General features: G+C 42.7%; 6 non-coding genes across 6 annotated transcripts; 1 reads left to right on the top strand and 5 right to left on the bottom strand.

Annotated features, from left to right (window-relative positions):
• Positions 1–17,723: 17,723 nt before the first annotated feature.
• Positions 17,724–17,796, bottom strand: trnaf-aaa (transfer RNA phenylalanine (anticodon AAA)). Its single transcript has one exon. It is a non-coding gene; the product is annotated as a tRNA-Phe (tRNA).
• Positions 17,797–22,339: 4,543 nt separating this feature from the next.
• trnaf-gaa (transfer RNA phenylalanine (anticodon GAA)) lies at positions 22,340–22,412 on the bottom strand. The gene has a single exon. It is a non-coding gene; the product is annotated as a tRNA-Phe (tRNA).
• A 13,736-nt stretch (positions 22,413–36,148) lies between these two features.
• On the bottom strand, positions 36,149–36,221 carry trnaf-gaa (transfer RNA phenylalanine (anticodon GAA)). The gene has a single exon. It is a non-coding gene; the product is annotated as a tRNA-Phe (tRNA).
• A 916-nt stretch (positions 36,222–37,137) lies between these two features.
• Positions 37,138–37,226, bottom strand: trnap-agg (transfer RNA proline (anticodon AGG)). Its single transcript is given in 2 exon segments — positions 37,138–37,173; positions 37,191–37,226. It is a non-coding gene; the product is annotated as a tRNA-Pro (tRNA).
• Positions 37,227–41,762: 4,536 nt separating this feature from the next.
• Positions 41,763–41,850, bottom strand: trnap-agg (transfer RNA proline (anticodon AGG)). Its single transcript is given in 2 exon segments — positions 41,763–41,797; positions 41,815–41,850. It is a non-coding gene; the product is annotated as a tRNA-Pro (tRNA).
• A 24,418-nt stretch (positions 41,851–66,268) lies between these two features.
• trnar-ucg (transfer RNA arginine (anticodon UCG)) lies at positions 66,269–66,357 on the top strand. Its single transcript is given in 2 exon segments — positions 66,269–66,305; positions 66,322–66,357. It is a non-coding gene; the product is annotated as a tRNA-Arg (tRNA).
• The last annotated feature ends 5,732 nt before the right edge of the window (positions 66,358–72,089 follow it).

Here is a 72,089-nt window from a genome sequence, read left to right as displayed (position 1 = left end):
GGACATCCTTCAATCCAAGCTTTCTGCAGTGTTTAATCTCCCTTTTTGGTGAAATTCTCTGTTATTTGCAACTTTTTTTAATCCAGCTTTGATGGGCGAGTGAAAAAACTGAAAAAAATTGAACAGTTCCATTCTTTCTTTTCTTCCTTCTTCCCTTCTTTCCATCAGTTTCGCTTTTCTGTCTCAGATCAATATAGTGATGAGAATCCCAATTTAATCTGTTGTTTCTGGTGTTTTATCCATTCCAATCAGAATTCAACATTCCAATCTAATCTATTTGTTATTCCACAGTGTCTCTCCATGTGTTTTATCTGTTGCATTCTCTCACAGTCTGTTTGATGATCAATGTTACATCTCACTCTCTGTTCTGGTGAAGATCAGAAGCAGTGATATCTGTTTACACCACCCGACAAGTCGGTCTGAGGCTGTGCCTCGCTGATCATGTGGGGTTCGGAACATAGGAACAGGAGTCGGCCATTCAGCCCATCGAGTCTGCCCCGCCATTCAATATGATCATGGCTGATCATCCACTTCAATGTCCTTTTCCCCACACTTTCGTCATATTCCCTTATGTCATTTGTATTTAGAAATCTGTCAATCTCTGCTTTAAACATAGTCAATGACTGAGCTTCCACAGCCCTCTGGGGTACAGAATTCCAAAGATTTACTACCCTCTGAGGAACAACATTTCTCCTCATCTCTGTCCTCAGTGGCTTCCCCCTTATTTTGAAAATGCGTCCCCTGGTTCTCGACTCCCCAACCAGGGGAAACATGTTAGCTGCAACTACCCTGACTGTCCTTTAAGTATTTTGTAGGTTTCAATGAGATCACCTCTCATTCTTCGAAACTCTAGAGAATACAGTCCCAGTTTCCCAATCTCTCTTCATAGAACATTCCCACCATCCCAGGAACAAGTCTGATAAACCTTCGTTGAACTCCCTCCATGGCAATAATATCCTTCCTAAGGTAAGGAGACCAAAACTGCACACAGTACTACAAGTACGGTCTAACCAAGGTTCTATACAATTGAAGCAAGAATTCACTAATCCTGTACTCAAATCCTCTTGTGATAAAGGCTAACATACTATTAGCCTTTCTAATTGCTTGCTGCACCTGCATGTTAGCTGTCAGTGACTTATTGACATGGATACCAGGTCACCCTTATACTCTATACCTCAGTTAAAAAAGGAAAAGATTCCATATACCTGCTGAACCACCTTATTGACCTGTACTGCTACTTCAGGGATCTGTGGACATTCACTCCAACGTCCCTCACTTCCTCTGCACCGTTCAGTGTTCTCCCATTAATTGTGTATTCCTTTGCCTTTTTTGACCTCCCAAATGCATCACCTCACACTTGTCCAATTTGAATTCCATTTACCACTTTTCTGCCCACCTGACCAGTCTATTGATATCTTCCTGCAGTGTACAGCTATCCTCCTCCCTATCAACAACACGGACAATTTTTGTGTCATCTGCAAACATCTTGATTGTGCCCTCTACATTTATGTCCATATCATTAATATATACCACAAAAAGCAGGGGACCCAGTTCTGAGCCCTGTGGAACACCACTGGAAACAGTCCTCCAGTTGCAAAAACACCTGTAACCAATTCCTTCTTGTTTCCTGCCACTGAGCCAATTTTGTATCCAGCTTGCTACATTCCCCTGGATCGCATGCGCTTTTATGTTTTTTTAACCAGTTTGCCATGTGGGACCTTGTCAAAAGCCTTGCTAAAATCCATGTAGACCACATCAACTGCACTATCCTCACAATCCTCATTGTTACTTCTTCAAAAAGTTCAATCAAGTTCGTCAGACAGGAGCTTCCCTGAACAAATCCATGCTGATGATACTTGATTAATCTGAGCCTTTCTAAGTGACAGTTTATCCTGTCTCTCAGAATTAATTCCAATAATTCGCCCACTATTGAGGTTAGGCTGACTGGCCTTTAATTGTTCCCTCGCTTCCTTTTTCAACAATGGTGCAATGTTAGCAATAAAAACAAAAAGTGCTGGACATACACAGCAGGTCTGGCAGCATCTGTGGAGAGAGAAGCAAAGTTAACATTTCAGGTCAGTGACCTTTCATCAGAACAGAAACATTAACTTTGCTTCTCTCTCCACAGTTGCTGCCAGATCTGCTGTGTATTTCCAGCGCTAATAGTTTTTATTTCAGATTTCCAGCATCTGCAGAATTTTGCTTTTATTGCAACGTTACGAGACCTCCCATCTTCTGGCATCACACATGTTTCCAGTGAGGGATTGGAAACTGATGGTCAGACCTTCCACTATTTCCTTCCTGGCTTCTTTTAACCTCCTGGGGTACATTTCATCCGGCCCTGATGATTTATCCACTTTCAAGGATGCTAATCCCATTTATACTTCTTCTCTCCCTCAGTTTATCATGTCCAATACTTCACACTCCTTCTCCTTAATTACAATATATGCATCACCCCCTCATTTGTGAAGACAGTAAAGTATTCATTAACAAACATACCCACATCTTCCACCCTGATGGGCCCTACTCTTTCCTCAGTTGCCTCTTACTCCAATGTATTGATGAAACATCTTTGGATCCATTTTGATTTTGCTTGTCAATATTCTTTCATGCTCTCTGTTTGCTCTTCGTCGCTGCTCCCAAATGCCTCTAGTTAAGTCAAAAGACAACTTATCAGAAGTGGGATCACAAGGCCGAAAGTGGGGATGTTCACTGATGATTGCACAATGTTCAGCACCATTCATGACTCCTCAGATACTGAAGCAGCCCGTGTCCAGATGTAGCAAGACCTGGACAACATCCAGGCTTGGGCTGATAAGTGGTTAATAACATTTGCGTCACATAAATGCCAGGCAATGACCATCTCAAACAAGAGAGAATCTAATCATTTCCCCTTGATGTTCAATGGCATTACCATCACTGAAACTCCCACCATCAACATTGGGGGAGTTACCATTGACCATAAACTGAACTGGACCAGCCACATAAATGCATTTGCTACAAAAGCAGGTCAGAGGCTAGGAATTCTGCAGTGAGCAACTTACCTCCTGTCTCCCCACATCTTTACATCTTTCCACCATTTACGAGGCACCAGTCAGGAGTTTGATGGAATGCTCTCCACTTGCCTGGATGAGTGCAGCTCCAACAACACTCAAGTAGCCTGCTTGATTGCCCCCATCCAGCAGCTTCAACATTCACTCCATTCACCACTAATGCACAGTGGCAGCAGTGTGTACAATCTACATGATGCACTACAGCAACTCACTAAGGCTCTTTCAACAGTACCTTCCAAACTCTGAACCTCTACTACCGAGAAGGACAAGGGCAGCAGATGCAAGGGAGCACTACCACCAGCAAGTCCCTCTGCAAGCCACACACCATCCTGACTTGGAACTGTATCGCCATTCCTTCATTGTCGTTGGGTAAAAATCCTGGAACTCCCTTCCAAACAGCACTGTTGGTATTCCTGCATCTCAAGGACTGCAGCGGCTCAAGAAGGCAGCTCACCACCACTTTGCCAAGGGCAATTTGTAATGGGCAATAAATGCTGGCATAGCCAGTGATGCCTATGTCCCAGGAACAAATGAAAAAAAGTGAGGAAATAGTGAAGGGCTTTTATAGAATACACAGAGACATGTTTCCACTTGTGGTGGTTTCTGAAATAAGAGCCAAAAATATAAAATCAACATTCATAAAACCAATGAGGAATTCATGAAAAATGTATTTATGCAGTGAATGGATAGAATCTGGAATTTTCTATCACAGGGAGAGGTTGGGGTGAATAGTATTGATGCACTTAAGGGGAGGTGGAACAAATGAACAAGTGTATGGGGAGAAATGAATTGAGGGATATACATATCGGGCTTCATTTTTTAAAATTTGTGCATATGAAGCAGGATGGCTGGAAATATTGTGTCGAGCATAGAGCAGTTGGGATGATCCCAGTGCAGTGTTTTGTCTGGATGGATCTGCCCAGAACACTTGTGATGCAGGAGCTGGGAGCTTCAGTACTTCAGTGGAGGCTGATCCTGACACCGGTTTTCATTTGTGGATGTTCTTAATGATTATTAATTGAGAAATTAAATTCACCTCTTTGATATTTTGCCCCGCACCTGTTCTTGAGTTATAAGATATATTTTTTCTTCATACAGGCAAATACTTGAAGGTATTGTGATGAATGTGATGGTTGCTGCACTCGAGGCACAAGGAACAGTGCAGCCAGCTCCTCTCACACACAGTAGGTACATTATCACTCAGAGTACAGAGGGATAGACAGTTCATCAGTTCCCCAGTCTCAGACTATAGAAGTAGTCAGGCCCACATTGATTCCAAGTTCCAGAGACACATTTTCAATCAAACAAAGCAGGAGAAAAAGAAGTTGTTTCCATTTCGCCCCAATTCAGTCCCACTGACAGTAAGATACATCAATCCCAGGTCAAAATCACACCCACTAGCAGATTGAAATACAATGTGTCAATCTAAATATAATGCAGACTCAGCGAGCAATTAAATATCAGATAGAATTGGCACACGCTACTGATTGAATGGCACAGAATCTAAGCTAATGATGTACCCTGAGATTTAAATTAAATATCATACCCAAAGCTCACACCCATTCATTATAAAGGATGTTTAAACATCCCCATAGTGTACCCTGAGATACAAGTTACATACAAGTCCAACATTCATTACAGTGAAAGTTTCAAAGGTGCTGAAAGCTATTGTAAGCTGAGACACAAATTAGATACCAGTTCAGAACTCACCCACACTGTGAAATTGAAAGATACAGAATCAATTCTATTAGTGTAGATTGATCTAAACATTATATACCATTCTAAAACCTCACACAATATCAAACTGAAATACAGTATTAATTCCATTAGTGTAGATTGATCTAAACATTATATACCATTCTAAAAACTCATACAATATCAAACTGAAATACAGTATTAATTCCATTAGTGTAGATTGATCTAAACATTATATACCATTCTAAAACCTCATACAATATCAAACTGAAATACAGTATTAATTCCATTAGTGTAGATTGATCTAAACATTATATACCATTCTAAAAACTCATACAATATCAAACTGAAATACAGTATTAATTCCATTAGTGTAGATTGATCTAAACATTATATACCATTCTAAAAACTCATACAATATCAAATTGAAATACAGTATCAATTCTATTAGTGCACATTGATTAAACATTACATACTATTCCAAAAACTCATACAGTATCAATTCCATTAGTGTAGATTGATCTAATCATTGCCAGTCCAAAAATCACATACAGTATCAGATTGAGCAATGCTGATATGAAGTGTAAACTGTGATGTAAATTAGATGCCTGGACAGAACTCACCCAGACTGCGGAAATAAAAAATACAGTTGTCTATGATACGCATTATTTTCCAGCCAAAAACATCTCATCCATGATCAGAGTGAAATAGATTATCAATTCCATTTGTGTAGACTGAACTCCACATTATGGCGGCACAGTGGCGCAGTGGTTAGCATTGCAGATTCAAAGCTCCACTGACCTGGGTTCAGTTCTGCGGAGTTTGCAAGTTCTCCCTGTGACCGCGTGGATTTCTGCTGTGTGCTCCAGTTTCCTCTTACAGCCCAAGAATTGCAGGTTGTTAGGTAAATTGCCCCTTGTGTGAAGATGTGGGAGGGAATATGGGATTGATGTAGGATTAGTGTATATGGGTGGTTGTTGGTTGGCACAGACTCGGTGGGTTGAATGGCCTGTTTCAGTGCCGTATCTGAAAATAAAATTACAAACCTGTAAAAACTCTCATCCAGGGGTATGGTGATTTTGTGGTTACTTTACAGGACGAGTAATCCAAAAGTCTCCACTAATGGACCAGAGAAATGAGTTCAAATTCCACTGCAGCAGCTGGGTAATTTATAGAATCAAAGTAAGTTTATGGCACAGGAAGAGGCCAGTTGGCCCATTGTGTCTGTGCCAGATGAAAACTGTCCACCCATTCTAATCCCACCTTCCAGCATTTGGTGCATAACCCTGCAGATTACGTCATTTGAGGTGTATATCCAGACTCATTTTGAATGAGTTGAGGGTTTCTGTCTCAACTCCCCTATCAGGCAGTGAGTTCCAGACCCCCTCCACCCTCTGGCTGAAATAAAACTTTTCCTCATCTCCTCTGTAATCTTTATACCAATCACTTTAAATCTATTCCCCTAGTCACTGACCTCTCTGCTGAGGTGAACAGGCCCTTCACTTCAACTCTATACAGGCCCCGCAAAATGTTGTACATTTCAGTCTGATCTCCCCTCAGCCTCCTCTGTTCCAAGGAGAACAGCTCCATCCTATCCAATCTTTCCCCATAGCTGCATTTTTCCAGTCCCGGCAACATCCTCGTAAATCTCCTCTGTACCCTCTCCAGGGCAATTACATCCTTTCTGTAATGAGGTGATCAGAACTGTACACAGTACTCAAGTTGTGGCCTGACTAATGATTTATACAGTTACAGTACAATCTCCCTGCTCTTATATTCTATACCTCGTCGAAAAAAAAAGGATTCCATATGCCTTTTTAACCACCTTATCAACTTGTCCTGTTACCTTCAAGGATCTGTGGACATTTACTCCAAGGTCCCTCACTTCCTCTACACCTCTCAGCATTTTCCTATTAATCGTGTATTCCTTTGCCTTGTTTGACCTCCCCAAATGCATCACCTCACACTTCTCTGGATTGAATTCTATTTGCCATTTTTCTGCCCATCTGACCAGACCATCAAGATCTTCCTGCAGCCTACAGTTATCCTCCTTGCTATTTACCACATGGCCAATCTTTGTGTCATTTGCAAACTTCTTGATCATGCCCCCTACATTTACATCCATGTAGACTACATCATAAACTGCACTACCCTCATCTATTTTCCTTGTTAATTCTTCAAAATTTCGATCAAGTTGTTCAGACAAGATCTTCCCTTAACAAATCCATGCTGACTATCCTTGATTAATCTGTGCCTTTCTAAGTGACATTTTATCCTGTCTCTCTGAATAGATTCCAATAATTTTCCCACTATTGAGGTTAGACCGACTGGCCTGTAATTATTCGGTCTAGCCCTCACTCCCTTTTTAAACAGAGGTACAATGTTAGCAGTCCTCCAATCCTCCAGCACAACACCTGTATCCAATGAGGTCTGGAAAACGATGGTCAGACCTTCCGCTATTTCCTCTCTTGCTTCTTTTAACAGCCTGGGGTACATTTCATCCATCCCTAGTGATTTATCAACTTACAAATAAGCTAATTCCATTAGTATGTCCTCTCTCCCTCTGTTGATCATATCCAATACTTCACACCCCTCTTCCTTATCTACAATATCTGCATCGTCCCCCTCTTTTGTGCAGACAGATGCAAAGTATTTATTAAGAACAATGCCAACATCTTCTGCCCCTACATATAGGTTACCTTTATGGTCTTTTCTGTGCCCTCCTCTTTCCTTATTTATCCTTTTACTCTTAATGTATTGATAAAACATCTTTGTGTTGACCTTGATTTTGATTGCCAATATTCTTTCATGCCTCTCTTAGTTTTCCTAATTTCAATGTTGATTTCCCCCCTCCACATTCTATAGACCTCTCAGCTTTCTGTAGTATTGAGTTCTCTGTGTCGGGCATAATTTTTCCTTTACTGCCATATCATACCCATAAGCTCCTTGACATCCATGGGGCTCTTGATTTGGCCTTCCCACCCTTTTTATTTGAGGGAACATGTTGACTCTGAACCCCTGGAATCTCCCCTTGAATTCTTCCCATTGCTCTGACACTGATTTACCTTCAAGTACCTGTTTCCAGTCCACTTTCGCTAAATCACTCCTCAGCTTAGTAAAGTTGGCCTTGCCCCAATTGAGAACTCTAACTCTTGTTGTAACCTTGTCCTTTCCATAATTATGTTAAAACTGACTGAATTATGATCACTACCACCAAAATGCTCTCCCACTGCCACTCCTTCCACCTGCCCATCTTAATTTCCTAAAACTGCGTCCTCTCTTGTTGGACTTGCTACATATTCGCTAAAATATTTCTCCTGAATGCATCACAAGAATTCTGCTCCCTCAATTCCTTTTACACTAAAACTATCTCAGTTAATGTTTGGGTGGTTAAAATCCCTTTCTATTGCTGCCGTACTGTTGCTTTGACAAAAATTGCCACTCTCCCTCCTTTCTTATCTCCCTCCCTATCGCGTCTGAAAACCCTGTAACCAAGACTGTTGAGCTGCCATTCCTGTCCCTCCTTAAGCCATGTTTCTCTCAGAGCTATGATATCATACTGCCACCTGTCTATCTGTCCTCAGCTCATCTGCTTTATTTGCTATACTCCTTGCATTGAAATAGATACACTTGAGCACTGCCAAACACTTTTTTAATTTTCTAAACTTTGTTTCCTCAGTCTTCCAGACTCATCCATTAATTCTCTGCCTTCCATTTTCATTTCTGATTTTGTCCCATCTGACTCTACCTTCCAGTCCCCATCCCCCTGCCAAACTAATTTAAACCCTCCCCAACAGCTTGAGCAAAATGCCCCGCAAGGAACTCCGTCCCAGCTCTGTTCAGGTGCAACCCGTCCGACCGGTCCCAAGAATCTAAAGCCATTCCTCCTGCACCATCTTTCCAGCCACACATTCATCTGTCTTCTTCTATTCCTGTACTCACTTGCGCTTGGCACTGGGAGTAATCCGGAGATTATTACTTTTGATGTCCCATTTGCAAATTTCTTACCTCACTCCCCAAATTCTGACTGCAGGACAACATCCTTATTTCTACCTATGTTGTTTGTTCCGATGTGGACCACAACTGCTGGCTGTTCACCCTCCCCTTTCAGGATGCTCTGTAACTGCTCAATGACATCCTTGATCCTGGCACCAGGGAGGCAACATACCATTCCTGGATTCATGTCTGCGGCTACAGAAATGCCTGATTGTTCCCTTGACTATTGAATCACCTATCACTATGGCTTTTCCAGTCTTCCTTGTACCTCCCTTTGCAGCTGAGTCACCCATGGTGCCATGGACTTGGCTCTGGCTGCACTCCCCAGGGAAGCATCATTGTCCTCCATATTCAGAACTGAATACCCGTTGGAGAGCGTCATGCAGTCAGGGTGTCCTGCACTACCTACTCGATTCTTTTTGACTGCCTGTTGATCACCCATTCCCTCTCTCCCTGCATACTCTTAAGCTGTGGGGTGACCACATCTATAAACGTGCTATCGATGTAGCTCTCTTCTCACGAATGCACTGCAGTGTCACCAGCTGCCACTCAAGTTCCAAAACCCAGAGCTCAAGCTGCCACAATTGAGAGCACTTCCTGGCACAAATGTTCTCTAAGATAGTGGAAGCATCCTGGAGCTCCCACATATCACAGGAGGTGCACTCTCAAGGTTGAAACACCCCTGCCATTAGTTGACCATTTGCTACTGCTAAAAAAAACCTTAACAGTACTACAACACCTTAGAATTATAAATAAAACTTTCCTAGTACTGATAAATCCCACTAAAAATCAATACAGTTCACTAGTTAAGATAAACCTTACTCCAAAAAACTCACCAACGATTCACTTGTCCCTTATCATTAATACTTAATTTATACTCTTTTTATTCTGCCTGTTGTTGAAATGCTATAACCCAGCCATTTACACACCCACCCTAACAGTGGTGTACTAACTATTTACTGTTACTCCCTAACAGCCGTTAATCACAACCAGTCACCTTGCAGCTTTCCTGTGATGTCACTATTCACTTTGTTTCCAAACTCCAGCTTGCTTGGACTCCTGTCCACTCCGCTTTCACCGTTTCCTGCTCTCTGAGTGAACTCTTGCTTACTCTCTCTCTCTCCCCACCCCGGGCTCTTTATGCTCCACTCTGATCTCACTGTTTCCTGCTCTCTTGATGCATCAATATTTGTTTGCGTTGTGTTTAATTTAAAATATGGATTAACTGTATTTCACAGTTGTAGGTTTTATTTGGTAGTCCTGTACAAGTTGTGGATTGGTATTCAATATTTAGCTCTGTGAAAATGATTGTGAATGAAAACATAACTTTCAATCTTATACATGGGCTGGTCTGCAAGCTCCAAGTCCTTCACTTTGTAGTAATGGAATCGATACTGTATCTTTCAGTCTTAATCTCTGTGGGATTTTTGAACTGGTATGTAATGCATAGCTCGGTCTAACGTCTGATGTACATTATTGGGATTCATAGGATGATAGGAAATAGGGGCATTAGGCCATTCAGCCCATTGAGCCTGCTCTGCCATTCAAACAGATCGTGGCTGATCATATCCCTCTTTGCCATTTTTCCCTGCTATCTCCATATCCCTTGATCCCGGTAGTATTTAGAAATCTATTGATTTCTGTCTTGAATATGTTCAGTAATTGAGCCTCCACAGCCCTCTGGGATAAAGAATTCCACAGATTACCCACCCTCTGAGTAAAGAAATTCCTGCTCATCTCAGTCTCAAATGGCCTGTCCTTATTCTGAGACTGTGTCCCCTTCTTCCAGACTCACTAGACAGAGGAAACATCCTATCCATATCTACCCTGTCACACCCTGTAAGAATTTTGGAAGTTTCAATGAGATCACCTCTCATTCTTTGAAACTCCAGAGAATTTGGGCCCAGTTTCTGCAGTCTCTCATCATAAGGGGATTAGTCTGGTGAATCTCCATTGCATTCCCTCTGTGACAAGTCTATCCTTCCTTAGATAAGGGGAGGTGATGGCGTAGTGGCATTGTCATGGGCGGCACAGTGGTTAGCACCGCAACCTCACAGCTCCAAAAACCGAGGTTTGATTCTGGCTACTGCCTGTGCAGAGTTTGCAAGTTCTCCCTGTGACCATGTGGGTTTTTGCTGGGTGCTTTGGTTTCCTCCCGCAGCCAGAGACTTGCAGGTGATAGGTAAATTGGCTGTTGTAAATTGCTCCCAGTGCAGGTAGGTGGTAGGGAATATGGGATTACTGCAGGGCGAGTATAAATGGGTGGTTTTTGGTCAGCACAGACTCGGTAGGCTGAAGGGCCTGTTTCAGTGCTGTATCTCTAAATAAATATAAAATAAGGAAACCAAAATTGTACAGAATACAGTGGCCGACCCCAAGGGTCACTGTTGGAACCACTGCTTTTTTTTGCTACAGATAAATGACTTGGATCTTGGAATATAGAGCAGAATCTCAAAATATGCCGATAAAACCAAACTTGGAGAAGTGGCAAACAGTGAGGATGAAATGAACCGCCTGCAACAAGACAGTGATAGGCTAGCAGAATGGGCAGACAGGTGGCAGATGGAATTTAATAGTGACTAGTGTGAGGTGATGCATTCTGGCAGAAGAAATAGGGAGAGGCAATATATACTTAATGGCACAGTTCTAAAGAGTGTGCAGGAATAGAGGGACTTGTTCACTATAATGTGAACAATTTTTCTTCTTGTGTGGCTCTCAGATTTGTAAACTTCACTGTACTGGAGTGAGGTGCCATCTACTGGCAGGAAGCAAGAACTGCAACCAAGCAGCAGATACTCCATAGTCTGTCAGGGTGAAAGAAACATTGCAATGTGAGGAAATAGTGAATGGGTTTGATTGGGTTGATGGAGACATGATACCACTTGTGGTGGAGTCCAAAGCAAAGGCCAGAAATATAAAATTGTCATTATTAAAAGATATGAGGAATTCATGACAAATGTATTTAGGTGGTGAGTGGGTGGAATCTAGATAGAATAGAAAGTGAGATTGGGTGGACAGAAGCAGTGTGAAAGGATGGCTCAAACAAAAGGGAAACGCCCTGAAAGGTTAACTCTGTTTCTCTCTCCACAGATGCTGCCAGAGTTTCTGAACATTTCCAGCACTTTCTGTTTTTATTTCAGAATTTGCAGGATGTTGCTTTGATCTGAAAAAAAATGGATGATTGGCTTTGGCTGCCAGTGAAATTCCACAGGAGCTAAAAGGAAGTTCTGATATCAGTGGCATGTTGATCTCGGGGTATGATTCTTGCTTAGGGTAAGTGATTAATTAATGTGTGAGAGATCCTGGGTTCAAATCCTGGACAAGCCCTTCTTTGTTGGTGTTTTTAGTTTAAGGTCGTCGATTGGTTTCAGCCTTACAGAAGGCGGAATTGATTTCCATATGGAGCCTGCTTGAGGACCAGAGGGCTGGATTCAAAGAGCTTGTCGACAAAATTGGAATGAATGAAATGTACAGAGAGCCAAGTAGGAATATAAAGTTGTAACTTTAACTGAAGCCTGGCTCCAAAAAACAACAGAACTGGGTTCTGGTATGGAAAGGAAACCTTTCCCATTTCTGTTGTTTGGCTTGCATTGGCTCATTGATTTTCTTGTTTTTCACTTTGTTGATGCCTTTGAATAATTGTGGATCCTTCTTCAGGGTGTTTTCTTTCACCAGGTAGTTCTGACCTCTGATGATGATGATCGTAATGAGCTTCAACTCACTGATAGTTTTGGAACTGAGCAGATTTCCTTTGCTTGAGTCTACAACATGGAACTCAGTCTGACATGTGGACCCATGGGAGGATTTGAATGCCACCCCTGCGTTGAAGAATACAGTTGCATCCATCCAATAAGAGACCGAGTAGAAGTGACAGTTCAGTCAGTCGAACATTAAACTTTTAATTTCAGGGTGGTGAGTTTGAGTGCCATTTTGTTTTTCCCTTTTTTAAGGCTTCATGAGCAGAGAGTACAAGGAGTGTTTGAAATGAAATTCAGCAAAACTATGAGAAAGTCTCACTTTGATTCGGGACTCTTATCTCTCTGCAGCATCTCGCTGTGAACGATTGAACTTCATCTCATTTCATTCCCAGCTCGGGATCAGTGTGGCTCAGTGGGACTTCTGGCTGTCTCCTGCTTCACAATCCATCAGTGCTGAGAAAGCAATGGGGAATATTATTCAAGGCTCTGTAACCAGAGGACACCGATTTAAGGTGAATGGCAAAAGAACCAAAGGCAACATGAGGAAAAACTTATTTTGCACAGCGAGTGGTTAAGATCTGTTATGCACTGTTTGAGAGTGTGATGGAGGCTGATTCAACCATGACTTTCAAAATGGTAAAAGATAATTATCTGAAGTGAAAGAAAGTGCATGTTTTCATGGAATACATGAGTCTGTGGCATGAGCTGAGTTGCTCGTGCAGAGAAGCAGCACAAGCACAATGAACTGAATGGCTTCCTTTTGTTCTGTAACTATTCTATGATCTATGATTCTTTTCAGAGTGAAATCAACACTCACATACAAGAAACTGACAGGTACAATGTAAACCCCACACTAACATACCAGCGAATGCTAGGGACAGAGTAAAACCAACTCAGTCCTAGACTAGAAACTGACAGGTGCACTGTAAACTTCGCATTACCAGACAAGAAATTGACAGTTACAGTGTGAAACCCACAGTCACTTAGCAGCAGTTGGCAGGTAACGTGTAAAAATCTTTCTTTCATATCCCAACTGCAAGGAAAAAAGGAAATTAGGGACAAACCCAGGCTCACACTTCAAAGACTGAGAGATACAAAGCAAAACACATACTCACCTACAAGTACAGAGAAGAAGACACACTCAGAGGAGGTGCAGATTAAAGACACATGCATGTAACAGAAACTGATAGGGATAGAATCAAACCCTTTCTCACTTCTCAGAAACTGATAGATATAGACAAAAGCTGATGCTCACATACAAGTTGTTGAAAGATATGTGGTGAAACTCACAGAGCAATAGCAGAAACAAACAGGTACTGAATAATACCCACAGTCACAGACCAAAAACTGAAATATACTGAGTTAAACACCACTTTCTCACACCAGAAACTCATGGCTACAAAGTGAAGCTGACTCTATCCTCCCAGGCATTGACGGGTACAAAAGAAAACACTCACGACGATACCAGGACATGAAATGTACGTAATAAAACCTATCAGCTGAAAGAATAGCATTAATGACAGGTGTGGTACCCAGAATGCTCAGCGGCCTAGAATCCGCCCAATCTGTTACAGGAGCGGGGCGCGCAGGCGCAGTAGAGACAGCTCTGTCAGGAGCTGGAGCTGCGGGTTCGGAGTTGGAGCGGGATATTCACAAAGTGCGAGAAGACCGCGCACTTTGCGGGCTCACACAGCTGGAGCAGGGCCTCCGGGCCACAATAACATGGAACAATCCCATCTGTATCCCTGCGGATGGCGACGGTGAAGCTTTTCCCGGTGAGGCTTCCCGAAACCGCGTCCATAAATGGATAAGAATTGGGGTCTGGGCAGGGAGCGTCTGGAGATGGATAAGAATTGGAGACTGGGCAGGGAGCGTCTCTAAATGAATAAAATTTGGGTACTGGTCAGGGAGCGTCTGTAAATGGATAAGAATTGGGGACTGGGCAGGGAGCGTCTCTAAATGAATAAAATTTGGGTACTGGACAGGGAGCGTCTATAAATGGATAAGAATTGGGGTCTGGGCAGGGAGCGTCTGGAGATGGAGAAGAATTCGAGACTGGGCAGGGAGCGTCTCGAAATGAATAAAATTTGGGTACTTGTCAGGGAGCGTCTGTAAATGGATAAGAATTAGGGACTGGGCAGGGAGCGTCTCTAAATGAATAAGATTTGGGTACTGGTCAGGAAGCATCTGTAAATCGATAAGAATTGGGTACTGGTCAGGAAGCGTCTGTAAATCGATAAGAATTGGAGACTGGGCAGGGAGCGTCTATAAATGCTTAAGAATTGGGGACTGGTTAGGGAGCGTTTTTTTATTCGTTCGTGGGATGTGGGCATCGCTGGCTCGATCTCAGCTCGAGTAATGTGTCCAGTTCTGGGCACCAGGCTTTAGAAAGGACATCAAAGCTTCTGAGACAGTTCAGAGGAGATTTACTAGAATGATCCCAGAGATGAGGGGTGTCAGTTCTCTGGACAGGCTGGTGAAGCTGGGATTGTTCTCTTCAGAGTAGAGAAGGTTAAGGCAAGATTTAATAGAGATGTTCAGAATCATGAAGGATTTTCATACGGTAGAGAGGGAGAAACTGTTTCCAATGTCCTGGGGGTCAGTAACCAGAGGACACAGATTTAAAATAATTGGCCAAAAATGTCAAGGGAAGGTGAGGAGAGATCTTTTTACCCAGTAACTGATTCGGATTTGGAATGAATTGTCTGACAGGGTGGTGGAAACAGATTCAATTATAACTTTCATAAAGGAATTGCACAAATATTTCAAAGTGAAATTCTCCAGGATTATGGGGAAATAGGCAGGGGGTTGGACTAATTGCATCTTTTTGTTAGAGAGTCAGCAGAGGCACAATGGGGCCGAATGGCCTCCTTCTGTGCTGTGTGATTCTATGAACATAAGAACTAGAAGCAGGAGTCGGCAATTCAGCCCCTCGAGCCTGCTCTGCCATTCAATACAATCATGGCTGATCTCATCACGGCAGTTCTTGTTTCTTGCCAGTAGATGTCACTTCACTCCAATACAGTGAAGTTTACAAATCTGAGAGAGACACAACAGGAAATAATTGTTCACATTATAGTGAATGTGTGGGATTTAGAAATACTAGGAGTGGAGACGAGTTATTACTTGTCTGCTCAATCCCCATAGCCCTGTAAAATTATTTCCTTCAAGTGCCCATTCAAATTCCTTTTGTAATCCTCGATTATCTCCATTTCCACCGCCCTCGTGGGCAGCGAGTTACAGATCATCACCAATCAGTGTAAGAAAGTTATTGCGCACATTCCCCCTGTATCTCCTGTCCAAAACCTTCAATCTGTGTCCCCTAGTCCTTGTACCAATAGTTAACGGGAACAATGTTTCCTTGCCAACTTATTTAAAACTGTCATAGCCTAAAACACATCTATCAATTCTTCCCTCACTCTCGTTTGATACAGGCAGAACAACCCTAGCTTTTCCAACCTAACCTTGTAACTAAAATCCTCCATCCCTGGATCCATTCTGGTGAATTTCCTCTGCATCCTCTCAAGGACCCTCACATTCTTTCTAAAGCCTGCTGAGCAAAACTGGAAGCAACACTCCAATTGGGGCCTAATCAGAGCTTTATAATGGTTCAGCATAACTTCCCGGCTTTGTACTCAATGCCTCTATTTATAAAGCCCAAGATCCCATATACTTTGCTAACCACTCTCGCAATATGTCTTGCCACCTTCAAAGATTGATGCACATGAACCCCAAGTCCCTCTATTCCAGCACACTCTTTAGAACTGTGCCATTAAGTATATATTGCCTCTCCCTATTCCTTCTGCCAAAATACATCACCTCACACTTATCACTATTAAATTCCATCTGCCACCTGTCTGCCCATTCTGCTAGCCTATCATTGTCCTGTTGCAGGCAGTTCATATCATCCTCACTGTTTGCCACTCCTCCAAGTTTGTTGTCATCGGGATATTTTGAGATTCTACTCTGTATTCCAAGATCAAAGTCATTTATCTTGCGCAAAAAAAGCAGTGGTTTTAGCACTGACCCTTGGGGAACACCTCTGTCGACTATCCTCCAGTCTGACAAAGAACCATTTCATAAGACTCGCTGTTTTCTGTCCTTAAACCAATTTTCTATCCAATTGGACACTGACCCTCCTATACCACGAACCTCAATTTTGTTAACCGCCCTTTTATGTGGTACCTTGTCAAACGCTTCCTTAAAATCCATATAAACAACATCCACTGCATTCCCTTCATCAACCTGCTCTGTTAGTTCATCAAAAAATGCAGTTAGATTAGTCAAGCATGAACTTTCATTTATAAATCCATGCTCACTCTCCTTAATTAACTCGAACCTCTCCAAGTGACTGTTGATTTTTTACCCTGATTATTCTTTCTAAAACCTTACCCACCACTGCTGTTAATCTAACTAGCCTGTAGTTACCCGGACTGTCCTTACACCCTTTCTTGAATAAGGGCGTCGCATTTGCCACTGTTTATCCTCTGGCACCTCCCCCGTATCCAGGGAAGATTGGAAGATTATACTGAACCCTTCCGTTATCTGCATCCACATTTCCTTTCGCAACCTGGGATGCAAGCCATCCGGACCAGGTGATTTATCTACCCGAAGCACAGCCAGCCTTTTTAGTACCTCCTTCTCTCAATTTGTACCCTATCCATTGCCTCTACTCTCTTCACTTCTACTGATATTTTGTCCAATTCAACTTCCTTCGTGATCACTGATACAAAGTACTCATTAAGGAGATTAACATTGCCCTGCACCTCTAAGCTTATATTATCCTCTTTCTCCCTAATAGGCCCGACTCAACCTCTTACTACCCACTTATCATTTACATGCTGCTCGAAGATTTTTGGGTTTCCTTTCATGTTGACTGCCATTTTATTCTCATAGAAATAGAGAATAAGCTAAATATAGAAGATGTAAGTATTTCCCATCCTTGATGAGGTGGAACATTTTTATGTTGTGGGTAGTAATGACTTGGCCCACGAGTGTGCTGGAAGCAGAGACAATCAATGATTTGAAAAGGAAATTGGATGGATACTTGAAGGAAAGAAACTTGCAGGAGGAAAGGGATCGAGCTGGTGAGTGGAACTGACTAGATTGCTCCGGGGAGAGCCAGCATGGACGTGATAGGCCAAACGACCACCTTCTGTGCTGCAAATGACTCTGTGTTGTTTCTCAAATTCAATCCACTGGTGTTTGGTAAATAATTTCAAAGTAAATTGTGCAACTGGAAAATCAGAGCCAAGGCAAGGGACGCATAAGGAAGCGGAATTGCTGAAACCCGGGATTGAACCAGGAACCTTTAGATCTTTTGTCTAACGCTCTCCCAACTGAGCTATTTCAGCCCGATATTAATAGTGGCTTGGTGTCCTTATTTTGGAAGAAAATACATACATTCAAGTTTTCCAAAAAATTAAAGAACACAACATGTGAGTAATATTCCCCATTGCTTTCTCAGTACTGATGGATTGTGAAGCGGGAGACAGCCAGAAGTGCCAATGAGCCGCACAGACCCTGAGCTGAGAATGAAATGAGATCAAATTCAATCTTTCATAGCGAGATGCTGCAGAGAGGTAAGAGTCCTGAATCAAAGCGAGATTTGCTCATTTCAAACACTCCCTGTACTCTCTGCTCAAGAAGCCTTAAAAAAGGGAAAAACAGAATGGCACTCAAACTCACAACCCTGCCATTAACAGTCTCATGTTCGACTGACATAACTGTCACTTCTACTCGCTCTCTTATTGGATGGATGCAACTCCAACGCAGGGGTGGCATTCAAATCCTCCCATGGGTCCACATGTCAGACTGAGTTCCATGTTGTAGAATCAAGCAAAGGAAATCTGCTCACTTCCAAAACTATCAGCGAATTGAAGCTGATTACGATCAACATCATCAGAGGTCAGAACGACCTGGTGAAAGAAGACACTCTGAAGAAGGATCCACAATTATTCAAAGGCATCAACAAAGTGAAAAACAAGAAAATTGATGAGTCAATGCAAGCCAAACAACAGAAACACTGAAGAATTCCATTCCAGAACCCAGTCCTGTTGTTTTTGGAGTCAGGTCACAATTACAGCAACAACTTTATATTCCCACTTGGCTATCTGTACATTTAGTTAATTACAATTTTGTCGACAAGCTCTTTGAATCCAGTTGTCTGGTCCTCAAGCCAGCTCCGTATGGAAGTCAATTCCACCTTCTGCAAGGCTGAAACCAATAGATAACCTTAATCTAAAAATGCCAGCAGACCAGGGCTCGTCCGGGACTTGAACCCGGGATCTCTCGCATGTTAATTAATTATTTTGCCGAAGCGAGAATCATACCCCTAGACCAACGAGCCACTGACAGGTCAGATTTTATTAGCTGCTGTGGAATTTCACTGGAACCCCCCAGCCAATCATCCATTTTTTTTTCAGATCAAAGCAACATCCTGCAAATGCTGAAATAAAAACAGAATGTGGTGGAAATGCTCAGCAGCTCTGGCCGCATCTGTGCTGAGAGAAACACAGTTAACGTTTCAGGGCACTCACCTTTTGTTTCAGCCATCCTTTCAGACTGCTTCTGTCCATCCAATCTCACTTTCTATTCTATCCACATTTTAACCATTCACTACGTTACTACATTTTTCATGAATTCCTCATTTCTTTTATTACTGACAATTTTGTATTTCTGGCCTTTGCTTCAGACACCACCACAAGTGGAATCATGTCTCCATCTACCCAATCAAACCACTTCGCTGTTTCCTCACATTGCAATGTTTCTTTAACCCTGACAGACTGTGGAGTTTCTGCTGCTTGATTGCAGTTCTTGCTTCCCGCCAGTAGATGTCACCTCACTCCAATACAGTGAAGTTTACAAATCTGAGAGAGACACAACAGGAAATAATTGTTCACATTATAGTGAATGTGTGGGATTTAGAAATACTAGGAGTGGAGACGAGTTATTATTGCACTCTGCTATTACATCTTTTATAATGGACTCCAGCATTTTCCCCACGACTGATGTCAGGCTAACCGGTATATAATTCGCTGTTTTCTTTCTGCCTCTTTTTTTAAATAGTGGAGTTCCATTAACTACCGTCCAATCCATTGGAACTGTTCCAGAGTCGATAGAATTTTGAAAAAAGACCAGAAATGCATCTGCTATTTCAAGGGCCACTTCCTTAATTACTCTGGGATGTAGATTATCAGGCCCTGGGGATTTATCGGCCTTCAATCCCATCAATTTCCCAAACATTCCCTACTAATACTGATTTCATACAGTTCCTCCTTCTCACTAGACCCTATGTTCCCCAACATTTCTGGGAGATAATTTGTATCCTCCATTGTGAAGACAGATCCAAAGTATGTATTTAATTGGTCTGCCATTTCTTTGTTCCCCATTATAAATTCCCCCGTTTCTGACTGCAAGGGGCCCACATTTGTCTTCACTAATCTTTTTCTCTACACATATCTATAGAAGCTTTTACAGTCAGTTTTTGTGTTCTCTGCTAGGTTACTCTCATACTCTATTTCCCCCTTCTTAATCAATCCTTTTGTCCTCCTCTGCTAAATTCCAAACTGCTCACAATCTTCAGGTTTGCTGCTTGTTCTGGCCATTTTATATTTCTCCTCCTTGGATCTAATACTTTCCTTAATTTCTTTTGTAAGCCACAGTTGAGCCACCCTTCCTGTTTTACTTTTGCACAGACAGGAATGAACAATTGTTGTAATTCATCCGTGCGCTCTTTAAATGCTAGCCATTGCCTATCCACTGTCAACCCTTTAAGTAACGTTCCCCAATCTATCATAGCCAACTCCCGCCTCATACCTTCATAGTTTCCTTTGTTTAGATTCAAGACCCGAGTCTCGGAATCAACTCTCTCACTCTCCATCTTAATGAAGAAGTTTATCATATTATGGGCGCACTTCCCCAAGGGACCCCACACAACAAGATTGTTAACTAATCCTTTCTCATTACACAATACCCAGTCCAGGATGGCCTGTTCTCTAGAGGTGTTATACACCTCTATCAATTCTCCACTCAATCTCCTTTGATATAGGCAGAATAATCCTAGCTTTTCCAACCTAACCTTGTAACTAAAATCCTCCATCCCTGGATCCATTCTGGTAAATCACCTCTGCGTCCTCTCAAGGACACTCACATTCTTTCTAAAGTCTGCTGAGCAGAACTGGAAGCAACACTCCAATTGGGGCCGAACCAGAGTTTTATAATGGTTCAGCATAACTTCCCTGCTTTTGTACTCAATGCCTCTATTTATAAAGCCCAAGATCCCATATGCTTTGCGAACCACTCTCGCAATATGTCTTGCCACCTTCAAAGATTGATGCACATGAACCCCAAGTCCCTCTATTCCAGTACACTCTTTAGAACTGTGCCATTAAGTATATATTGCCTCTCCCTATTCCTTCTGCCAAAATCCATCACCTCACATTTATCACTGTTAAATTCCATCTGCCACCTGTCTGCCCATTCTGCTAGCCTATCATTGTCCTGTTGCAGGCAGTTCATATCATCCTCACTGTTTGCCACTCCTCCAAGTTTGGTGTCATTGGCATATTTTGAGATTCTACTCTGTATTCCAAGATCCAAGTCAATTACCTTGAGCAAAAAAAGCAGTGGTTCTAGCACTGACCCTTGGGGAACACCACTGTCGACTATCCTCCAGTCTGATAAAGAACCATTTCATAAGACTCGCTGTTTTCTGTCCTTAAACCAATTTTCTATCCAATTGGACACTGACCCTCCTATACCACGAACCTCAATTTTGTTAACCGCCCTTTTATGTGGTACCTTGTCAAACGCTTCCTTAAAATCCATATAAACAACATCCACTGCATTCCCTTCATCAACCTGCTCTGTTAGTTCATCAAAAAATGCAGTTAGATTAATCAAGCATGAACTCCCTTTTATAAATCCATGCTCACTCTCCTTAATTAACTCGAACCTCTCCAAGTGACTGTTGATTTTTTACCCTGATTATTCTTTCTAAAACCTTACCCACCGCTGCTGTTAATCTAACTAGCCTGTAGTTACCCGGACTGTCCTTACACCCTTTCTTGAATAAGGGTGTCGCATTTGCCACTGTTTAATCCTCTGGCACCTCCCCCGTATCCAGGGAAGATTGGAAGATTATAGAAAGCCCTTCCGTTATCTGCATCCGCATTTCCTTTCGCAACCTGGGATGTGAGCCATCCGGACCAGGTGATTTATCTTCCCTAAGCACAGCCAGCCTTTTTAGTACCTCCCTCTCCTAATTTGTACTCTCTCCATTGCCTCTACTCTCTTCATTTCGACTGATATTTTGTCAAATTCCACTTCCTTAGTGATCACTGATGCAAAGTACTCATTAAGTAGATTAACATTGCCCTGCACCTCTAAGCTTATATTATCCTTTTTGTCCCTAATAGGCCCGACTCAACCTCTTACTACCCACTTATCATTTACATGCTGCTCGAAGATTTTTGGGTTTCCTTTCATGTTGACTGCCAGTCTATTCTCATAGAAATAGAGAATAAGCAAATATAGAAGATGTAAGTATTTCCCATCCTTGATGAGGTGGAATTTTTTATGTTGTGGGTGGTAATGTCTTGGCCCACGAGTGTGGTGGAAGCAGAGACAATCAATGATTTGAAAAGGAAATTGGATGGATACTTGAAGGAAAGAAACTTGCAGGAGGAAAGGGATCGAGCTGGTGAGTGGAACTGACTAGATTGCTCCGGGGAGAGCCAGCATGGACGTGATAGGCCAAATGACCACCTTCTATGTTGTAAATGATTCTGTGTTGTTTCTCAAATTCAATCCACTGGTGCTTGGTAAATAATCTCAAAGTAAATTGTGCAACTGGAAAATCAGAACCAAGACAAGGGACACATAAGGAAGCGAAATTGCTGAAACCCGGGATTAAACCAGGGACCTTTAGATCTTCAGTCTAACGCTCTCCCAACTGAGCTATTTCAGCCCGACATTAACAGTGGCTTGGTGTCCTTGTTTTGGAAGAAAATACATACATTCAAGTTTTCCAAAAAATTAAAGAACAGAACATGTGAGTAATATACCCCATTGCTTTCTCAGTACTGATGGATTGTGAAGCGGGAGACAGCCAGAAGTGCCACTGAGCCGCACAGACCCCGAGCTGAGAATGAAATGAGATCAAATTCAATCTTTCATAGTGAGATGCTGCTGAGAGGTAAGAGTCCTGAATCAAAGCGAGACTTGCTTATTTCAAACACTCCCTGTACTCTCTGCTCATGAAGCCTTAAAAAAGGGAAAAACAGAATGGCACTCAAACTCACAACCCTGCCATTAAAAGTCTCATATTCGACTGACAGAACTGTCACTTCTACTCGGTCTCTTATTGGATGGATGCAACTCCAACGCAGGGATGACATTCAAATCCTCCCATGGGTCCACATGTCAGACTGAGTTCCATGTTGTAGACTCAAGCAAAGGAAATCTGCTCACTTCCAAAACTATCAGCGAATTGAAGCTGATTACAATCAACATCATCGGAGGTCAGAACTACCTGGTGAAAGGAGACACCCTGAAGAAGGATCCACAATTATTCAAAGGCATCGACAAAGTGAAAAACAAGAAAATCGATGAGTCAATGCAAGCCAAACAACAGAAACACTGAAGAATTCCATTCCATTCCAGTCCAGAACCCAGTCCTGTTGTTTTTGGAGTCAGGTCACAATTACAGCAACAACTTTATATTCCCACTTGGCTATCTGTACATTTAGTTAATTGCAATTTTGTCGACAAGCTCTTTGAATCTAGTTGTCTGGTCCTCAAGCCAGCTCCGTATGGAAGTTAATTCCACCTTCTGCAAGGCTGAAACCAATAGATAACCTTAATCTAAAGATGCCAGCAGACCAGGGCTCGTCCGGGATTTGAACGCGGGATCTCTCGCATGTTAATTAACCATACTTCCTAAGCGAGAATCATACCCCTAGACCAACGAGCCACTGACAGGTCAAGCTTTATTAGCTGCTGTGGAATTTCACTGGAACCCCCCAGCCAATCATCCATTTTTTTTCAGATCAAAGCAACATCCTGCAAATGCTGAAATCAAAACAGAAAGTGCTGGAAATGTTCAGCAGCTCTGGCAGCATCTGTGCTGTGAGAAACACAGTTAATGTTTCAGGGCACTCACCTTTTGTTTCAGCCATCCTTTCAGACTGCTTCTGTCCATCCAATCTCACTTTCTATTCTATCCACATTCTAACCATTCACTACGTTACTACATTTTTCATGAATTCCTCATTTCTTTTATTAATGACAATTTTGTATTTCTAGCCTTTGCTTCAGACACCACCACAAGTGGAATCATCTCTCCATCTACCCAATCAAACCACTTCGCTGTATCCTCACATTGCAATGTTTCTTTAGCCCTGACAGACTGTGGAGTTTCTGCTGCTTGATTGCAGTTCTTGCTTCCCGCCAGTAGATGTCACCTCACTCCAATACAGTGAAGTTTACAAATCTGAGAGAGACACAACAGGAAATAATTGTTCACATTATAGTGAATGTGTGGGATTTAGAAATACTAGGAGTGGAGACGAGTTATTATTGCACTCTGCTATTACATCTTTTATAATGGACTCCAGCATTTTCCCCACGACTGATGTCAGGCTAACCGGTATATAGTTCGCTGTTTTCTTTCTGCCTCTTTTTTTAAATAGCGGAGTTACATTAACTACCGTCCAATCCATTGGAACTGTTCCAGAGTCGATAGAATTTTGAAAAAAGACCGGAAATGCATCTGCTATTTCAATGGCCACTTCCTTAATTACTCTGGGATGTAGATTATCAGGCCCTGGGGATTTATCGGCCTTCAATCCCATCAATTTCCCAAACATTCCCTACTAATACTGATTTCATACAGTTCCTCCTTCTCACTAGACCCTATGTTCCCCAACATTTCTGGGAGATAATTTGTATCCTCCTTTGTGAAGACAGATCCAAAGTATGTATTTAATTGGTCTGCCATTTCTTTGTTCCCCATTATAAATTCCCCCGTTTCTGACTGTAAGGGGCCCACATTTGTCTTCACTAATCTTTTTCTCTACACATATCTATAGAAGCTTTTACAGTCAGTTTTTATGTTCTTTTCTAGCTTACTCTCATACTCTATTTCCCCCTTCTTAATCAATCCTTTTGTCCTCCTCTGCTAAATTCCAAACTGCTCACAATCTTCAGGTTTGCTGCTTGTTCTGACCATTTTATATTTCTCCTCCTTGGATCTAATACTTTCCTTAATTTCTTTTGTAAACCACAGTTGAGCCACCCTTCCTGTTTTACTTTTGCAGAGACAGGAATGAACAATTGTTGTAATTCATCCGTGCGCTCTTTAAATGCTAGCCATTGCCTATCCACTGTCAACCCTTTAAGTAACGTTCCCCAATCTATCATAGCCAACTCCCGCCTCATACCTTCATAGTTTCCTTTATTTAGATTCAGGACCCGAGTCTCGGAATCAACTCTCTCACAATCCATCTTAATGAAGAATTTTATCATATTATGGGCGCACTTCCCCAAGGGACCCCACACAACAAGATTGTTAACTAATCCTTTCTCATTACACAATACCCAGTCCAGGATGGCCTGTTCTCTAGAGGTGTTATACACCTCTATCAATTCTCCACTAATCTCCTTTGATATAGGCAGAATAATCCTAGCTTTTCCAACCTAACCTTGTAACTAAAATCCCCCATCCCTGGATCCATTCTGGTAAATCGCCTCTGCGTCCGCTCAAGGACCCTCACATTCTTTCTAAAGACTGCTGAGCAGAACTGGAAGCAACACTCCAATTGGGGCCTAACCAGAGTTTTATAATGGTTCAGCATAACTTCCCTGCTTTTGTACTCAATGCCTCTATTTATAATGCCCAAGATCCCATATGCTTTGCGAACCACTCTCGCAATATGACTTGCCACCTTCAAAGATTGATGCACATGAACCCCAAGTCCCTCTATTCCAGCACACTCTTTAGAACTGTGCCATTAAGTATATATTGCCTCTCCCTATTCCTTATGCCAAAATACATCACCTCACACTTGTCACTATTAAATTCCATCTGCCACCTGTCTGCCCATTCTGCTAGCCTATCACTGTCCTGTTGCAGGCAGTTCATATCATCCTCACTGTTTGCCGCTCCTCCAAGTTTGGTGTCATCGGCATATTTTGAGATTCTACTCTGTATTCCAAGATCCAAGTCAATTACCTTGAGCAAAAAAAGCAGTGGTTCTAGCACTGACCCTTGGGGAACACCACTGTCGACTATCCTCCAGTCTGACAAAGAACCATTTAATAAGACTCGCTGTTTTCTGTCCTTAAACCAATTTTCTATCCAATTGGACACTGACCCTCCTATACCACGAACCTCAATTTTGTTAACCGCCCTTTTATGTGGTACCTTGTCAAACGCTTCCTTAAAATCCATATAAACAACATCCACTGCATTCCCTTCATCAACCTGCTCTGTTAGTTCATCAAAAAATGCAGTTAGATTAGTCAAGCATGAACTCCCATTTATAAATCCATGCTCACTCTCCTTAATTAACTCGAACCTCTCCAAGTGACTGTTGATTTTTTACCCTGATTATTCTTTCTAAAACCTTACCCACCGCTGCTGTTAATCTAACTAGCCTGTAGTTACCCGGACTGTCCTTACACCCTTTCTTGAATAAGGGTGTCGCATTTGCCACTGTTTAATCCTCTGGCACCACCCCCGTATCCAGGGAAGATTGGAAGATTATAGCAAGCCCTTCCGTTATCTGCATCCGCATTTCCTTTCGCAACCTGGGATGTGAGCCATCCGGACCAGGTGATTTATCTTCCCTAAGCACAGCCAGTCTTTTTAGTACCTCCCTCTCCTAATTTGTACTCTCTCCATTGCCTCTACTTTCTTCACTTCAATTGATATTTTGTCAAATTCCACTTCCTTAGTGATCACTGATGCAAAGTACTCATTAAGTAGATTAACATTGCCCTGCACCTCTAAGCTTATATTATCCTTTTTGTCCCTAATAGGCCCGACTCAACCTCTTACTACCCACTTATCATTTACATGCTGCTCGAAGATTTTTGGGTTTCCTTTCATGTTGACTGCCAGTCTATTCTCATAGAAATAGAGAATAAGCAAATATAGAAGATGTAAGTATTTCCCATCCTTGATGAGGTGGAATTTTTTATGCTGTGGGTGGTAATGTCTTGGCCCACGAGCGTGGTGGAAGCAGAGACAATCAATGATTTGAAAAGGAAATTGGATGGATACTTGAAGGAAAGAAACTTGCAGGAGGAAAGGGATCGAGCTGGTGAGTGGAACTGACTAGATTGCTCCGGGGACAGCCAGCATGGACGTGATAGGCCAAATGACCACCTTCTATGTTGTAAATGACACTGTGTTGTTTCTCAAATTCAATCCACTGGTGCTTGGTAAATAATCTCAAAGTAAATTGTGCAACTGGAAAATCAGAACCAAGGCAAGGGACACATAAGGAAGCAAAATTGCTGAAACCCGGGACCTTTAGATCTTCAGTCTAACGCTCTCCCAACTGAGCTATTTCAGCTCTACATTAACAATGGATTGGTGTCCTTGTTTTGGAAGAAAATACATACATTCAAGTTTTCCAAAAAATTAAAGAACACAACATGTGAGTAATATTCCCCATTGCTTTCTCAGTACTGATGGATTGTGAAGCGGGAGACAGCCTGAAGTGCCACTGAGCCGCACAGACCCCGAGCTGAGAATGAAATGAGATCAAATTCAATCTTTCATAGTGAGATGCTGCTGAGAGGTAAGAGTCCTGAATCAAAGCGAGACTTGCTCATTTCAAACACTCCCTGTACTCTCTGCTCATGAAGCCTTAAAAAAGGGAAAAACAGAATGGCAGTCAAACTCACAACCCTGCCATTAAAAGTCTCATATTCGACTGACAGAACTGTCACTTCTACTCGGTCTCTTATTGGATGGATGCAACTCCAACGCAGGGATGGCATTCAAATCCTCCCATGGGTCCACATGTCAGACTGAGTTCCATGTTGTAGACTCAAGCAAAGGAAATCTGCTCACTTCCAAAACTATTAGCGAATTGAAGCTGATTACAATCAACATCATCGGAGGTCAGAACTACCTGGTGAAAGAAGACACCCTGAAGAAGGATTCACAATTATTCAAAGGCATCGACAAAGTGAAAAACAAGAAAATCGATGAGTCAATGCAAGCCAAACAACAGAAACGCTGAAGAATTCCATTCCATTCCAGTCCAGATGTTTTTGGAGTCAGGTCACAATTACAGCAACAACTTCATATTCCCACTTGGCTATCTGTACATTTAGTTAATTGCTATTTTGTCGACAAGCTCTTTGAATCCAGTTGTCTGGTCCTCAAGCCAGCTCCGCATGGAAGTCAATTCCACCTTCTGCAAGGCTGAAACCAATAGATCACCTTAATCTAAAAATGCCAGCAGACAAGGGCTCGTCCGGGATTTGAACCCAGTATCTCTCCAATGTTAATTAATCATACTCCCTAAGCGAGAATCATACCCCTAGACCAACGAGCCACTGATAGATCCGGCTTTATTAGCTGCTGTGGAATTTCACTGGAACCCCCCAGCCAATCATCCATTTTTTTTCAGATCAAAGCAACATCCTGCAAATGCTGAAATAAAAACAGAAAGTGCTGGAAATGTTCAGCAGCTCTGGCAGCATCTGTGCTGTGAGAAACACAGTTAACGTTTCTGGGCACTCACCTTTTGTTTCAGCCATCCTTTCAGACTGCTTCTGTCCATCCAATCTCACTTTCTATTCTATCCACATTCTAACCATTCACTACGTTAATACATTTTTCATGAATTCCTCATTTCTTTTATTAATGAGAATTTTGTATTTCTGGCCTTTGCTTCAGACACCACCACAAGTGGAATCATGTCTCCATCTACCCAATCAAACCACTTCGCTGTCTCCTCCCATTGCAATGTTTATTTAACCCTGACAGACTGTGGAGTTTCTGCTGCTTGATTGCATTTCTTGCTTCCCGCCAGTAGATGTCACCTCACTCCAATACAGTGAAGTTTACAAATCTGAGAGAGACACATCAGGAAATAATTGTTCACATTATAGTGAATGTGTGGGATTTAGAAATACTAGGAGTGGAGACGAGTTATTATTGCACTCTGCTATTACATCTTTTATAATGGACTCCAGCATTTTCCCCACGACTGATGTCAGGCTAACCAGTATATAATTCGCTGTTTTCTTTCTGCCTCTTTTTTTAAATAGTGGAGTTACATTAACTACCGTCCAATCCATTGGAACTGTTCCAGAGTCTATAGAATTTTGAAAAAAGACCAGAAATGCATCTGCTATTTCAAGGGCCACTTCCTTAAGTACTTTGGGATGTAGATTATCAGGCCCTGGGGATTTATCGGCCTTCAATCCCATCAATTTCCCAAACATTCCCAACTAATACTGATTTCATACAGTTCCTCCTTCTCACTAGACCCTATGTTCCCCAACATTTCTGGGAGATAATGTGTATCCTCCTTTGTGAAGACAGATCCAAAGTATGTATTTAATTGGTCTGTCATTTCTTGGTTCCCCATTATAAATTCCCCCGTTTCTGACTGGAAGGGACCCACATTTGTCTTCACTACTCTTTTTCTCTTCACATATCTATAGAAGCTTTTACAGTCAATTTTGATGTTCTCTGCAAGCTTATTTCCACTTGTTAATCAATCCCTTTGTCCTCCTCTGCTAAATTCCAAACTGCTCACAATCTTCAGGTTTGCTGCTTGTTCTGGCCATTTTATATTTCTCCTCCTTGGATCTAATACTTCCCTTAATTTCTTTTGTAAGCCACAGTTGAGCCACCCTTCCTGTTTTACATTTGCACAGACAGGAATGTACAATTGTTGTAATTCATCCATGCGCTCTTTAAATTCTAGCCATTGCCTATCCACTGTCAACCCTTTAAGTAACGTTCCCCAATCTAACATAGCCAACTCCCGCCTCATACCTTCATAGTTTCCTTTGTTTAGATTCAAGACCCGAGTCTCGGAATCAACTCTCTCACTCTCCATCTTAATGAAGAAGTTTATCATATTATGGGCGCACTTCCCCAAGGGACCCCACACAACAAGATTGTTAACTAATCCTTTCTCATTACACAATACCCAGTCCAGGATGGCCTGTTCTCTAGAGGTGTTATACACCTCTATCAATTCTCCACTCAATCTCCTTTGATATAGGCAGAATAATCCTAGCTTTTCCAACCTAACCTTGTAACTAAAATCCCCCATCCCTGGATCCATTCTGGTAAATCGCCTCTGCGTCCTCTCAAGGACCCTCACATTCTTTCTAAAGTCTGCTGAGCAGAACTGAAAGCAACACTCCAATTGGGGCCTAACCAGAGTTTTATAATGGTTCAGCATAACTTCCCTGCTTTTGTACTCAATGCCTCTATTTATAAAGCCCAAGATCCCATATGCTTTGCAAACCACTCTCGCAATATGTCTTCCCACCTTCAAAGATTGATGCACATGAACCCCAAGTCCCTCTATTCCAGTACACTCTTTAGAACTGTGCCATTAAGTATATATTGCCTCTCCCTATTCCTTATGCCAAAATACATCACCTCACACTTGTCACTATTAAATTCCATCTGCCACCTGTCTGCCCATTCTGCTAGCCTATCACTGTCCTGTTGCAGGCAGTTCATATCATCCTCACTGTTTGCCACTCCTCCAAGTTTGGTGTCATTGGCATATTTTGAGATTCTACTCTGTATTCCAAGATCCAAGTCAATTACCTTTAGCAAAAAAAGCAGTGGTTCTAGCACTGACCCTTGGGGAACACCACTGTCGACTATCCTCCAGTCTGACAAAGAACCATTTAATAAGACTCGCTGTTTTCTGTCCTTAAACCAATTTTCTATCCAATTGGACACTGACCCTCCTATACCACGAACCTCAATTTTGTTAACCGCCCTTTTATGTGGTACCTTGTCAAACGCTTCCTTAAAATCCATATAAACAACATCCACTGCATTCCCTTCATCAACCTGCTCTGTTAGTTCATCAGAAAATGCAGTTAGATTAGTCAAGCATGAACTCCCATTTATAAATCCATGCTCACTCTCCTTAATTAACTCGAACCTCTCCAAGTGACTGTTGATTTTTTACCCTGATTATTCTTTCTAAAACCTTACCCACCGCTGCTGTTAATCTAACTAGCCTGTAGTTACCCGGACTGTCCTTACACCCTTTCTTGAATAAGGGTGTCGCATTTGCCACTGTTTAATCCTCTGGCACCTCCCCCGTATCCAGGGAAGATTGGAAGATTATAGCAAGCCCTTCCATTATCTGCATCCGCATTTCCTTTCGCAACCTGGGATGTGAGCCATCCGGACCAGGTGATTTATCTTCCCTGAGCACAGCCAGCCTTTTTAGTACCTCCCTCTCCTAATTTGTACTCTCTCCATTGTCTCTACTCTCTTCACTTCGACTGATATTTTGTCAAATTCCACTTCCTTAGTGATCACTGATGCAAAGTACTCATTAAGTAGATTAACATTGCCCTGCACCTCTAAGCTTATATTATCCTTTTTGTCCCTAATAGGCCCGACTCAACCTCTTACTACCCACTTATCATTTACATGCTGCTCGAAGATTTTTGGGTTTCCTTTCATGTTGACTGCCAGTCTATTCTCATAGAAATAGAGAATAAGCAAATATAGAAGATGTAAGTATTTCCCATCCTTGATGAGGTGGAATTTTTTATGCTGTGGTTAGTAATGACTTGGCCCACGAGTGTGGTGGAAGCAGAGACAATCAATGATTTGAAAAGGAAATTGGATGGATACTTGAAGGAAAGAAACTTGCAGGAGGAAAGGGATCGAGCTGGTGAGTAGAACTGACTAGATTGCTCCGGGGAGAGCCAGCATGGACGTGATAGGCCAAACGACCACCTTCTATGTTGTAAATGACTCTGTGTTGTTTCTCAAATTCAATCCACTGGTGCTTGGGAAATAATCTCAAAGTAAATTGTGCAACCAGAAAATCAGAACCAAGGCAAGGGACGCATAAGGAAGCAAAATTGCTGAAACCCGGAATTGAATCAGGGACCTTTAGATCTTCAGTCTAACGCTCCCCCAACTGAGTTTTTCAGCCCTACATTAACAGTGGCTTGGTGTCCTTGTTTTGGAAGAAAATACATACATTCAAGTTTTCCAAAAAATTAAAGAACACAACATGTGAGTAATATTCCCCATTGCTTTCTCAGTACTGATGGATTGTGAAGCGGGAGACAGCCAGAAGTGCCACTGAGCCGCACAGACCCCGAGCTGAGAATGAAATGAGATCAAATTCAATCTTTCATAGTGAGATGCTGCTGAGAGGTAAGAGTCCTGAATCAAAGCGAGACTTGCTCATTTCAAACACTCCCTGTACTCTCTGCTCATGAAGCCTTAAAAAAGGGAAAAACAGAATGGCACTCAAACTCATAACCCTGTCATTAAAAGTCTCATGTTCGACTGACAGAACTGTCACTTCTACTCGGTCTCTTATTGGATGGATGCAACTCCAACGCAGGGGTGGCATTCAAATCCTCCCATGGGTCCACATGTCAGACTGAGTTCCATGTTCTAGACTCAAGCAAAGGAAATCTGCTCATTTCCAAAACTATCAGCGAATTGAAGCTGATTACAATCAACATCATCAGAGGTCAGAACTACCTGGTGAAAGAAGACACCCTGAAGAAGGATCCACAATTATTCAAAGACATCGACAAAGTGAAAAACAAGAAAATCGATGAGTCAATGCAAGCCAAACAACAGAAACACTGAAGAATTCCAGTCCAGAACCCAGTCCTGTTGTTTTTGGAGTCAGGTCACAATTACAGCAACAACTTTATATTCCCACTTGGCTATCTGTACATTTAGTTAATTGCAATTTTGTCGACAAGCTCTTTGAATCCAGTTGGCTGGTCCTCAAGCCAGCTCCGTATGGAAGTCAATTCCACCTTCTGCAAGCCTGAAACCAATAGATAACGTTAATCTAAAAATGCCAGCAGACCAGGGCTCGTCCGGGACTTGAACCCGGGATTTCTCGCATGTCAATTAACCATACTCCCTAAGCGAGAATCATACCCCTAGACCAATGAGCCACTGACAGGTTAGGCTTTATTAGCTGCTGTGGAATTTCACTGGAACCCCCCAGCCAATCATCCATTTTTTTTCAGATCAAAGTAACATCCTGCAAATGCTGAAATAAAAACAGAAAGTGCTGGAAATGTTCAGCAGCTCTGGCAGCATCTGTGCTGTGAGAAACACAGTTAACGTTTCTGGGCACTCACCTTTTGTTTCAGCCATCCTTTCAGACTGCTTCTGTCCATCCAATCTCACTTTCTATTCTATCCACATTCTAACCATTCACTACGTTACTACATTTTTCATGAATTCCTCATTTCTTTTATTAATGACAATTTTGTATTTCTGGCCTTTGCTTCAGACACCACCACAAGTGGAATCATGTCTCCATCTACCCAATCAAACCACTTCGCTGTATCCTCACATTGCAATGTTTCTTTAACCCTGACAGACTGTGAAGTTTCTGCTGCTTAATTGCAGTTCTTGCTTCCCGCCAGTAGATGTCACCTCACTCCAATACAGTGAAGTTTACAAATCTGAGAGAGACACAACAGGAAATAATTGTTCACATTATAGTGAATGTGTGGGATTTAGAAATACTAGGAGTGGAGACGAGTTATTATTGCACTCTGCTATTACATCTTTTATAATGGACTCCAGCATTTTCCCCACGACTGATGTCAGGCTAACCGGTATATAATTCGCTGTTTTCTTTCTGCCTCTTTTTTTAAATAGTGGAGTTACATTAACTACCATCCAATCCATTGGAACTGTTCCAGAGTCTATAGAATTTTGAAAAAAGACCAGAAATGCATCTGCTATTTCAAGGGCCACTTTCTTAAGTACTCTGGGATGTAGATTATCAGGCCCTGGGGATTTATCGGCCTTCAATCCCATCAATTTCCCAAACATTCCCAACTAATACTGATTTCATACAGTTCCTCCTTCTCACTAGACCCTATGTTCCCCAACATTTCTGGGAGATAATGTGTATCCTCCTTTGTGAAGACAGATCCAAAGTATGTATTTAATTGGTCTGTCATTTCTTGGTTCCCCATTATAAATTCCCCCGTTTCTGACTGGAAGGGACACACATTTGTCTTCACTACTCTTTTTCTCTTCACATATCTATAGAAGCTTTTACAGTCAATTTTGATGTTCTCTGCAAGCTTATTTCCACTTGTTAATCAATCCCTTTGTCCTCCTCTGCTAAATTCCAAACTGCTCACAATCTTCAGGTTTGCTGCTTGTTCTGGCCATTTTATATTTCTCCTCCTTGGATCTAATACTTCCCTTAATTTCTTTTGTAAGCCACAGTTGAGCCACTATTCCTGTTTTACTTTTGCACAGACAGGAATGAACAATTGTTGTAATTCATCCATGCGCTCTTTAAATTCTAGCCATTGCCTATCCACTGTCAACCCTTTAAGTAACGTTCCCCAATCTAACATAGCCAACTCCCGCCTCATACCTTCATAGCTTCCTTTGTTTAGATTCAAGACCCGAGTCTCGGAATCAACTCTCTCACTCTCCATCTTAATGAAGAAGTTTATCATATTATGGGCGCACTTCCCCAAGGGACCCCACACAACAAGATTGTTAACTAATCCTTTCTCATTACACAATACCCAGTCCAGGATGGCCTGTTCTCTAGAGGTGTTATACACCTCTATCAATTCTCCACTCAATCTCCTTTGATATAGGCAGAATAATCCTAGCTTTTCCAACCTAACCTTGTAACTAAAATCCCCCATCCCTGGATCCATTCTGGTAAATCGCCTCTGCGTCCTCTCAAGGACCCTCACATTCTTTCTAAAGTCTGCTGAGCAGAACTGAAAGCAACACTCCAATTGGGGCCTAACCAGAGTTTTATAATGGTTCAGCATAACTTCCCTGCTTTTGTACTCAATGCCTCTATTTATAAAGCCCAAGATCCCATATGCTTTGCAAACCACTCTCGCAATATGTCTTCCCACCTTCAAAGATTGATGCACATGAACCCCAAGTCCCTCTATTCCAGTACACTCTTTAGAACTGTGCCATTAAGTATATATTGCCTCTCCCTATTCCTTATGCCAAAATACATCACCTCACACTTGTCACTATTAAATTCCATCTGCCACCTGTCTGCCCATTCTGCCAGCCTGTCACTGTCCTGTTGCAGGCAGTTCATATCATCCTCACTGTTTGCCACTCCTCCAAGTTTGTTGTCATCGGGATATTTTGAGATTCTACTCTGTATTCCAAGATCAAAGTCATTTATCTTGAGCAAAAAAGCAGTGGTTCTAGCACTGACCCTTGGGGAACACCACTGTCGACTATCCTCCAGTCTGATAAAGAACCATTTCATAAGACTCGCTGTTTTCTGTCCTTAAACCAATTTTCTATCCAATTGGACACTGACCCTCCTATACCACGAACCTCAATTTTGTTAACCGCCCTTTTATGTGGTACCTTGTCAAACGCTTCCTTAAAATCCATATAAACAACATCCACTGCATTCCCTTCATCAACCTGCTCTGTTAGTTCATCAAAAATGCAGTTAGATTAGTCAAGCATGAACTCCCATTTATAAATCCATGCTCACTCTCCTTAATTAACTCGAACCTCTCCAAGTGACTGTTGATTTTTTACCCTGATTATTCTTTCTAAAACCTTACCCACCGCTGCTGTTAATCTAACTAGCCTGTAGTTACCCGGACTGTCCTTACACCCTTTCTTGAATAAGGGTGTCGCATTTGCCACTGTTTAATCCTCTGACACCTCCCCCGTATCCAGGGAAGATTGGAAGATTATTGCAAGCCCTTCCGTTATCTGCATCCGCATTTCCTTTCGCAACCTGGGATGTGAGCCATCCGGACCAGGTGATTTATCTTCCCTAAGCACAGCCAGCCTTTTTAGTACCTCCCTCTCCTAATTTGTACCCTCTCCATTGACTCTACTCTCTTCACTTCGACTGATATTTTGTCAAATTCCACTTCCTTAGTGATCACTGATGCAAAGTACTCATTAAGTAGATTAACATTGCCCTGCACCTCTAAGCTTATATTATCCTTTTTGTCCCTAATAGGCCCGACTCAACCTCTTACTACCTACTTATCATTTACATGCTGCTCGAAGATTTTTGGGTTTCCTTTCATGTTGACAGCCAGTCTATTCTCATAGAAATAGAGAATAAGCAAATATAGAAGATGTAAGTATTTCCCATCTTTGATGAGGTGGAATTTTTTATGTTGTGGGTGGTAATGTCTTGGCCCACGAGTGTGGTGGAAGCAGAGACAATCAATGATTTGAAAAGGAAATTGGATGGATACTTGAAGGAAAGAAACTTGCAGGAGGAAAGGGATCGAGCTGGTGAGTGGAACTGACTAGATTGCTCCGGGGAGAGCCAGCATGGACGTGATAGGCCAAATGACCACCTTCTATGTTGTAAATGATTCTGTGTTGTTTCTCAAATTCAATCCACTGGTGCTTGGTAAATAATCTCAAAGTAAATTGTGCAACTGGAAAATCAGAACCAAGGCAAGGGACACATAAGGAAGCGAAATTGCTGAAACCCGGGATTAAACCAGGGACCTTTAGATCTTCAGTCTAACGCTCTCCCAACTGAGCTATTTCAGCCCGACATTAACAGTGGCTTGGTGTCCTTGTTTTGGAAGAAAATACATACATTCAAGTTTTCCAAAAAATTAAAGAACACAACATGTGAGTAATATTCCCCATTGCTTTCTCAGTACTGATGGATTGTGAAGCGGGAGACAGCCAGAAGTGCCACTGAGCCGCACAGACCCCGAGCTGAGAATGAAATGAGATCAAATTCAATCTTTCATAGTGAGATGCTGCTGAGAGGTAAGAGTCCTGAATCAAAGCGAGACTTGCTCATTTCAAACACTCCCTGTACTCTCTGCTCATGAAGCCTTAAAAAAGGGAAAAACAGAATGGCACTCAAACTCACAACCCTGCCATTAAAAGTCTCATATTCGACTGACAGAACTGTCACTTCTACTCGGTCTCTTATTGGATGGATGCAACTCCAACGCAGGGATGACATTCAAATTCTCCCATGGGTCCACATGTCAGACTGAGTTCCATGTTGTAGACTCAAGCAAAGGAAATCTGCTCACTTCCAAAACTATCAGCGAATTGAAGCTGATTACAATCAACATCATCGGAGGTCAGAACTACCTGGTGAAAGGAGACACCCTGAAGAAGGATCCACAATTATTCAAAGGCATCTACAAAGTGAAAAACAAGAAAATCGATGAGTCAATGCAAGCCAAACAACAGAAACACTGAAGAATTCCATTCCATTCCAGTCCAGAACCCAGTCCTGTTGTTTTTGGAGTCAGGTCACAATTACAGCAACAACTTTATATTCCCACTTGGCTATCTGTACATTTAGTTAATTGCAATTTTGTCGACAAGCTCTTTGAATCCAGTTGTCTGGTCCTCAAGCCAGCTCCGTATGGAAGTCCATTCCACCTTCTGCAAGGCTGAAACCAATAGATAACCTTAATCTAAAAATGCCAGCAGACCAGGGCTCGTCCGGGATTTGAACCCGGGATCTCTCGCATGTTAATTAACCATACTCCCTAAGCGAGAATCATACCCCTAGACCAACGAGCCACTGACAGGTCAAGCTTTATTAGCTGCTGTGGAATTTCACTGGAACCCCCCAGCCAATCATCCATTTTTTTTCCAGATAAAAGCAACATCCTGCAAATGCTGAAATAAAAACAGAAAGTGCTGGAAATGTTCAGCAGCTCTGGCAGCATCTGTGCTGTGAGAAACACAGTTAATGTTTCAGGGCACTCACCTTTTGTTTCAGCCATCCTTTCAGACTGCTTCTGTCCATCCAATCTCACTTTCTATTCTATCCACATTCTAACCATTCACTACGTTACTACATTTTTCATGAATTCCTCATTTCTTTTATTAATGACAATTTTGTATTTCTAGCCTTTGCTTCAGACACCACCACAAGTGGAATCATGTCTCCATCTACCCAATCAAACCACTTCGCTGTATCCTCACATTGCAATGTTTCTTGAACCCTGACAGACTGTGGAGTTTCTGCTGCTTGATCGCAGTTCTTGCTTCCCGCCAGTAGATGTCACCTCACTCCAATACAGTGAAGTTTACAAATCTGAGAGAGACACAACAGGAAATAATTGTTCACATTATAGTGAATGTGTGGGATTTAGAAATACTAGGAGTGGAGACGAGTTATTATTGCACTCTGCTATTACATCTTTTATAATGGACTCCAGCATTTTCCCCACGACTGATGTCAGGCTAACCGGTATATAATTCGCTGTTTTCTTTCTGCCTCTTTTTTTAAATAGCGGAGTTACATTAACTACCGTCCAATCCATTGGAACTGTTCCAGAGTCGATAGAATTTTGAAAAAAGACCAGAAATGCATCTGCTATTTCAAGGGCCACTTCCTTAATTACTCTGGGATGTAGATTATCAGGCCCTGGGGATTTATCGGCCTTCAATCCCATCAATTTCCCAAACATTCCCTACTAATACTGATTTCATACAGTTCCTCCTTCTCACTAGACCCTATGTTCCCCAACATTTCTGGGAGATAATTTGTATCCTCCTTTGTGAAGACAGATCCAAAGTATGTATTTAATTGGTCTGCCATTTCTTTGTTCCCCATTATAAATTCCCCCGTTTCTGACTGTAAGGGGCCCACATTTGTCTTCACTAATCTTTTTCTCTACACATATCTATAGAAGCTTTTACAGTCAGTTTTTATGTTCTTTGCTAGCTTACTCTCATACTCTATTTCCCCCTTCTTAATCAATCCTTTTGTCCTCCTCTGCTAAATTCCAAACTGCTCACAATCTTCAGGTTTGCTGCTTGTTCTGACCATTTTATATTTCTCCTCCTTGGATCTAATACTTTCCTTAATTTCTTTTGTAAACCACAGTTGAGCCACCCTTCCTGTTTTACTTTTGCACAGACAGGAATGAACAATTGTTGTAATTCATCCGTGCGCTCTTTAAATGCTAGCCATTGCCTATCCACTGTCAACCCTTTAAGTAACGTTCCCCAATCTATCATAGCCAACTCCCGCCTCATACCTTCATAGTTTCCTTTATTTAGATTCAGGACCCGAGTCTCGGAATCAACTCTCTCACAATCCATCTTAATGAAGAATTTTATCATATTATGGGCGCACTTCCCCAAGGGACCCCACACAACAAGATTGTTAACTAATCCTTTCTCATTACACAATACCCAGTCCAGGATGGCCTGTTCTCTAGAGGTGTTATACACCTCTATCAATTCTCCACTAATCTCCTTTGATATAGGCAGAATAATCCTAGCTTTTCCAACCTAACCTTGTAACTAAAATCCCCCATCCCTGGATCCATTCTGGTAAATCGCCTCTGCGTCCTCTCAAGGACCCTCACATTCTTTCTAAAGACTGCTGAGCAGAACTGGAAGCAACACTCCAATTGGGGCCTAACCAGAGTTTTATAATGGTTCAGCATAACTTCCCTGCTTTTGTACTCAATGCCTCTATTTATAAAGCCCAAGATCCCATATGCTTTGCGAACCACTCTCGCAATATGACTTGCCACCTTCAAAGATTGATGCACATGAACCCCAAGTCCCTCTATTCCAGCACACTTTTTAGAACTGTGCCATTAAGTATATATTGCCTCTCCCTATTCCTTATGCCAAAATACATCACCTCACACTTGTCACTATTAAATTCCATCTGCCACCTGTCTGCCCATTCTGCTAGCCTATCACTGTCCTGTTGCAGGCAGTTCATATCATCCTCACTGTTTGCCGCTCCTCCAAGTTTGGTGTCATCGGCATATTTTGAGATTCTACTCTGTATTCCAAGATCCAAGTCAATTACCTTGAGCAAAAAAAGCAGTGGTTCTAGCACTGACCCTTGGGGAACACCACTGTCGACTATCCTCCAGTCTGACAAAGAACCATTTAATATGACTCGCTGTTTTCTGTCCTTAAACCAATTTTCTATCCAATTGGACACTGACCCTCCTATACCACGAACCTCAATTTTGTTAACCGCCCTTTTATGTGGTACCTTGTCAAACGCTTCCTTAAAATCCATATAAACAACATCCACTGCATTCCCTTCATCAACCTGCTCTGTTAGTTCATCAAAAAATGCAGTTAGATTAGTCAAGCATGAACTCCCATTTATAAATCCATGCTCACTCTCCTTAATTAACTCGAACCTCTCCAAGTGACTGTTGATTTTTTACCCTGATTATTCTTTCTAAAACCTTACCCACCGCTGCTGTTAATCTAACTAGCCTGTAGTTACCCGGACTGTCCTTACACCCTTTCTTGAATAAGGGTGTCGCATTTGCCACTGTTTAATCCTCTGGCACCTCCCCCGTATCCAGGGAAGATTGGAAGATTATAGCAAGCCCTTCCGTTATCTGCATCCGCATTTCCTTTCGCAACCTGGGATGTGAGCCATCCGGACCAGGTGATTTATCTTCCCTAAGCACAGCCAGTCTTTTTAGTACCTCCCTCTCCTAATTTGTACTCTCTCCATTGTCTCTACTTTCTTCACTTCAACTGATATTTTGTCAAATTCCACTTCCTTAGTGATCACTGATGCAAAGTACTCATTAAGTAGATTAACATTGCCCTGCACCTCTAAGCTTATATTATCCTTTTTGTCCCTAATAGGCCCGACTCAACCTCTTACTACCCACTTATCATTTACATGCTGCTCGAAGATTTTTGGGTTTCCTTTCATGTTGACTGCCAGTCTCTTCTCATAGAAATAGAGAATAAGCAAATATAGAAGATGTAAGTATTTCCCATCCTTGATGAGGTGGAATTTTTTATGTTGTGGGTGGTAATGTCTTGGCCCACGAGTGTGGTGGAAGCAGAGACAATCAATGATTTGAAAAGGAAATTGGATGGATACTTGAAGGAAAGAAACTTGCAGGAGGAAAGGGATCGAGCTGGTGAGTGGAACTGACTAGATTGCTCCGGGGAGAGCCAGCATGGACGTGATAGGCCAAATGACCACCTTCTATGTTGTAAATGACTCTGTGTTGTTTCTCAAATTCAATCCACTGGTGCTTGGTAAATAATCTCAAAGTAAATTGTGCAACTGGAAAATCAGAACCAAGGCAAGGGACACATAAGGAAGCAAAATTGCTGAAACCCAGGACTGCACCAGGGACCTTTAGATCTTCAGTCTAACGCTCTCCCAACTGAGCTATTTCAGCTCGACATTAACAGTGGATTGGTGTCCTTGTTTTGGAAGAAAATACATACATTCAAGTTTTCCAAAAAATTAAAGAACACAACATGTGAGTAATATTCCCCATTGCTTTCTCAGTACTGATGGATTGTGGAGGGGGAGACAGCCAGAAGTGCCACTGAGCCGCACAGACCCCGAGCTGAGAATGAAATGAGATCAAATTCAATCTTTCATAGTGAGATGCTGCTGAGAGGTAAGAGTCCTGAATCAAAGCGAGACTTGCTCATTTCAAACACTCCCTGTACTCTCTGCTCATGAAGCCTTAAAAAAGGGAAAAACAGAATGGCACTCAAACTCACAACCCTGCCATTAAAAGTCTCATATTCGACTGACAGAACTGTCACTTCTACTCGGTCTCTTATTGGATGGATGCAACTCCAACGCAGGGATGACATTCAAATCCTCCCATGGGTCCACATGTCAGACTGAGTTCCATGTTGTAGACTCAAGCAAAGGAAATCTGCTCACTTCCAAAACTATCAGCGAATTGAAGCTGATTACAATCAACATCATCGGAGGTCAGAACTACCTGGTGAAAGGAGACACCCTGAAGAAGGATCCACAATTATTCAAAGGCATCGACAAAGTGAAAAACAAGAAAATCGATGAGTCAATGCAAGCCAAACAACAGAAACACTGAAGAATTCCATTCCATTCCAGTCCAGAACCCAGTCCTGTTGTTTTTGGAGTCAGGTCACAATTACAGCAACAACTTTATAGTCCCACTTGGCTATCTGCACATTTAGTTAATTGCAATTTTGTCGACAAGCTCTTTGAATCCAGTTGTCTGGTCCTCAAGCCAGCTCCGCATGGAAGTCAATCCCACCTTCTGCAAGGCTGAAACCAATAGATAACCTTAATCTAAAAATGCCAGCAGACCAGGGCTCGTCCGGGATTTGAACCCGGATCTCTCGCATGCTAATTAACCATACTCCCTAAGCGAGAATCATACCCCTAGACCAACGAGCCACTAACAGGTCAAGCTTCATTAGCTGCTGTGGAATTTCACTGGAACCCCCCAGCCAATCATCCATTTTTTTTCAGATCAAAGCAACATCCTGCAAATGCTGAAATAAAAACAGAAAGTGCTGGAAATGTTCAGCAGCTCTGGCAGCATCTGTGCTGTGAGAAACACAGTTAATGTTTCAGGGCACTCACCTTTTGTTTCAGCCATCCTTTCAGACTGCTTCTGTCCATCCAATCTCACTTTCTATTCTATCCACATTCTAACCATTCACTACGTTACTACATTTTTCATGAATTCCTCATTTCTTTTATTAATGACAATTTTGTATTTCTAGCCTTTGCTTCAGACACCACCACAAGTGGAATCATGTCTCCATCTACCCAATCAAACCACTTCGCTGTATCCTCACATTGCAATGTTTCTTTAACCCTGACAGACTGTGGAGTTTCTGCTGCTTGATTGCAGTTCTTGCTTCCCGCCAGTAGATGTCACCTCACTCCAATACAGTGAAGTTTACAAATCTGAGAGAGACACAACAGGAAATAATTGTTCACATTATAGTGAATGTGTGGGATTTAGAAATACTAGGAGTGGAGACGAGTTATTATTGCACTCTGCTATTACATCTTTTATAATGGACTCCAGCATTTTCCCCACGACTGATGTCAGGCTAACCGGTATATAATTCGCTGTTTTCTTTCTGCCTCTTTTTTTAAATAGCGGAGTTACATTAACTACCGTCCAATCCATTGGAACTGTTCCAGAGTCGATAGAATTTTGAAAAAAGACCAGAAATGCATCTGCTATTTCAAGGGCCACTTCCTTAATTACTCTGGGATGTAGATTATCAGGCCCTGGGGATTTATCGGCCTTCAATCCCATCAATTTCCCAAACATTCCCTACTAATACTGATTTCATACAGTTCCTCCTTCTCACTAGACCCTATGTTCCCCAACATTTCTGGGAGATAATTTGTATCCTCCTTTGTGAAGACAGATCCAAAGTATGTATTTAATTGGTCTGCCATTTCTTTGTTCCCCATTATAAATTCCCCCGTTTCTTTCTGTAAGGGGCCTACATTTGTCTTCACTAATCTTTTTCTCTACACATATCTATAGAAGCTTTTACAGTCAGTTTTTATGTTCTTTGCTAGCTTACTCTCATACTCTATTTCCCCCTTCTTAATCAATCCTTTTGTCCTCCTCTGCTAAATTCCAAACTGCTCACAATCTTCAGGTTTGCTGCTTGTTCTGACCATTTTATATTTCTCCTCCTTGGATCTAATACTTTCCTTAATTTCTTTTGTAAACCACAGTTGAGCCACCCTTCCTGTTTTACTTTTGCACAGACAGGAATGAACAATTGTTGTAGTTCATCCGTGCGCTCTTTAAATGCTAGCCATTGCCTATCCACTGTCAACCCTTTAAGTAACGTTCCCCAATCTATCATAGCCAACTCCCGCCTCATACCTTCATAGTTTTCTTTGTTTAGATTCAGGACCCGAGTCTCGGAATCAACTCTCTCACAATCCATCTTAATGAAGAATTTTATCATATTATGGGCGCACTTCCCCAAGGGACCCCACACAACAAGATTGTTAACTAATCCTTTCTCATTACACAATACCCAGTCCAGGATGGCCTGTTCTCTAGAGGTGTTATACACCTCTATCAATTCTCCACTAATCTCCTTTGATATAGGCAGAATAATCCTAGCTTTTCCAACCTAACCTTGTAACTAAAATCCCCCATCCCTGGATCCATTCTGGTAAATCGCCTCTGCGTCCTCTCAAGGACCCTCACATTCTTTCTAAAGTCTGCTGAGCAGAACTGGAAGCAACACTCCAATTGGGGCCTAACCAGAGTTTTATAATGGTTCAGCATAACTTCCCTGCTTTTGTACTCAATGCCTCTATTTATAAAGCCCAAGATCCCATATGCTTTGCGAACCACTCTCGCAATATGACTTGCCACCTTCAAAGATTGATGCACATGAACCCCAAGTCCCTCTATTCCAGCACACTCTTTAGAACTGTGCCATTAAGTATATATTGCCTCTCCCTATTCCTTATGCCAAAATACATCACCTCACACTTGTCACTATTAAATTCCATCTGCCACCTGTCTGCCCATTCTGCTAGCCTATCACTGTCCTGTTGCAGGCAGTTCATATCATCCTCACTGTTTGCCGCTCCTCCAAGTTTGGTGTCATCGGCATATTTTGAGATTCTACTCTATATTCCAAGATCCAAGTCAATTACCTTGAGCAAAAAAAGCAGTGGTTCTAGCACTGACCCTTGGGGAACACCACTGTCGACTATCCTCCAGTCTGACAAAGAACCATTTAATAAGACTCGCTGTTTTCTGTCCTTAAACCAATTTTCTATCCAATTGGACACTGACCCTCCTATACCACGAACCTCAATTTTGTTAACCGCCCTTTTATGTGGTACCTTGTCAAACGCTTCCTTAAAATCCATATAAACAACATCCACTGCATTCCCTTCATCAACCTGCTCTGTTAGTTCATCAAAAAATGCAGTTAGATTAGTCAAGCATGAACTCCCATTTATAAATCCATGCTCACTCTCCTTAATTAACTCGAACCTCTCCAAGTGACTGTTGATTTTTTACCCTGATTATTCTTTCTAAAACCTTACCCACCGCTGCTGTTAATCTAACTAGCCTGTAGTTACCCGGACTGTCCTTACACCCTTTCTTGAATAAGGGTGTCGCATTTGCCACTGTTTAATCCTCTGGCACCTCCCCCGTATCCAGGGAAGATTGGAAGATTATAGCAAGCCCTTCCGTTATCTGCATCCGCATTTCCTTTCGCAACCTGGGATGTGAGCCATCCGGACCAGGTGATTTATCTTCCCTAAGCACAGCCAGTCTTTTTAGTACCTCCCTCTCCTAATTTGTACTCTCTCCATTGCCTCTACTTTCTTCACTTCAACTGATATTTTGTCAAATTCCACTTCCTTAGTGATCACTGATGCAAAGTACTCATTAAGTAGATTAACATTGCCCTGCACCTCTAAGCTTATATTATCCTTTTTGTCCCTAATAGGCCCGACTCAACCTCTTACTACCCACTTATCATTTACATGCTGCTCGAAGATTTTTGGGTTTCCTTTCATGTTGACTGCCAGTCTATTCTCATAGAAATAGAGAATAAGCAAATATAGAAGATGTAAGTATTTCCCATCCTTGATGAGGTGGAATTTTTTATGTTGTGGGTGGTAATGTCTTGGCCCACGAGTGTGGTGGAAGCAGAGACAATCAATGATTTGAAAAGGAAATTGGATGGATACTTGAAGGAAAGAAACTTGCAGGAGGAAAGGGATCGAGCTGGTGAGTGGAACTGACTAGATTGCTCCGGGGAGAGCCAGCATGGACGTGATAGGCCAAATGACCACCTTCTATGTTGTAAATGACTCTGTGTTGTTTCTCAAATTCAATCCACTGGTGCTTGGTAAATAATCTCAAAGTAAATTGTGCAACTGGAAAATCAGAACCAAGGCAAGGGACACATAAGGAAGCTAAATTGCTGTAACCCGGGATTGAACAAAAAACCTTTAGATCTTCAGTCTAACGCTCTCCCAACTGAGCTATTTCAGCTCTACATTAACAATGGGTTGGTGTCCTTGTTTTGGAAGAAAATACATACATTCAAGTTTTCCAAAAAATTAAAGAACACAACATGTGAGTAATATTCCCCATTGCTTTCTCAGTACTGATGGATTGTGAAGCGGGAGACAGCCAGAAGTGCCACTGAGCCGCACAGACCCCGAGCTGAGAATGAAATGAGATCAAATTCAATCTTTCATAGTGAGATGCTGCTGAGAGGTAAGAGTCCTGAATCAAAGCGAGACTTGCTCATTTCAAACACTCCCTGTACTCTCTGCTCATGAAGCCTTAAAAAAGGGAAAAACAGAATGGCACTCAAACTCACAACCCTGCCATTAAAAGTCTCATATTCGACTGACAGAACTGTCACTTCTACTCGGTCTCTTATTGGATGGATGCAACTCCAACGCAGGGATGACATTCAAATCCTCCCATGGGTCCACATGTCAGACTGAGTTCCATGTTGTAGACTCAAGCAAAGGAAATCTGCTCACTTCCAAAACTATCAGCGAATTGAAGCTGATTACAATCAACATCATCGGAGGTCAGAACTACCTGGTGAAAGGAGACACCCTGAAGAAGGATCCACAATTATTCAAAGGCATCGACAAAGTGAAAAACAAGAAAATCAATGAGTCAATGCAAGCCAAACAACAGAAACACTGAAGAATTCCATTCCATTCCAGTCCAGATGTGTTTGGAGTCAGGTCACAATGACAGCAACAACTTTATATTCCCACTTGGCTATCTGTACATTTAGTTAATTGCTATTTTGTCGACAAGCTCTTTGAATCCAGTTGTCTGGTCCTCAAGCCAGCTCCGCATGGAAGTCAATTCCACCTTCTGCAAGGCTGAAACCAATAGATCACCTTAATCTAAAAAAGCCAGCAGACAAGGGCTCGTCCAGGATTTGAACCCAGTGTTTCTCCACTGTTAATTAATCATACTCTCTAAGCGAGAATCATACCCCTAGACCAACAAGCCACTGATAGATCAGGTTTTTTTTGCTGCTGTGGAATTTCACTGGAACCCCCCAGCCAATCATCCATTTTTTTTCAGATCAAAGCAACATCCTGCAAATGCTGAAATAAAAACAGAAAGTGCTGGAAATGTTCAGCAGCTCTGGCAGCATCTGTGCTGTGAGAAACACAGTTAACGTTTCTGGGCACTCACCTTTTGTTTCAGCCATCCTTTCAGACTGCTTCTGTCCATCCAATCTCACTTTCTATTCTATCCACATTCTAACCATTCACTACGTTACTACATTTTTCATGAATTCCTCATTTCTTTTATTAATGACAATTTTGTATTTCTGCCCTTTGCTTCAGACACCACCACAAGTGGAATCATGTCTCCATCTACCCAATCAAACCACTTCGCTGTATCCTCCCATTGCAATGTTTCTTTAACCCTGACAGACTGTGGAGTTTCTGCTGCTTGATTGCAGTTCTTGCTTCCCGCCAGTAGATGTCACCTCACTCCAATACAGTGAAGTTTACAAATCTGAGAGAGACACAACAGGAAATAATTGTTCACATTATAGTGAATGTGTGGGATTTAGAAATACTAGGAGTGGAGACGAGTTATTATTGCACTCTGCTATTACATCTTTTATAATGGACTCCAGCATTTTCCCCACGACTGATGTCAGGCTAACCAGTATATAATTCGCTGTTTTCTTTCTGCCTCTTTTTTTAAATAGTGGAGTTACATTAACTGCCGTCCAATCCATTGGAACTGTTCCAGATTCTATAGAATTTTGAAAAAAGACCAGAAATGCATCTGCTATCTCAAGGGCCACTTCCTTAAGTACTCTGGGATGTAGATTATCAGGCCCTGGGGATTTATCGGCCTTCAATCCCATCAATTTCCCAAACATTCCCAACTAATACTGATTTCATACAGTTCCTCCTTCTCACTAGACCGTATGTTCCCCTACATTTCTGGGAGATAATTTGTATCCTCCTTTGTGAAGACAGATCCAAAGTATGTATTTAATTGGTCTGTCATTTCTTGGTTCCCCATTATAAAATCCCCCGTTTCTGACTGGAAGGGACCCACATTTGTCTTCACTACTCTTTTTCTCTTCACATATCTATAGAAGCTTTTACAGTCAATTTTGATGTTCTCTGCAAGCTTATTTCCACTTGTTAATCAATCCCTTTGTCCTCCTCTGCTAAATTCCAAACTGCTCACAATCTTCAGGTTTGCTGCTTGTTCTGGCCATTTTATATTTCTCCTCCTTGGATCTAATACTTCCCTTAATTTCTTTTGTAAGCCACAGTTGAGCCACTATTCCTGTTTTACTTTTGCACAGACAGGAATGAACAATTGTTGTAATTCATCCATGCGCTCTTTAAATTCTAGCCATTGCCTATCCACTGTCAACCCTTTAAGTAACGTTCCCCAATCTAACATAGCCAACTCCCGCCTCATACCTTCATAGTTTCCTTTGTTTAGATTCAAGACCCGAGTCTCGGAATCAACTCTCTCACTCTCCATCTTAATGAAGAAGTTTATCATATTATGGGCGCACTTCCCCAAGGGACCCCACACAACAAGATTGTTAACTAATCCTTTCTCATTACACAATACCCAGTCCAGGATGGCCTGTTCTCTAGAGGTGTTATACACCTCCATCAATTCTCCACTCAATCTCCTTTGATATAGGCAGAATAATCCTAGCTTTTCCAACCTAACCTTGTAACTAAAATCCCCCATCCCTGGATCCATTCTGGTAAATCGCCTCTGCGTCCTCTCAAGGACCCTCACATTCTTTCTAAAGTCTGCTGAGCAGAACTGGAAGCAACACTCCAATTGGGGCCTAACCAGAGTTTTATAATGGTTCAGCATAACTTCCCTGCTTTTGTACTCAATGCCTCTATTTATAAAGCCCAAGATCCCATATGCTTTGCAAACCACTCTCGCAATATGTCTTCCCACCTTCAAAGATTGATGCACATGAACCCCAAGTCCCTCTATTCCAGCACACTCTTTAGAACTGTGCCATTAAGTATATATTGCCTCTCCCTATTCCTTATGCCAAAATACATCACCTCACACTTGTCACTATTAAATTCCATCTGCCACCTGTCTGCCCATTCTGCTAGCCTATCACTGTCCTGTTGCAGGCTGTTCATATCATCCTCACTGTTTGCCACTCCTCCACGTTTGGTGTCATCGGCATATTTTGAGATTCTACTCTGTATTCAAAGATCCAAGTCACTTACCTTTAGCAAAAAAAACAGTGGTTCTAGCACTGACCCTTGGGGAACACCACTGTCGACTATCCTCCAGTCTGACAAAGAACCATTTAATAAGACTCGCTGTTTTCTGTCCTTAAACCAATTTTCTATCCAATTGGACACTGACCCTCCTATACCACGAACCTCAATTTTGTTAACCGCCCTTTTATGTGGTACCTTGTCAAACGCTTCCTTAAAATCCATATAAACAACATCCACTGCATTCCCTTCATCAACCTGCTCTGTTAGTTCATCAGAAAATGCAGTTAGATTAGTCAAGCATGAACTCCCATTTATAATTCCATGCTCACTCTCCTTAATTAAGTCAAACCTCTCCAAGTGACTGTTGATTTTTTACCCTGATTATTCTTTCTAAAACCTTACCCACCGCTGCTGTTAATCTAACTAGCCTGTAGTTACCCGGACTGTCCTTACACCCTTTCTTGAATAAGGGTGTCGCATTTGCCACTGTTTAATCCTCTGGCACCTCCCCCGTATCCAGGGAAGATTGGAAGATTATAGCAAGCCCTTCCGTTATCTGCATCCGCATTTCCTTTCGCAACCTGGGATGTGAGCCATCCGGACCAGGTGATTTATCTTCCCTGAGCACAGCCAGCCTTTTTAGTACCTCCCTCTCCTAATTTGTACTCTCTCCATTGTCTCTACTCTCTTCACTTCGACTGATATTTTGTCAAATTCCACTTCCTTAGTGATCACTGATGCAAAGTACTCATTAAGTAGATTAACATTGCCCAGCACCTCTAAGCTTATATTATCCTTTTTGTCCCTAATAGGCCCGACTCAACCTCTTACTACCCACTTATCATTTACATGCTGCTCGAAGATTTTTGGGTTTCCTTTCATGTTGACTGCCAGTCTATTCTCATAGAAATAGAGAATAAGCAAATATTGAAGATGTAAGTATTTCCCATCCTTGATGAGGTGGAATTTTTTATGCTGTGGTTAGTAATGACTTGGCCCACGAGTGTGGTGGAAGCAGAGACAATCAATGATTTGAAAAGGAAATTGGATGGATACTTGAAGGAAAGAAACTTGCAGGAGGAAAGGGATCGAGCTGGTGAGTGGAACTGACTAGATTGCTCCGGGGAGAGCCAGCATGGACGTGATAGGCCAAACGACCACCTTCTATGTTGTAAATGACTCTGTGTTTTTTCTCAAATTCAATCCACTGGTGCTTGGGAAATAATCTCAAAGTAAATTGTGCAACCAGAAAATCAGAACCAAGGCAAGGGACGCATAAGGAAGCAAAATTGCTGAAACCCGGGATTGAATCAGGGACCTTTAGATCTTCAGTCTAACGCTCTCCCAACTGAGTTTTTCAGCCCTACATTAACAGTGGCTTGGTGTCCTTGTTTTGGAAGAAAATACATACATTCAAGTTTTCCAAAAAATTAAAGAACACAACATGTGAGTAATATTCCCCATTGCTTTCTCAGTACTGATGGATTGTGAAGCGGGAGACAGCCAGAAGTGCCACTGAGCCGCACAGACCCCGAGCTGAGAATGAAATGAGATCAAATTCAATCTTTCATAGTGAGATGCTGCTGAGAGGTAAGAGTCCTGAATCAAAGCGAGACTTGCTCATTTCAAACACTCCCTGTACTCTCTGCTCATGAAGCCTTAAAAAAGGGAAAAACAGAATGGCACTCAAACTCATAACCCTGTCATTAAAAGTCTCATGTTCGACTGACAGAACTGTCACTTCTACTCGGTCTCTTATTGGATGGATGCAACTCCAACGCAGGGGTGGCATTCAAATCCTCCCATGGGTCCACATGTCAGACTGAGTTCCATGTTCTAGACTCAAGCAAAGGAAATCTGCTCATTTCCAAAACTATCAGCGAATTGAAGCTGATTACAATCAACATCATCAGAGGTCAGAACTACCTGGTGAAAGAAGACACCCTGAAGAAGGATCCACAATTATTCAAAGGCATCGACAAAGTGAAAAACAAGAAAATCGATGAGTCAATGCAAGCCAAACAACAGAAACACTGAAGAATTCCAGTCCAGAACCCAGTCCTGTTGTTTTTGGAGTCAGGTCACAATTACAGCAACAACTTTATATTCCCACTTGGCTACCTGTACATTTAGTTAATTACAATTTTGTCGACAAGCTCTTTGAATCCAGTTGTCTGGTCCTCAAGCCAGCTCCGTATGGAAGTCAATTCCACCTTCTGCAAGGCTGAAACCAATAGATAACCTTAATCTAAAAATGCCAGCAGACCAGGGCTCGTCCGGGACTTAAACCCAGGATTTCTCGCATGTTAATTAACCATACTCCCTAAGCAAGAATCATACCCCTAGACCAATGAGCCACTGACAGGTCAGGCTTTATTAGCTGCTGTGGAATTTCACTGGAACCCCCCAGCCAATCATCCATTTTTTTTCAGATCAAAGCAACATCCTGCAAATGCTGAAATAAAAACAGAAAGTGCTGGAAATGTTCAGCAGCTCTGGCAGCATCTGTGCTGTGAGAAACACAGTTAACGTTTCTGGGCACTCACCTTTTGTTTCAGCCATCCTTTCAGACTGCTTCTGTCCATCCAATCTCACTTTCTATTCTATCCACATTCTAACCATTCACTACGTTACTACATTTTTCATGAATTCCTCATTTCTTTTATTAATGACAATTTTGTATTTCTGGCCTTTGCTTCAGACACCACCACAAGTGGAATCATGTCTCCATCTACCCAATCAAACCACTTTGCTGCATCCTCACATTGCAATGTTTCTTTCACCCTGACAGACTGTGGAGTTTCTGCTGCTTAATTGCAGTTCTTGCTTCCCGCCAGTAGATGTCACCTCACTCCAATACAGTGAAGTTTACAAATCTGAGAGAGACACAACAGGAAATAATTGTTCACATTATAGTGAATGTGTGGGATTTAGAAATACTAGGAGTGGAGACGAGTTATTATTGCACTCTGCTATTACATCTTTTATAATGGACTCCAGCATTTTCCCCACGACTGATGTCAGGCTAACCGGTATATAATTCGCTGTTTTCTTTCTGCCTCTTTTTTTAAATAGTGGAGTTACATTAACTACCATCCAATCCATTGGAACTGTTCCAGAGTCTATAGAATTTTGAAAAAAGACCAGAAATGCATCTGCTATTTCAAGGGCCACTTCCTTAAGTACTCTGGGATGTAGATTATCAGGCCCTGGGGATTTATCGGCCTTCAATCCCATCAATTTCCCAAACATTCCCAACTAATACTGATTTCATACAGTTCCTCCTCCTCACTAGACCCTATGTTCCCCAACATTTCTGGGAGATAATTTGTATCCTCCTTTGTGAAGACAGATCCAAAGTATGTATTTAATTGGTCTGTCATTTCTTGGTTCCCCATTATAAATTCCCCCGTTTCTGACTGGAAGGGACCCACATTTGTCTTCACTACTCTTTTTCTCTTCACTTATCTATAGAAGCTTTTACAGTCAATTTTGATGTTCTCTGCAAGCTTATTTCCACTTGTTAATCAATCCCTTTGTCCTCCTCTGCTAAATTCCAAACTGCTCACAATCTTCAGGTTTGCTGCTTGTTCTGGCCATTTTATATTTCTCCTCCTTGGATCTAATACTTCCCTTAATTTCTTTTGTAAGCCACAGTTGAGCCACTATTCCTGTTTTACTTTTGCACAGACAGGAATGAACAATTGTTGTAATTCATCCATGCGCTCTTTAAATTCTAGCCATTGCCTATCCACTGTCAACCCTTTAAGTAACGTTCCCCAATCTAACATAGCCAACTCCCGCCTCATACCTTCATAGTTTCCTTTGTTTAGATTCAAGACCCGAGTCTCGGAATCAACTCTCTCACTCTCCATCTTAATGAAGAAGTTTATCATATTATGGGCGCACTTCCCCAAGGGACCCCACACAACAAGATTGTTAACTAATCCTTTCTCATTACACAATACCCAGTCCGGGATGGCCTGTTCTCTAGAGGTGTTATACACCTCTATCAATTCTCCACTCAATCTCCTTTGATATAGGCAGAATAATCCTAGCTTTTCCAACCTAACCTTGTAACTAAAATCCCCCATCCCTGGATCCATTCTGGTAAATCGCCTCTGCGTCCTCTCAAGGACCCTCACATTCTTTCTAAAGTCTGCTGAGCAGAACTGAAAGCAACACTCCAATTGGGGCCTAACCAGAGTTTTATAATGGTTCAGCATAACTTCCCTGCTTTTGTACTCAATGCCTCTATTTATAAAGCCCAAGATCCCATATGCTTTGCAAACCACTCTCGCAATATGTCTTCCCACCTTCAAAGATTGATGCACATGAACCCCAAGTCCCTCTATTCCAGTACACTCTTTAGAACTGTGCCATTAAGTATATATTGCCTCTCCCTATTCCTTATGCCAAAATACATCACCTCACACTTGTCACTATTAAATTCCATCTGCCACCTGTCTGCCCATTCTGCTAGCCTATCACTGTCCTGTTGCAGGCAGTTCATATCATCCTCACTGTTTGCCACTCCTCCAAGTTTGGTGTCATCGGCATATTTTGAGATTCTACTCTGTATTCCAAGATCCAAGTCACTTACCTTTAGAAAAAAAGCAGTGGTTCTAGCACTGACCCTTGGGGAACACCACTGTCGACTATCCTCCAGTCTGACAAAGAACCATTTAATAAGACTCGCTGTTTTCTGTCCTTAAACCAATTTTCTATCCAATTGGACACTGACCCTCCTATACCACGAACCTCAATTTTGTTAACCGCCCTTTTATGTGGTACCTTGTCAAACGCTTCCTTAAAATCCATATACACAACATCCACTGCATTCCCTTCATCAACCTGCTCTGTTAGTTCATCAGAAAATGCAGTTAGATTAGTCAAGCATGAAATCCCATTTATAAATCCATGCTCACTCTCCTTAATTAACTCGAACCTCTCCAAGTGACTGTTGATTTTTTACCCTGATTATTCTTTCTAAAACCTTACCCACCGCTGCTGTTAATCTAACTAGCCTGTAGTTACCCGGACTGTCCTTACACCCTTTCTTGAATAAGGGTGTCGCATTTGCCACTGTTTAATCCTCTGGCACCTCCCCCGTATCCAGGGAAGATTGGAAGATTATAGCAAGCCCTTCCGCATTCTGCATCCGCATTTCCTTTCGCAACCTGGGATGTGAGCCATCCGGACCAGGTGATTTATCTTCCCTGAGCACAGCCAGCCTTTTTAGTACCTCCCTCTCCTAATTTGTACTCTCTCCATTGTCTCTACTCTCTTCACTTCGACTGATATTTTGTCAAATTCCACTTCCTTAGTGATCACTGATGCAAAGAACTCATTAAGTAGATTAACATTGCCCTGCACCTCTAAGCTTATATTATCCTTTTTGTCCCTAATAGGCCCGACTCAACCTCTTACTACCCACTTATCATTTACATGCTGCTCGAAGATTTTTGGGTTTCCTTTCATGTTGACTGCCAGTCTATTCTCATAGAAATAGAGAATAAGCAAATATTGAAGATGGAAGTATTTCCCATCCTTGATGAGGTGGAATTTTTTATGCTGTGGTTAGTAATGACTTGGCCCACGAGTGTGGTGGAAGCAGAGACAATCAATGATTTGAAAAGGAAATTGGATGGATACTTGAAGGAAAGAAACTTGCAGGAGGAAAGGGATCGAGCTGGTGAGTAGAACTGACTAGATTGCTCCGGGGAGAGCCAGCATGGACGTGATAGGCCAAACGACCACCTTCTATGTTGTAAATGACTCTGTGTTGTTTCTCAAATTCAATCCACTGGTGCTTGGGAAATAATCTCAAAGTAAATTGTGCAACCAGAAAATCAGAACCAAGGCAAGGGACGCATAAGGAAGCAAAATTGCTGAAACCCGGGATTGAATCAGGGACCTTTAGATCTTCAGTCTAACGCGCTCCCAACTGAGTTTTTCAGCCCTACATTAACAGTGGCTTGGTGTCCTTGTTTTGGAAGAAAATACATACATTCAAGTTTTCCAAAAAAGTAAAGAACACAACATGTGAGTAATATTCCCCATTGCTTTCTCAGTACTGATGGATTGTGAAGCGGGAGACAGCCAGAAGTGCCACTGAGCCGCACAGACCCCGAGCTGAGAATGAAATGAGATCAAATTCAATCTTTCATAGTGAGATGCTGCTGAGAGGTAAGAGTCCTGAATCAAAGCGAGACTTGCTCATTTCAAACACTCCCTGTACTCTCTGCTCATGAAGCCTTAAAAAAGGGAAAAACAGAATGGCACTCAAACTCATAACCCTGTCATTAAAAGTCTCATGTTCGACTGACAGAACTGTCACTTCTACTCGGTCTCTTATTGGATGGATGCAACTCCAACGCAGGGGTGGCATTCAAATCCTCCCATGGGTCCACATATCAGACTGAGTTCCATGTTCTAGACTCAAGCAAAGGAAATCTGCTCATTTCCAAAACTATCAGCGAATTGAAGCTGATTACAATCAACATCATCAGAGGTCAGAACTACCTGGTGAAAGAAGACACCCTGAAGAAGGATCCACAATTATTCAAAGACATCGACAAAGTGAAAAACAAGAAAATCGATGAGTCAATGCAAGCCAAACAACAGAAACACTGAAGAATTCCAGTCCAGAACCCAGTCCTGTTGTTTTTGGAGTCAGGTCACAATTACAGCAACAACTTTATATTCCCACTTGGCTATCTGTACATTTAGTAAATTACAATTTTGTCGACAAGCTCTTTGAATCCAGTTGTCTGGTCCTCAAGCCAGCTCCGTATGGAAGTCAATTCCACCTTCTGCAAGCCTGAAACCAATAGATAACCTTAATCTAAAAATGCCAGCAGACCAGGGCTCGTCCGGGACTTGAACCCAGGATATCTCGCACGTTAATTAACCATACTCCCTAAGCGAGAATCATACCCCTAGACCAACGAGCCACTGACAGGTCAGGCTTTATTAGCTGCTGTGGAATTTCACTGGAACCCCCCAGCCAATCATCCATTTTTTTTCAGATCAAAGCAACATCCTGCAAATGCTGAAATAAAAACAGAAAGTGCTGGAAATGTTCAGCAGCTCTGGCAGCATCTGTGCTGTGAGAAACACAGTTAACGTTTCTGGGCACTCACCTTTTGTTTCAGCCATCCTTTCAGACTGCTTCTGTCCATCCAATCTCACTTTCTATTCTATCCACATTCTAACCATTCACTACGTTACTACATTTTTCATGAATTCCTCATTTCTTTTATTAATGACAATTTTGTATTTCTGGCCTTTGCTTCAGACACCACCACAAGTGGAATCATGTCTCCATCTACCCAATCAAACCACTTCGCTGCATCCTCACATTGCAATGTTTCTTTAACCCTGACAGACTGTGGAGTTTCTGCTGCTTAATTGCAGTTCTTGCTTCCCGCCAGTAGATGTCACCTCACTCCAATACAGTGAAGTTTACAAATCTGAGAGAGACACAACAGGAAATAATTGTTCACATTATAGTGAATGTGTGGGATTTAGAAATACTAGGAGTGGAGACGAGTTATTATTGCACTCTGCTATTACATCTTTTATAATGGACTCCAGCATTTTCCCCACGACTGATGTCAGGCTAACCGGTATATAATTCGCTGTTTTCTTTCTGCCTCTTTTTTTAAATAGTGCAGTTACATTAACTACCATCCAATCCATTGGAACTGTTCCAGAGTCTATAGAATTTTGAAAAAAGACCAGAAATGCATCTGCTATTTCAAGGGCCACTTCCTTAAGTACTCTGGGATGTAGATTATCAGGCCCTGGGGATTTATCGGCCTTCAATCCCATCAATTTCCCAAACATTCCCAACTCATACTGATTTCATACAGTTCCTCCTTCTCACTAGACCCTATGTTCCCCAACATTTCTGGGAGATAATTTGTATCCTCCTTTGTGAAGACAGATCCAAAGTATGTATTTAATTGGTCTGTCATTTCTTGGTTCCCCATTATAAATTCCCCCGTTTCTGACTGGAAGGGACCCACATTTGTCTTCACTACTCTTTTTCTCTTCACATATCTATAGAAGCTTTTACAGTCAATTTTGATGTTCTCTGCAAGCTTATTTCCACTTGTTAATCAATCCCTTTGTCCTCCTCTGCTAAATTCAAAACTGCTCACAATCTTCAGGTTTGCTGCTTGTTCTGGCCATTTTATATTTCTCCTCCTTGGATCTAATACTTCCCTTAATATCTTTTGTAAGCCACAGTTGAGCCACCCTTCCTGTTTTACATTTGCACAGACAGGAATGAACAATTGTTGTAATTCATCCATGCGCACTTTAAATTCTAGCCATTGCCTATCCACTGTCAACCCTTTAAGTAACATTCCCCAATCTATCATAGCCAACTCCCGCCTCATACCTTCATAGTTTCCTTTGTTTAGATTCAAGACCCGAGTCTCGGAATCAACTCTCTCACTCTCCATCTTAATGAAGAATTTTATCATATTATGGGCGCACTTCCCCAAGGGACCCCACACAACAAGATTGTTAACTAATCCTTTCTCATTACACAATACCCAGTCCAGGATGGCCTGTTCTCTAGAGGTGTTTTACACCTCTATCAATTCTCCACTCAATCTCCTTTGATATAGGCAGAATAATCCTCGCTTTTCCAACCTAACCTTGTAACTAAAATCCCCCATCCCTGGATCCATTCTGGTAAATCACCTCTGCGTCCTCTCAAGGACCCTCAAATTCTTTCTAAAGTCTGCTGAGCAGAACTGGAAGCAACACTCCAATTGGGGCCTAACCAGAGTTTTATAATGGTTCAGCATAACTTCCCTGCTTTTGTACTCAATGCCTCTATTTATAAAGCCCAAGATCCCATATGCTTTGCGAACCACTCTCACAATATGACTTGCCACCTTCAAAGATTGATGCACATGAACCCCAAGTCCCTCTATTCCAGAACACTCTTTAGAACTGTGCCATTAAGTATATATTGCCTCTCCCTATTCCTTATGCCAAAATACATCACCTCATACTTGTCACTATTAAATTCCATCTGCCACCTGTCTGCCCATTCTGCTAGCCTATCACTGTCCTGTTGCAGGCAGTTCATATCATCCTCACTGTTTGCCACTCCTCCAAGTTTGGTGTCATCGGCATATTTTGAGATTCTACTCTGTATTCCAAGATCCAAGTCACTTACCTTGAGCAAAAAAAACAGTGGTTCTAGCACTGACCCTTGGGGAACACCACTGTCGACTATCCTCCAGTCTGACAAAGAACCATTTAATAAGACTCGCTGTTTTCTGTCCTTAAACCAATTTTCTATCCAATTGGACACTGACCCTCCTATACCACGAACCTCAATTTTGTTAACCGCCCTTTTATGTGGTACCTTGTCAAACGCTTCCTTAAAATCCATATAAACAACATCCACTGCATTCCCTTCATCAACCTGCTCTGTTAGTTCATCAAAAAATGCAGTTAGATTAGTCAAGCATGAACTCCCATTTATAAATCCATGCTCACTCTCCTTAATTAACTCGAACCTCTCCAAGTGACTGTTGATTTTTTACCCTGATTATTCTTTCTAAAACCTTACCCACCGCTGCTGTTAATCTAACGAGCCTGTAGTTACCCGGACTGTCCTTACACCGTTTCTGGAATAAGGGTGTCGCATTTGCCACTGTTTAATCCTCTGGCACCTCCCCCGTATCCAGGGAAGATTGGAAGATTATAGCAAGCCCTTCCGTTATCTGCATCCGCATTTCCTTTCGCAACCTGGGATGTGAGCCATCCGGACCAGGTGATTTATCTTCCCTAAGCACAGCCAGCCTTTTTGTACCTCCCTCTCCTAATTTGTACTCTCTCCATTGCCTCTACTCTCTTCACTTCGACTGATATTTTGTCAAATTCCACTTCCTTAGTGATCACTGATACAAAGTACTCATTAAGTAGATTAACATTGCCCTGCACCTCTAAGCTTATATTATCCTTTTTGTCCCTAATAGGCCCGACTCAACCTCTTACTACCCACTTATCATTTACATGCTGCTCGAAGATTTTTGGGTTTCCTTTCATGTTGACTGCCAGTCTATTCTCATAGAAATAGAGAATAAGCAAATATAGAAGATATAAGTATTTCCCATCCTTGATGAGGTGGAATTTTTTATGTTGTGGGTGGTAATGTCTTGGCCCACGAGTGTGGTGGAAGCAGAGACAATCAATGATTTGAAAAGGAAATTGGATGGATACTTGAAGGAAAGAAACTTGCAGGAGGAAAGGGATCGAGCTGGTGAGTGGAACTGACTAGATTGCTCCGGGGAGAGCCAGCATGGACGTGATAGGCCAAACGACCACCTTCTATGCTGTAAATGACTCTGTGTTGTTTCTCAAATTCAATCCACTGGTGCTTGGTAAATAATTTCAAAGGAAATTGTGCAACTGGAAAATCAGAACCAAGGCAAGGGACGCATAAGGAAGCGAAATTGCTGAAACCCAGGATTGAACGAGGGACATTTAGATCTTCAGTCTAATGCTCTCCCAACTGAGCAATTTCAGCTCTACGTTAACAGTGTTTTGGTGTCCGTGTTTTGGAAGAAAATACATACATTCAAGTTTTCCAAAAAATTAAAGAACACAACATGTGAGTAATATTCCCCATTGCTTTCTCAGTACTGATGGATTGTGAAGCGGGAGACAGCCAGAAGTGCCACTGAGCCGCACAGACCCCGAGCTGAGAATGAAATGAGATCAAATTCAATCTCTCATAGAGAGATGCTGCGGAGAGGTAAGAGTCCTGAATCAAAGCGAGACTTGCTCATTTCAAACACTCCCTGTACTCTCTGCTCATGAAGCCTTAAAAAAGGGAAAAACAAAATGGCACTCAAACTCACAAAAATAATAGCAAAATACTGCGGATGCTGGAAATCTGAAACAAAAACAAGAAATACTGCAACCACTCAGCAGGTCTGGCAGCATCTGTGGAAAGAGAAGCAGAGTTAACGTTTCGGGTCAGTGACCCTTCTTCAGAACTGACAAATATTAGAAAAGTCACAGATTATAAGCAAGTGAGGTGGGGGTGGGGCAAGAGATAACAAAGGAGAAGGTGCAGATTGGACCAGGCCACATTGCTGACCAAAAGGTCACGGAGCAAAGGCAAACAATATGTTGATGGTGTGTTGAAAGACAAAGCATTAGTACAGATTAGGTGTGAATACACTGAATGTTGAACAGCAGCAAGTGCAAACCTGAAAAAAAACCTGAAAAAAAACAGTGGGTAAGCAAACTGAACAAACTAAGATGAAATGAAATAAATGCAAAAAAAGATTGTAAAAAATGTAAAAAAGAATGTAAAAAAAAAGGAAGAAAAAATAACTAAAAATGAAAGTAAAATGGGGGGCTGTCATGCTCTGAAATTATTGAACTCAATGTTCAGTCCGGCAGGCTGTAGTGTGCCTAATCGGTAGATGAGATGCTGTTCCTCGAGCTTGCGTTGATGTTCACTGGAACACTGCAGCAATCCCAGGACAGAGATGTGAGCATGAGAGCAGGGGGGAGTGTTGAAATGGCAAGCAACCGGAAGCTCAGGGTCCTGCTTGCGGACTGAGCGGAGATGTTCCGCAAAGCGGTCACCCAGTCTGCGCTTGGTCTCCCCAATGTAGAGGAGACCACACTGTGAGCAGCGAATACAGTATACTACATTGAAAGAAGTACAAGTAAATCGCTGCTTCACCTGAAAGGAGTGTTTTGGGCCTGGGATAGTGAGGAGAGAGGAGGTAAATGGGCAGGTATTACACCTCCTGCGATTGCAGGGGAAGGTGCCCTGAGACGGGGACGAGGTGGTGGGGGTAATGGAGGAGTGGACCAGGGTGTCGCGGAGGGAACGATCCCTTCGGAATGCTGACAGGGGAAGTGAGGGGAAGATGCGACTGGTAGTGGCATCACGCTGGAGGTGGCGAAAATGGCGGAGGATGATCCTTTGGATATGGAGGCTGGTGGGATGAAAAGTGAGGACAAGGGGAACCCTGTCACGGTTCTGGGAGGGAGGGGAAGGGGTGAGGGTAGAGGTGCGGGGAATGGGTCGGACACGGTTGAGGGCCCTGTCAACAACAGTGGGGGGAAATCCTCGGTTGAGGAAAAAAGTCATATCAGAAGCACCGTCATGGAAGGTAGCATCATCAGAGCAGATGCGTCGGAGACGGAGAATCTGGGAGAATGGAATGGAGTCCTTACAGGAGGTAGGGTGTGAAGAAGTGTAGTCGAGGTAGCTGTGGGAGTCGGTGGGCTTATAATGGATATTGGTAGACAACCTATTCCCAGAGATGGAGACAGTGAAGTCGAGGAAGGGAAGGGAAGTGTCAGAGATGGACCATGTGAAGGTGAGAGAAGGGTGGAAATTGGAAGCAAAGTTGATAAAGTTTTCTGGTTCGGGGCGGGAGCAGGAAACGGCACCGATACAGTCATCAATATACCGGAAAAAGAGTTGGGGGAGGGGGCCTGAGTAGGACTGGAACAAAGAATGCTCGACATATCCCACAAAAAGACAGGCATAACTAGGACCCATGGGACATCGATCTGGTCCAGGGGAAATGATTCCTGTTCCTCCGGCCTGGGTATTCTGCTGCGGGAAGGCAATTTAACCATCTCTGAAGTTAAGATGCTGGTGGGCGGTCGCCTTCTCGTAGCAGATGTAATGTACAACAATGCTCCGCTCCAGTTAAGCAACGTATATGCCCCGGTCCAATACAGTGAGCGGCTGACCATCCTCCAGCAACTCACACTGCTGCTGGTGACATCCAGGCCGGTCATTCTTGGAGGTGACTTCAACTGCATCATTGATGCAGCTGGACAATCTGGCAGTGACGACAGAAAACTGGACGCTCCGCACAGATTCTTAAAAAATGCCAAACTGCACAATGTCTTCAGCAAACCTGCAGACGGAGCGCAGCGTAGATACACCTGGTCAAGGTCGGACGGGTCTGCCCGTTCCAGGATTGACTTCCTGTATTTGTCCCCTGCTTTCAAGGTCAGATCCACCGACGTCAAGCCGGTGTTCTTCTCCGACCACTGCCTCTTACTGGCTGACTGTCACTTACAGGATGACCAGCGGGTTGGCAGGGAGACATGGAAGCTGAATGCTACACTGCTAACCCAGAGAACATTGAGGAACTCAAAAGAGATTGAAAAAGTTGGAGAACAGTGAGACCCTCTTTGAGTATCCGGTGAACTGGTGGGAAGTGATCAAGGTGAATATCAAGACGTTCTTTATCTCCAAAGGTGTTCAGAGGGTGTGAGAGAGACAAAGGGAAATGTCCCAACTCCAGAAAAGAATGCAAAATCTGCTCTGGCTGCAGTCGATGGGGGTCGAGGTCAAGGAGGTGCTCCAAGAGGTGAAGAGCCAGCAGGCCTCGCTCTTTGCCACGGAGGCCTCCAAGATCATCTTCCGGTCCAGAGTCCGCTCCATTGAGCAGGATGAGAAGTGCTCGCGTTTCTTCTTCCAAAAGGTACACAGAGAGAGCTCTGTGATCAGCAGCCTGAAGGAAGAGGATGGCTCGGTCACAACTTCGCAGTCCGACATACTAAGGATTAGCAAATCCTTGAATGCTGGGCTGTAAGACGTGAAGTCTATGGACAGCACGTCCTCCCAGTCCTTCCTGTCATCGATCACAGAGGTCTGAGATGACAGCATGCAGGAGAATCTGGACAAACCGCTAACTCTGGACAAGCTGACAAAGGCCATCAAGTCTTTTGAGACGAAGAAAACTCCCGGAAGCGACGGCTTACCAGTTGAGTTGTATTCGGCCCTGTGGTGCTGGGTCAGCCCAGACCTGCTGGAAGTGTACGAGAGTATGCTCCTGGCCGGCAGCATGTCGGAATCCATGAGGAAAGGCATCATCACCCTCATCTACAAGCAGAAGGGGGAGAGGGCAGAAATCAGAAATTGGCGGCCCATCTCACTGCTTAATGTAGACTACAAGATTCTGTCCAAAGTCATCGCCAGTCAAGTCAAGTCTGCTCTGCAGTTGGTGATTCACCCTGACCAGACCTGTACTGTACCCAGCAGGAAGATCTCTGATAGTGTCGTGCTACTCAGGGATACGATCGCCTACGTACGGGACAGGAGGGTGGACACCTGCCTCATCAGCCTGGACCAGGAGAAGGCTTTTGACAGGATATCGCACACACACATGATGGACGTTCTTTCCAAAATGGGGTTTGGGGAGGGAATCTGCAATTGGATCAAACTGCTCTCCACAAACATCAGTAGCACAGTCCAAAAAATTGGGTGGTAATCAGAAAGTTTCCAATCAAATCTGGAGTCAGACAGGGCTGTCCTCTTTCCCCTCCCTTGTGTGTTTGCTGTATCGAACTCTTTGCTGAGTCTATTAGGAAGGATGCGAGCATAAGAGGGGTGACAATCCCAGGCAGTGGAGTCACTCAGGTCAAAGCCTCCCTGTACATAGATGATGTTGCTGTATTCTGATCGGATCCGCTGTCCATTCGCAGACTGATGAGCATCTGCGACCAGTTCGAACTGGATTCGGGAGCCAATGTTAACCATGGCAAGAGCGAGGCCATGTTCCTTGGGAACTGGGCTGACCGATCCTTTGTCCCCTTCACTGTCAGGTCAGACTACCTGAAGGTGCTGGGGATATGGTTTGTAAGGGCCGGGACGTGCACCAAAACCTGGGAGGAGCGAGTAGCCAGGGTACAACATAAACTGAGCATGTGGGAGCAGCGATCACTCTCTATTATGGGTAAGAACCTGGTCATCAGGTGCAAGGTGCTCACGTTGTTGCTGTATGTGACGCAGGTCTGGCCCATACCCCACTCCTGCGCTCTGGCGGTCACCCGAGCCATTTCCCGCTTTATCTGAAGACGCAAAATGGACAGGGTCCGGAGGGACACGATGTTCAAACCTCTGGATAAAGGCGAAAAAATGTACTCAACGTCGCCCTCAACCTGATGGCCACCTTCGTATGTGGCTGCATCAAGCTGTGCGTAGAGCCCCAGTATGCAAACACCAAGTGTCACTACGTGCTGAGGTTCTATCTGACCCCGGTGTTGTGAAGGATGGATCTGGTCACATTGCCACGGAACGCTCCATCCAGTTGGACCGTGCCTTCGCGGAAATGTTTGTGTGGAAAAACACCTTTGACCACCAATCCATCAGGCAGTGGTCAGCACGGAATGTCCTCAAGTATATTTTTGGAAAAGTCTGGAAGAGGAAAGACCGGCGGGAAAGCTCGGTCCAAGGCCAAGTCTCGCTCCTCCCGGGCTGGACTGCAGTTCCTGGTGGGCCGTGTTCACAGGCTCCTGAGAAAGGGCAACTATGCTGAGCGTGTGGGTGTCGGAGCCCCGGTCTATCTGGCTGCTGTGCTCGAGTATCTGACCGCTGAAATCCTCGAGTTGGCCAGTAACGCGGCCCAGGACAACAGGAAGACCCGCAACATCCTCAGACACCTACAGCTGGCTGTCCAGAATGACGAGGAGCTCACCAAGCTGCTGGGAGGGGTGACCATCACTCAGGGCTGTGTGCTGCCTAATATCTAGGCCATGCTGCTGCCCAAGAAAACAACGTTCGCAGACCTCCAATCCTCCGGCACCTCCCCCATATTCAGTGAGGATTTGAAGATGATCCTCAGCGCATCCACTATTTCCTCCCTGGCTTCCTTTAACAACCTCAGATGCAAACCATCTGGCCCTGGTGATTTATTCATTTTGAAGGATGTCAGACTCTCTAGTACTTCCACTCTCATTATGCTTATCGTATCTAATATTTCACACTCCTCTTCTTTTCCTACAATGTCTGCATCATCCCTCTCCTTTGTGAAGGCAGAGACAAAAAACTCATTAAGAACCCCACCCACATCTTCTGGATCCACACAGAAGTTCCCTTGTACATCTCTGATAGGCCATACCCTTTCCTTAGTTATCCTCTTGCTCTTAATGGACTGATAAAACATCTTTGGGATTTCCTTCAAGTAGTTGTATCCAGTCCACATCCACCAAATCACCTCTCAGTTTTGTAAAATTTGCCTTCCCCCAATTTCGAACTTTTACTTTTCGAGCTGCCCTGCCATTACTTAGCTTTACAAACTCATTATTGCTCGTGTAATAAGTGTAATAAGTAGAATAATTTACCAGTTACTCACCGATCAGCTTCTTCCCCCGTACCATGGAGGCTGAAAAGGCAGAAAAGAAAAGAGAGACCAAAGAGCACCTCCTTCCCCTAGTCAGTGAAGTCCCTCACACATCAACTCACAGCTTTACACTCTGTCCAAACAGCACTTTCTAATTAGTAATTATTCATAAATTACACTAACTAAAACATTAGTAACCTGACCGATTACAAGGTAGCTATTTGAGGGTTTTTAAACAAAGAGCTTTTTTCCCTATCCTGATTTCAGGTCCCACTCTGGACACTTGCTTTTGATTCCAGGACACTGAGGGCGGGGTGCTGCCAAATATCCAGGCCGTGTTGCTGCCCAAGAAAACCAGCGCTCCGGGCACCAAAACCAAGTCAATCTGCCAGGATTTTATCAAATACCCAAAGGCTCTTTTCAGATCCACCCACAGTATCTGAAAGGGCTGATTACTGTCTGAAGTCTGCTGTACCCACACCTCTGTCTATCCCTCTTCATCTAGAACAACCAGTGTTATCTTCCATTCCTTTCACCATCATGTGTTTAACTCGCTTCTCCTTATAGACAGTCAGATATCAATGTAATAATGAAATGATCTGTGTCAGTGCTGGCCATTTCCCTGTCCTGATTTCAGACCCCACTCTGGACACTTGTTTCCCATTCCAGGACCTTCTTGTATTAATATTCAGCACCACCTGTCAGTCAGAAACTTGTCTCAATTAACCGATCCTTTTACTGAACTTCCAACTGCTGCTGTCTATTTCTCGAGGGAAAGAGCTGCTCACTGTGTAAGGATGTGAGGGGAATGTAACCCGGCTGCTGGTGAGAAGGTCCCGTCTTCTCAATCAAAAGCCTTTTATTTTACTACAGTGATTCCCAGATTCCCAGCTGGTCCGTTGAGGATTTTGTTTTCACAGAAATAACTTGTTAAATACAAATCTGATTCCAACATGTCAGTAACAGGACAGAATGGGAACCTTTTAAAAGGATGAAGCAACTATTTCAGTGGCTTCTCACTGTCCCCCTGAAGCCTGTGTGAAGGGGAATTACCAATAGTCTGTAATTTATTACTTCCACACCGAGTTTGAGTTATTTGTCGTGTGAAAGATTGCTGAACGGAGTCTTTTACTGTCAGTTACGGATAAGAAGTTGACAAAAATTGGCAAAATAAAGCTGTTCATAAAATAGCACCAGCAATTTGAGTCGGTAAAAGCAAAATTGTGTTTTAAAAGTTTATTTAAACCGCTACGGGAAAATAGATTTTTATGTACTTTTCCAGTCGATCACTTCTTTTCCAAAGTGAAATTGGCGGCTTTCACAAATTCAAATATTGTGCCAGGTTGACAGGTTCAACCAATGATTTTTTGTATTTTGTGCTTCGAGGTTCTCTGATTGAATCACTCATGTGAGTTAATGGCCGTGTGGCCTAATGGGTAAGGCGTCTGACTTCGGTATATTCTATGATGTTATCAGAAGATTGCAGGTTCGAGTCCTGCCACGGTCATTTTGACCCAAAGGGATTATGCAGGGCTTTGGGGAACGAGTCGGGGACTGAACAGATTGGAAACCCGACATGGACTTAATGGGGCGAATGGCCTCCTCATGTTCTGTCACTGACTTTATGAGAAGAGGGTGACCAATCAGAAGTGGGCTGGGGTTACAGCGGGCTCAAACTGCAGGAATTCCAGGTCCCTGAATGACTGAGCTGAAACTGATCAGTTTCACAAACCCTGTCAGTTTCACTGCAGGAAACACCGTCTCGGGGGAAATAACATCACAAATAATTCCATTTGACTAATTATTCAGTTATAAAACAATGGGCAGATGTGACGGTGCGATGTTACTTTTCACTGTGAGGGGAGAATCCGCCATCTGGGTAAATCAGCAACTTTATAACATCGTCTGTACGTTTGGAAAAGAAACGATGAAAACTCTCCCCATAACCCTGGTGTGGTGGAAAGGCTCAATTCAGAGATTGGAATATAACGAGAGCACAACATAAATCATTAACTGATATTTCCGGCATAAAACACACCCCAGCTCCTGTTCCCATGTCACTGCTGTCCCTATGAGGCGGTGGGTGACTCTGAAAAGAGACTTTGTTTTGTGTTTCTGCAGGAAAACCACAAAGATCCTCCCAGGCAGTGAAACTCATCTTCCCAGAATCTCCATACCAGATTGAAACAGAAAACACAAAGACAGTGAAAAAGTTCCAGAGAGTTACTGAGCATTAAAACCAATGAAATAAACCAATTCTAGAGAGATGTTGGTGCAGCTTTTTCAGAGAGATTGTGGGTGGCTCTTAAAAGAGCCGTTGTGTTTCGAGTGTTTTCACTACATGGTGGAGTTTTACTTGGAGTTGATGTACTTGGTCACTCACTTTGTCCCTTCTCACATTCCGAGCGCTTTGTTGGGTGGAAATATTTATTCAGGCAGTTTCAACAGCTCAGAGCCGACATTGAGTCAGAAACCAGAAATGGGAGTACGGGACACAGACAAGGAATTGAGGCTGAACCTTTCTAAATCTCACTGGTTATAGGCCTCAGCTAGAGCATCGTGTCTAATTCCATGCTCCACACTTTAGCAGGAATGTCAAGGCCTTAGAGAGGGTGCAGAGGAGATTTGCTAGAATGTATCAGAGATGCAGGAATTCAGCTAATGTGGAAAGAATAGGGGTCTGGGGTGTGTGAAGCTGGGGTCCTTCTTCTTAGAGCAGAGATGTTAATGGGGCAGTTAATAGTTGTGTTCAACATTGTGAAGAGTTTTTATAAGAATAAAGAAATTTGACTACAATTAGACAGAGCCTCGGTGAGATCACACCTGGAGCACTGTGTACAGTTTTGGCCCCCTTATCTAAGGAAGGATATACTTGCCTTAAAGGAAGTGTATCAAAGTGTCACTCGATTGCTTCCTGGGATGAGGGGATTGTCCGATGAGAAGAGATTGAATAGACGAGGCCGATATTCCTCAGAATTTAGAAGAGTGAGAGGTAATCTTACTGGCACCTAAAAATCTTAAGGGATTTAACAGGGTAAATGCTGGGAGGATGTTTCCTCTGGCTGGGGAATCTAGAACTAGGGATCACAGTCTCAGTATAAATGGCTCAATCATTTAGGACTGAGAAGAGGAGAATTTTTTTTCACTCAAAGTATTGTGAATCTTTGGAATTCTCTACACGCAGTGGTTAGCACCGCAGCCTCACAGCTCCAGTGACCTCGGTTCCGTTCAGGGTATTGCCTGTGCGAAGTTTGCAAGTTCTCTCTGTGACCACGTGGGTTTCCGCCGGGTGCTCCAGTTTCCTCCCACAGCCAAAGACTTGCAGGTTGATAGGTAAATTGACCATTGTAAATTGCCCCTAGTGTAGATAGGTGGTAGGAGAATGGTGGGAATGTGGTAGGGAATATGGGATGAATGTGGGATTAGTATAAATGGGTGGTTGTTGGTCGGCACAGACTCAGTGGGCCGAAGGGCCTTTTTGAGTGCTGTATCTCTCTGTGACTGTAGAGATGGAAATGCTCAATCATTGGGTATATCCAAGAGAGAGATCGATAGGTTTTTGGATACTAAGGGAATCAAGGGATCTGTGCTAGTGTGGTCAGATGGAGTTGATGTAGGAGATCAGCTGTGATCTGATTGAATGGCAGAGCTATTTCGATGGGCCGAATGGCCTACTCCTATTTTTTATGTAAAGTTCCATTCCTCTCAGGGAATATTTTATTTTCAAACAGAGAAATACTGCACACACTGTAAATCTGAATAATAACAGAAGATTCTGGAAACACTCAGCAGTTCCAGCAGTATCTGTGGAGAGAGGAAGGTAGGAGCAATGTTTCAGGTCTATAGAAGGGTCACAGAACTGGACCATTAACCCGAGCTTCTCTTCGCCACAGTTGTTTCCGGACTGGCTGAGTGTTTTCAGTATTTTAGGCTTTTTCTTTCTGTATTTCATCCTTTTCCCATTTGACTATTTGCTGTGAAACTTTCAGCGTTGTGCTCAGTTCTTTGTGTCGTTGTGTTTTCTTTATTTGAAGTAATGTAAATAGTATCCTGAAATGAATTTGCCAAATGGTTGGGCAAATTGTTACAACCAGTTTTTGAGCAAGTTCTCCACATGCACAGTGAAGGATTCCTTCACATTTGTGAAGACCATACAGGACTTGCATATCGATAGCAATGCCGTGTCCATCTGTCATTTGACATTGCTAGCCTATTCACCAATGTACCACTTCAGGAAGCCATAGATATTTGCACTGCAGTGCTATATCATGGTGATCTAGACCCGTCACCATTGTGTGAATCAGTATTCATTGAACTTATGAACTCGGCAACTTGCACAGTTGAGTTCAGTTTTATTGACACCATGTTTCGCTGGTGTTGCCATGGGATCCCCTCTCGGCCCAGCTCTCACAAACATCTTTGTTGGATTCCATGACAAAACTGTTTTTAAGGGAATGACACCTAACCTCCGACCTCTTGCATATTTCCAATATGTAGATGATACGTTTGCTATATTTGAATCCGCAGCTGCATGAAATAACTTCCTTGCACGTCTTCATGGGCTCCATCCTACACTCAAATTCACCATTGGAATGGAGCAGTCAAATGAGCTCCCTTTCCTTGATGTACTAGTTGAGAAATCTGCTAAGGGGTTTTCCACCACAGTCTACCGCAAACCTACCTTCACTGGTCAATACACGCGTTGGGATTCTTACAGTTCCACGCGCTATAAGATTGGTCTTATCGACAACCTCATAAATAGGGCTGAGTCATTTGCTCACCATGCAAGCTTGATGCTGAAATAGGGCGAATCAAAGACATCCTGCATTACAATGGCTACACTGATCAGATCATTTCTCACTGTATATCGCACAAACTTATAAATGGGCTGAAGGCCGTCATTTTGAGCCCTGAAAAGTGCCCAGTCTCCCTCAAATTACCCTGGAAGGGTAATTTATCCCCAGTATTTGAGTAACAGGTGAAGCGAGCTGTTTCCTGCTGTTACTATGCAGGAGCAACAAGTGTGGTGTTCGCCACTAACAGGATGCTGCTGTCAAGCAAAAGAGACGTCCTGCCTATCACACAAATAAGTAACGTGATATATGAATTTCAATACCAGTGTGATGCTAGGTTTCTAGACCGTACATCCCAAAACTGGCGGATTGTATCAAATAACATGTCCCTTCCGCTGTTCGCAATGGGCCCTACCCAACCAACCCGTGCTTGCAAAACTCAAAACACAGTATCCAACATGAGATGTGATTCCACAATAGGACAACATTTGCTAAATAATTCTCAGTGTGCTAAGAATTACGTTGACAACCAATTTAAGACTGTCAGTAGGTCTCGCAGTGTGGTGCATTGGTGTGTACTGTAAGCTACATATATTAATACACAGGGCCCTGTTCTTTGCAGACAGAAAGAACATGCACACATGTTGTGCCAGTTTCAGCTAAACAAAATAAGTGACAGCCATTCACTGGCTCATTCCACAGGGCAATGCCTTGACCAATCAGAGTCAAGCTGCCTGGTTTAAATTACAAACAAAGCTGGGCAGTTATCTGTCAGTTACCATAAACTGATGCATTCTGAATGGCAATGCCTCGCCCAATCAGAGTTCACTTGTCAACCAATCAGCACTCTCTTCTCATACAGAAGAAAGTTGTTGTTTTCCCTTAAATTGGTATTCTTGCGGATTGCCCTGCTGAGTGCAAGACGAAAACAACTGGCTACCAAAGTTTGGACAACATGTCACTATTTTCACGAAATGATTACTTTTATTTTTAATATAAAAATATAAAGCAATATGAGTGTAATATTTACAGACAAATTCTATTACCTCACATTGCCTGATTCTTTCACACTGACAGACTATGTGCACTACTGTCCCGATTTTGCAGTTCTCACTTCCAGTTAGCAAATGTCAGCAATCTGTGATACAGTGCAGTTTACAGACCAGACCGTCAATCACAACATGCAATAATTGTTCAGCTTATGTTGGACTGGTGGGATTTAGAAATACTAGGAACTGAGATGAGCTGTTATTGTATTTAATTATTTGTTTCATGGGATGTGGACGTCGCCAGCCAGGCCAGCATTTATTGTCCATCCCTAATTGCCCATGAGAAGGTGGTGGTGAGCTTCCTTCTTGAACCACTGCAGTCCATGTGGGGTAGGTACACCCACAGTGCTATTAGGAAGGGAGTTCCAGGATTTTTACGCAGCGACAGTGAAGGAATGGCGATATAGTTCCAAGTCAGGATGATGTGTGGCTTGGAGGAGAACTTTCAGGTGGTGGTATTCCCATGCATCTGCTGTCCTTCTCCTTCTAGGCAGTAGAGGATGCAGGTTTGGAAGGTGCTGCCTGAGTAGCTTTGGTGCATTGTTGCAGTGCATCTTGTAGATGGTACACACTGCTGCCACTGTACGTCAGTGGTGAAGGGAGTGAATGTTGTGGACGGGGTGCCAATCAAGCGTGTTGCTTTGTCCTGGATGGTGTCGAGCTTCTTGAATGTTGTTGGAGCTGCACCCATCCAGGCAAGTGGATAGCATTCCATCACACTCCAGACTTGTGCCTTGTAAATGGTGGACAGGCTTGGGGAGTCAGGAGGTGAGTTACTCACCGCATGCTTCCTACCCTCTGACCAGCTCATGTAGTCACACTATTTATAAGGCTACTCCAGTTCAGTTTCTGGTCAATGGGAACCCCCAGGAAGTTGATAATGGGGGATTCAGCGATCGTAATGCCGTTGAATGTCAATGGGAGATCGTTAGATTCTCTCTTGTTCGAGATGGTCATTGCCTGGCACTTGTGTGGCGCAAATGTTACTTGCCACTTATCAGCCCAAGCCTGGATATTGTCCAGGTCTTGCTGCATTTCTACATAGACTGCTTCAGTATCTGAGGAGTCGCGAATGGTGCTAAATTTTGCAATCATCAGCAAACATCCCCACTTCTGACCTTATGATTGAAGGAAGGTCACTGATGAAGTAGTGAAGAAGGTTGAGCCGAGGATACTACCCTGAGGAACTCCAGCAGTGATGTCCTGGAGCTGAGATGATTGACCTCCAACAATCACAACCATTTTCCTTTGTGCTAGGTACGATTCCAATCAGTGGAGAGTTTTCCTCTTGATTCCCATTGACTCCAGTTTTACTCTGGCTCCTTGATGCCATACTCAGTCAAATGCTACCTTGATGTCAAGGGCAGACACTCTCACCTCACCTCTTGAGTTCAGCT

This window comes from Heterodontus francisci, chromosome 35 (assembly GCF_036365525.1).
Source record: "Heterodontus francisci isolate sHetFra1 chromosome 35, sHetFra1.hap1, whole genome shotgun sequence".
Lineage (NCBI taxonomy): Eukaryota > Metazoa > Chordata > Chondrichthyes > Heterodontiformes > Heterodontidae > Heterodontus > Heterodontus francisci.
This window is presented reverse-complemented; position numbering and strand designations above follow the sequence as displayed.